This window comes from Ictalurus furcatus, chromosome 5, assembly GCF_023375685.1.
Source record: "Ictalurus furcatus strain D&B chromosome 5, Billie_1.0, whole genome shotgun sequence".
NCBI lineage: Eukaryota > Metazoa > Chordata > Actinopteri > Siluriformes > Ictaluridae > Ictalurus > Ictalurus furcatus.
Genome location: NC_071259.1, coordinates 1,702,792 through 1,755,291, shown reverse-complemented (window position 1 = coordinate 1,755,291; position 52,500 = coordinate 1,702,792). Strand labels below are relative to the sequence as shown.

At 43.3% G+C, this 52,500-nt stretch overlaps 4 protein-coding genes across 10 annotated transcripts in view; 3 read left to right on the top strand and 1 right to left on the bottom strand.

Annotated features, from left to right (window-relative positions):
- Positions 1–2,790: 2,790 nt before the first annotated feature.
- On the top strand, positions 2,791–12,587 carry LOC128607341 (uncharacterized). 2 transcript variants are annotated; one of them, XM_053624087.1, is made up of 5 exons: positions 2,791–2,905; positions 4,225–4,503; positions 4,950–5,207; positions 6,881–6,995; positions 8,802–12,587. In XM_053624087.1, the coding sequence occupies exons 2-5, from the start codon at positions 4,254–4,256 to the stop codon at positions 9,715–9,717; spliced, it is 1,539 nt and encodes a 512-aa protein (XP_053480062.1). In that variant the 5' UTR covers positions 2,791–2,905; positions 4,225–4,253; the 3' UTR covers positions 9,718–12,587. The 2 variants fall into 2 exon arrangements, 1 of the variants encoding a protein (XP_053480062.1); XR_008385850.1 differs by lacking the exons at positions 2,791–2,905; positions 4,225–4,503 and adding exons at positions 6,178–6,709; positions 7,091–8,608 and having other exon boundaries at positions 5,068–5,207; positions 8,802–8,940.
- A 1,107-nt stretch (positions 12,588–13,694) lies between these two features.
- arpc5la (actin related protein 2/3 complex, subunit 5-like, a) lies at positions 13,695–20,757 on the top strand. Of its 2 annotated transcripts, XM_053624089.1 has the most exons (6): positions 13,695–14,075; positions 16,055–16,126; positions 18,317–18,493; positions 19,247–19,783; positions 19,844–19,873; positions 19,938–20,757. In XM_053624089.1, the coding sequence occupies exons 1-4, from the start codon at positions 13,935–13,937 to the stop codon at positions 19,307–19,309; spliced, it is 453 nt and encodes a 150-aa protein (XP_053480064.1). In that variant the 5' UTR covers positions 13,695–13,934; the 3' UTR covers positions 19,310–19,783; positions 19,844–19,873; positions 19,938–20,757. The 2 variants fall into 2 exon arrangements, with proteins under 2 accessions (XP_053480064.1, XP_053480063.1); XM_053624088.1 differs by having other exon boundaries at positions 19,247–19,873.
- Positions 20,758–20,838: 81 nt separating this feature from the next.
- golga1 (golgin A1) lies at positions 20,839–39,405 on the bottom strand. Of its 4 annotated transcripts, none has more exons than XM_053624083.1 (24): positions 39,156–39,405; positions 38,014–38,219; positions 35,502–35,592; positions 32,883–32,957; positions 32,363–32,460; positions 32,236–32,268; positions 30,339–30,455; positions 30,079–30,248; positions 29,890–30,001; positions 29,396–29,491; positions 29,029–29,142; positions 28,832–28,927; positions 28,635–28,730; positions 28,427–28,522; positions 27,958–28,122; positions 27,751–27,813; positions 27,570–27,659; positions 27,383–27,485; positions 27,114–27,262; positions 26,132–26,278; positions 25,281–25,340; positions 24,423–24,668; positions 24,036–24,122; positions 20,839–23,407 (listed from the first exon to the last, which is right to left on the bottom strand). In XM_053624083.1, the coding sequence occupies exons 2-24, from the start codon at positions 38,140–38,142 to the stop codon at positions 23,327–23,329; spliced, it is 2,514 nt and encodes an 837-aa protein (XP_053480058.1). In that variant the 5' UTR covers positions 38,143–38,219; positions 39,156–39,405; the 3' UTR covers positions 20,839–23,326. The 4 variants fall into 4 exon arrangements, with proteins under 4 accessions (XP_053480058.1, XP_053480059.1, XP_053480060.1 ...); XM_053624084.1 differs by having other exon boundaries at positions 27,970–28,122; positions 39,156–39,404; XM_053624085.1 differs by lacking the exon at positions 32,883–32,957.
- A 3,878-nt stretch (positions 39,406–43,283) lies between these two features.
- Positions 43,284–52,500, top strand: part of si:ch211-158d24.2 (multiple epidermal growth factor-like domains protein 9) — a 31,854-nt gene continuing 22,637 nt past the window's right edge. Inside the window, exons 1-2 of one of the 2 annotated variants that reach the window (XM_053624079.1) lie at positions 43,284–43,897; positions 50,203–50,401. In XM_053624079.1, coding sequence (XP_053480054.1) covers positions 43,495–43,897; positions 50,203–50,401 — 602 coding nt within the window. In that variant the 5' untranslated portion in view covers positions 43,284–43,494. Of the gene's footprint in view, positions 43,898–45,891; positions 46,430–50,202; positions 50,402–52,500 lie in introns of those variants that run through there. The other variant, XM_053624080.1, reaches the window with a different exon arrangement.

The window sequence follows — 52,500 nt, the reverse complement described above, 5'->3', positions numbered from 1 at the left end:
TCCTCCTCCTCCTCCTCCTCCTTTTATAGGTGCCATTACTTTAATCCTGATTAAACAGCTAGTCTTATTTATCTTCATCAGTGGATTTGTTTTGGTCTTTGGTGTTTAATTGAAACGAATAATAATAATAATAATAATAAGAAGAATCTGTTTATAAAATCGCAGGAGCTCGTCAACGGACGTACGACTCGAAGGCACTTAATTGAGGTTCGCATTTTACGAAAACGCACACAAACTCCGGCGCGTGAGTAGGATACTGAAGTTTTCCCGCACGTACAGGATTGTCACGGATACCGAATCCCTCGTGTAAATTCTCCCACGAGTGATTCACGAACGAATCCGATCCCGTAGGACAGGAACGTTGTGCCGAACGAACTGGGTTTTTAAGAACACCAGACGCTCCTACGAACAATTTACGAATAAATTCGTTCGTAATCGAGGGTTAATAATAATAAATAATAATAATAATAATAATAATAATAATAATGCTTTTTCGATAAAATGCAAAAGTATGTTTATTGGTTTATTTGTAATATATTTATAGAAGGAACAGCAACAAAACAAAGCAGAACAAAAGACCGCGACGAGCTTCTTCTCCGAACTGACTAGCGAGCACGGCTAAGCGCAATACGTCAGGTTTTCCGCGTAGCGTGCGTGTCCCTCTACAAATTTCATTTTAACAAAATAAACTGCGGGAAAAAAGAATAAACATTCCTCCTAGGAGTGAAAAGCTATATTTCATATTCTTACTATTGAGAAATGGCTCAAATCTTATTAAACCTTTCTCTCAACATTTATATACAGTACCTCCAGCAGATCGATGTGAATTATATAAACACACACACACACACACACACACACACACACACACACGCACACACACGCGAGCGATCCGGCCCTCAGGCTCCGTGGCTGTGTTTCCTCTCCATAAACAGTGACTCTGTAAAATGAAATGTTGACCCGATACCCGATACCGCGGCAGATAAACCCGATAGCACCCTGCCCGGGTGTCCGCTCGTCCAAGGTCAACAATAAAGCGTCTTTACGGAGCTCTGATTCGGCCTCGAGGTGGAGCGAGGCAGCCTGTAAATGAGTCAGAGATTAAAGAACAAAAGACAAGGAGCTGGAGAGGGATCTCCCGAGGGATCCACCCAGCTTCATCATCTCCACTCAACTCGTACACACGAACGGAGGGATCGCTCGTGTTCCTTCCGTCAAGATGGACAGCCGGAGTCGTCGTTTTTATTTGAGGTTCTTTATTGGTTTGTCATTTGTACATTTTGAGTACGTTTGCATAAGTATTTACCCCCCCACACTGCTCTTACTAACTTACGTTAGCGCAGCTGTACAGAGTCGTTCCTTCACTCTTCACGCCATCGCCGCTCTATTTTCTCTCTCTCTGTCTCTCCTGTCACGCTACCGTGTAAACTCCTCTGTCCTGATGACATCATCAAACTAAGAACTTACAATACAAAGCGCCGACACTGGAGACTCCTTCCGTAAATGGTTACAAAAAAAACAAAACACAAAAAACAAGGAAGACATTTCTCCTTACAGAACACTTCACCGTATCGACGAGTCGGTTATGTGGGGCGTCGGCCATGCGAACGAGCTGTCGCTATAGAAACGATAACGTATTAGAACAAGCGCGTTAATATAAACCAGGTTTCTTTTTCTTCTTCCGTGCCGGTTTAACGCGCGCTCCATATGTGTATAGATGAAGAGAAAATAATCTTTAGAAGGTCTATAACAAGTGTAATTGATAATAAATAAGAGAGGATTTTATCCGTGTAGAAACAGCCGGCACTGTTGGGGGAAATTCCTCCGAAGAATATTCGATATAAAAGATGTTCACGTGTAAGTGTACGTTAAACGACTTCTTTAATGTTTAACGAATAAAAGACGTCGTGCGGAGTTCCGAGCGTTAGATGTTCCTCGTCGTGAGCTTCGTTTCGCAAGCGCACTCGTTAAGGACGCCGCGTCGCTCACGGTTAACGCCGATTTATGGACGCTTGATCAGGCCCTGGAGGATTATGGGAGTTTGTGCTGGAAAGGTTCGGATAAAGAAAGACGATGTTCTGGGATGCCGTGGGATTTACAGATCTGGGATAGCGCTTAAGACGGTCGAGACTGCGAGGAGAACTCGGAGCACCGGGTCGCGTCCCGGAAGTGGGCGGAGCTGCACAAAACATCATAACAAACATTACTGTTATTATTAATGTTATTACTGGAACGTGAAGCGAAGGATCTTGGGAAATTTTCTGAGTCTTTGCCCGTGAACTACGGTTTAAGGATAGGTGGGAAACACACACACACACACACACACACACACACACACACGCACATTGTGTGTGTTTCATAATTATACCATTTTACTGATATTTTTTAACAATTTTATACTTTATGGTGAAATTGTGAGGCCCAGGGGTGAGGAATGTGCACAGAATAAAAGCAGAAGTAAATGACAAACACATGCACACACACACACACACACACACACACACACACACACACACACAAACTCATATAGAGACAAAAATACATCTCTGAACACACACACACACACACACACACACACACACACACACACACACACAAGTATCAGACTCACTGTGTTTGTGTAACCACTGACTACAGCAGAACTCAATCACCTACACACACACACACACACACACACACTCAAATGTCATATAGAGACAAAAATACATCTCTGAATACACACACACACACACACACACACACACATACACACACACGTATCAGACTCACTGTGTTTGTGTAACCACTGACTACAGCAGAACTCAATCACCTACAAACACTGGGCTTTAAACTTGCTGTTACCACGGCAACAAGGGCGACGGACTAAACCATTAACACGACACACACACTCCTGAACCCGCTGCAGGTAAAAACATGTTCATATCGTATGCGAGTGATAATCAGTTGTGTGCTATATTGTGATTATTATGTTGTGAATGAATTTTCCGTACAAATTTTATTCATGCAATAAAAAGAAAATGAAAATAAAGAAAATAAAGATGGCAAGAAGTTCTGCTATAGTGGAAGAGCAGAGGTCACATGATCACATGATTTTATCTAAGCTTAACTCTAATTTAACGCAAAAATTGACGCTTTTCAATTCCGGGTGTGAAAAAAAAAGCGTTTTTAGTGATGATAAGAGACATTTTGAGGTTTAGCCGTGTTAAAGTGGACTAAAACGAAACACCTCAAACACTCAGGATGGATTTATTCACGTATCGAATCTTCTTCTATCGAATCGCCTCGTTCTCGTGTGTGTGTGTGTGTATTACGCTATGAATGCCGTACACGTGAGCTCACGTGTCGTTTAGATTTTAAGGATCGTCGCTAATCCTCAGCCGAGTTTCTCCAGTAAAGCAGCAGATACGATCAAGCCAAACCACAATCACGTCCAGATCCCAGCGATAAATTACAGTAACTGCAAATGAACACACTCCATTTCTGTAGAGAACAGACGTGAAGTTCAGGACTGGCCTCCCTCCAGACGTACACATTCTCTCAGAGGTGATGCGTTTCCTTTGTCGCTGGTGCGTCGTGGGTGGTTTTCAAGTTCCGAGAATTTAAAGAACATTCTTGTGGAGGATTCTGGAGAACCGGAGAACACACGGGGAACCGAGCTGCGTCCTTCCCAGCCGAACATCCATGTGTCCTATTACGGTGCTAGGGATTAGGAATTCCTAACGTGGGTCCTACAAACAGTCGACGTCGGCGTCTTATTGCACGTTCTGAGTACGTCTCAACGTACAACATTTCTTAGTCACGGGAACGTCATGGGAACGTGGAAGATGAATAAATAATCGAGACAAATCGAGAAAAAGATCGAGAACAACTCTGAAATTGTTCTTTGCGTGCAAACAGTTGGTCATAGATCAACATTTCAGCTCATTTGCCAGCAGGAAGCACGTTCGATTTCCGGACATGCAGAGGAAAATAAATCTTGTTAGCATAGCGTGATGAGCTAATGAATATCTGATGGCGTAGCATTCCATCCAGCCTTTTCATCACTCTGTGCTAACACTCACTGTACTGCGCTGACATGCCGGGGATGGACCCTAGGATATTTTTCGGTCAGTAATATGAAACAGCATGTAGACTTCTGCACACTGCACATCAACCCTTCCTCTGGAGTGACAGATACTTCCTCTCTCTCTCGCTCTCTCTCTCTCACTCTCTCTCTCTCTTTAGTTTGAGATCTTCTTCTACGCCCTTGAGCCATGCGAAATCCGAGTCACGGCGTTCCCTGCGATCGGAGCTGTACCTCCATGTTATGGTCCTTCTCTGTAAGTCAGGGTCTTCACCTTCACCTCCACGCTTCAGACCAGGCGAGAGGCTCGAGTCCTAAAGCGCTGAGGAAATATGACTTCAGATTGCTGGCTCCTCACACTGTCGGCACTTTTCACCGAAGACGCCATGCGGGGTCGGGAATGGCGTCGTCGGTTACTCGGACGAACGGGTCGCTCATGGGTAAGAACACCGGCATCTACAGGAAATGTTCTGATGGTGTCATCTAGTCTTATAGACTTATACTGCTTTTCAGTGTGGACAGTATGGTACAGTAACGTAACAAATCCCTGATCCTATACATTGTTTTCATTGCTGAGGGAAATTTCAGGGAAATCATCAATCAAGTCACAGAGCCGCCATTTTGAAAAACGTTATCGGGCAGTACAGCACTCTCCTATGGAGCTGCTACCACAACTACCGTTATCATGTCCAAGACTAGCTGAGACCTTCTCAGAAACGCTCTTGAGAATAATCTTAATCTTTGACTTAAGTGTAAAAACAACAAAATTGTAGTGAAAAGTAGCGAGTACAATGACGTCAACCCAAAATGGCCGCCCTCAAGATTCTGTCCGACCTTTTTGTAAATGATATGATAACACCAACCGCTCCCTTATCTTCTGCACAAGCATGTGGAAAGCGGTGCGTTCTGTCCCTGAGACCCGAGCGCTGCGGCAATAAATCCGAAAACGAGAAATCCGACGAGGCCGGAGAGAGCGAGAGGGGAGCGAGCACCGCTAACACCATCCCGGACGAACACGGGAAAACGGGAGAGGAGAAAAAGAGAGCACGGAGCGGTGTAGTGAGGACGAGAGCGATGGTGACGTCGGACACCCGACCCTCCACTGCTCCGGCGGGACGGAGTGACGTTAATCCGCTCTCACCAGGTATTTCTGGTACTTCATGCTCACTAATTACCAGCCATGTGTCTTACTGCTCCGGTCCAGCTCGTTTTGTTCGACGTGTTCGCAGCGGGGTTATCCTGCTTCAGGAGATCAGCAAGCGATAAAACTAAGACAGTGATAAGTGACACCACTACCGTGTTTTTACCCACGAGTCATGTTTTAAACACTTAAACACTTAGGGCAAAGGGCAAAATGAACAAAACATGACCTCTGGAATATTAAAGCATGTTCTTCTCACGTCCATTAACGAAACTGAATCAAGCACACGTGCGTTAAGTAAAGTAACCCCCCCCCGCCCCCCGCCACTTGTGCAATCCTAATGTTTGTTTCCAAAGTAAACAAGTCCGCCATTTGAGACGGGACCGAATTTTCCCATCTGACAGCCACCCCAATAAACAGCCCCTTAAAATGAACACTCGCATGCCGTCAATCATCGGGTATTTACCCCTGAACGGTCCTGTCTGGAAGTAACAAGTCAGCACGGTTAACGAGACATTAGCTGTTAGCTCAGGGGTCGTACAGGCTTCCCCTGATCCCCTTCCTCCAGTTACTTCCTCCTCTGGACGGTGACGCTTGGTGCGATGATAAAGCGATCATTTGAAGTGGTCATATCTCTAACATCATTCCCTACCGCTAAAAAACAACGAGATGAGTTGCTCCAAATACGCTACAGGACTTTAAAACACTTTAAAGCTTGGTTTTAAAGAGGTGAAAATCAGAGGGGGCGGAGCTCATTTTAGATCCATTAGAAAACCTTTTAGCAAACTAAATACATCAAATGAATTAGTCCATGATGCGGTACACTGAAAACGATTATACTGACGATAACGACAAAGCAGCGTCACGGAATCTTCCGGTAATGCAGCTCGGCCACTGCAGAGAGTCGAGTACCTTTCACAGGGGGCCATTTCTTCCTAACTTTTTTTTTTTTTTAATCTATTTCTCTTTTTAGTCGTCGTAATTCACGGATTTGTTTCGGATCACGTTCTTTAACGAGGTCGGGAAGATGTCAGCAACACACCGACGATTACGCGATCTGAAGCCAATCCCGGACGTAATTTCGCACTGAATCCAGGAGCGAACGCGGGATGTGCAGCTGGATAAACAGCGCCAGCATGTGCATTTCTACTTCCTGTCTTTTAAGCGTCAGACTAAAGGCTTCAATTGTTAGGAAGTTGAGGATGAGGATGAGGATGAGTATAGCATACGTATACAGCTCAGTGCATTATTATTATTATTATTATTATTATTATTATTATTATTTATTTATTTATTTTTAATTAATTCTCACTATAGGAAGTTGCACTTGTTGCTCGTTATCACAGCTGTGACCTTTATAGCTGCTGATCCACCCTCTAGAAGATGCACAGGCTTCAGGATCGTTATCACCGACCTGAGGAACCTTTTCAAGTGCTGATGTCAGATCAAAGACGTATGGGATCAAAGCGCGGCGGCAGGGAGTTCAGACTGAGGAATAAATAATCGTAAATTATTACATCAATCATCGACGGAGAAGTCTAGAAATACGATTATTAATCAGAAGCTCCTAAATGACACTGATGAAATGTTTAAAGCTTTTAACTCAGAGACAACGTATACTATGTACGCGTGTGTGTGTGTGTGTGTGTGTGTGTGTGTGTGTGGAGGAACTCCAGGTTACAGGATGGTGTGGAGAACCTGTGAAAATGGACACCATGACACGCTGGATCGCACCTCGACTGCAAATCCTGTTCTTCACCTCTATCTGCCCAGCTCCCACGCTGACTCCAGGTTATTACTCATGTTTACACCACAGCGCTGTTGTGGAGTTCTGGATTCTGATTGGACAGAGGTGTCAATTCGTTGTTTTGTTTTTTTATTTGCAGAAAATCTGCTGTAATCGGAATTAAAGTAAAAATCGCAAGCTCCTCCGAATGTTACGGAGTTTGCTCGATTTTGCGCTCATTCCTGCGATGTTGCAAACTCCTGGAGGAACCGATTCACACACAGAACGCGTGTTTGGCGCCTTTTTCTTTTTGCTACTTTCGGAGTCGGAAATATCGTGATTACGAAGTTCAACGCCGACGACTCGGAGCGTTTTCCACCAATCTCGCGTCGGGGGCGTGTCAACACCGGACAGTCCGATTTGAAAGTTATATAACTGATCGACTCAGGCGGTAATATCTACGCGGTCATCTCGCATGTTAAAAAAGGTTTTCTCGTCCCGTGCGTTTTTTTTTTCTGACCAAAAACCACTCGTACGTACAAACGTCGGAGCGCTTCGATAGCGCCAGCGTGCGCATTACCACTTCCTGTCCCGTGCCTTTTTCCGAGGAGAAGTTTGTCGAGAGTTGTTTATCGCTTTGACGAGCGTTTAAACTGTTAAACGGAGACAGGAGAGCCGGATTTGGGGAAGAATCTTTCTATACGGATATCGTCGCGAGGGACGGACAATAAAGGGTTTTTATTTTTTTTCACTTTCACATCCAGAAACGGTTATAAATAACTCGAGACGAAAGACGTAGGAAGAATAAAATTCGCTGGCAGTCTGGTTAACAGGCTCGTGTCTCCAGGCGACGTGACAACATTAGCGGAGAATGAAAACAGGTTGAAACGTAGCGAGGTGGTGTTTGTTCGAGCGTGCCGATGAGAACCTTGTGGCCTCCGAATTTTTCAGGAGTGAATTGTTTAGCATTTATCCGTCAGTATCACGCGTTAAATCCACCCCGATTCCAGACAAACCACTGCGGGATTTCTCAGAGCCGGGGTTCATACCTAATGACCGTTACGAAGCAGCTGGTGTATTTATCTTTGGGGTGGGGGGGGAAACAAATGGCATTGTGGGAACTCCCTCCGTGCTGCAGTGGGGATATCCGGTGACATCTCAACTCGTCGTCCACCCGAAATCCCTCCAGCTCAGAGCAGGACATCCAGCTGGCCTGGAAATCATGTTAGCGCCGACACGACTACATCACCCCGGAGGCCATAACGTCAACGTGGCCATGTCGGTGCTAGAGTTGCAGCTTTTATTACAGGTAAAATAGTCAGGAATTTGGATAGAAGCGAGTGTTTCAGGTTGCGCAGGGGTACACGTCCGAGCTGCGATGTACAGTTAGTGTCATCTGTCTTAATCAAATACGCAACAATGGTAATAAATCACAATATTTTATGGTACGATGTGATAGTGGATGGCCAAGATGGCCGCCCTCATGGCATTTCGCTACACTGTGAAGTTTTCTTCGTGACGCTAATAAACGCGTCTCGGCTTAACGCCTCTGAACTTTCGGTCCGTCCGCAGCTGTGATGCAGCGTTTGGTCACGGAGTCGATATTCTGCAGTCGTGTACTCAGTAGGGATCTGCAGTTTTTTTGTAAATAACTCCAGGCTCCACACGCGAGGCTCTGGTGAGGACGAGACTTTTCATACGTTCACTTTGTGATACATTTATAGAATCCGTGTATACGTTTATAAAGTACATTTCTAGAACACACACACACAGTGGAGGACTATTTGGAAAGAGGGATGTTGTGAATAAGAGTGTAAAGCCTTAAAATGACTGCAACGCAGCGATCGATTATAGATCTTATTTCCCAACAGGAAAGAAGCGGACGACGTGTTGGACGCCGCTGGAACGGAGCGAAAAATCGGGGAGAATCAAATTCAACAACGTCCTGATGTGTGGAATGACGATGACAATGGAAACCGTGACGTTACAGGAGGAAACGGAGCGCCTGACGTCGTAGAAGACGTCGTTACGACGGAGACAGGAAGTGAGCGAAAGCATGAGACGGAAGAAGACGACGATAATGGCGAAAGGCGACGAGGCAGCCAGAACGAGCTTGTTGAGAAAGAACAGCACGAACGACATGGTGTAAGAGAGAACGGTTACGACATCGCTGAGGAACCGAGCGAGGAACGTAGCGCTGTAGGAGAAGAGGGACTTCCTGGAAAGTCAGGTGACGCACCTCGACTCACGGCAGAAGCGCGTCAGTACGTTTTCGAGGAAAGGCAGAACGCACCAGCGACGAAGCTCAAATCTGGAGCTGCTCATGTCAGAAACTCAGAAAGCAAAAGCACGAGGAGGCTGACTCTCCCGGCGCCGGCTTTATCGTTCCCCGGTACACTCGCACGCACACGCTCTTTGCCCTTGCCGTGTGTCCTGCCGTCGTTTTACGGCTCCTCGTTTGGCCGTCGTGCCCGAACGCCTCGCACGCCCGAATGCCACCGGGCCAACGTACAGCCCACCGGAGTCAGCTTTGACAAAAGAGCCGTAAAACCTGCGCCAGAAAGACCCCCGAGCTTGGACAGGAGAGGAAGTCGGCACATCTTGAAAACGGATCCCAGAGGAACAACCGGGCTCTGCCCTAAAATAATGAGCTCTGAGTGCTGGGGGTGTCTGTCTCGTAAAACCAAAACCACCAAGACGTTCGTGTGGGGGCCTCGGGGGCCTCAGGAGACCAAGAGTGTGTGTGAGCTACACACTCGAACCAACAGGTGGAGGGGTTTGGACTGACGCAGAGGTTTGAGTGAACACGGACCAACAATATGCCGTATTCTCTGGACTACGATTTCTTTTTAAAGTAGCTCACGGAAGAGCTCTAAGCAGCCACGTATCGTATTTTTCCCCCCACCTTTTCTTGCTTTCTTAATTACATAACGACTTCATTTTCTCCTGATCTCCACAGAACAAACAGCTGTTTTATCACGACATCGTTTCTCCAGGAACAACCTCCCGAACCTTGTGAATAGGACCGGGGTTACATGCACGTCGGCCATTTTGTTACGTGGAGATCACGAGAAAACGAGAAACAATAACGCGTGGCGTCTTAGGGCTTCCGTGACATACAAACAAACCTGCGCTACCGGTCAAAAGTTTAGACACTCATATTTCATACTCACATTTTATCGCACATTTTCGAATAATAATAAAAGTCATCAAAACTCTGGAGTAACACAAACGGAACGACGGGAATTATATTGTGATTTAAAAAAAAAATCCAGAATAAATCTAAATAATTTAATATTTTAGCATCTTCAAAGTCGACGCTCTTTTCGTTGAGAATTTCCAGAAATGTATTCTCGGCGTTTTCTCAATCGATGTCTTGAGGAATTTCCCTGAGATGCTTTTTAAACCGTATTACAGGAGTTCACACCGACGCCGGACTCTGATCTCCTGCTCTTCCGAATATTTCTCTCCGAGTCGTCCGTTTAAAACAATGTTTCCTTGTAAATAAAATGAATGAAAGAAACGAAAACGTCGGCACGATGATATTTCCGTCTACGACACCGATTTCGCGCGTTTCCTCACACGCACCTTCAGATCAAAAGCTTTTTAAGATCGTGAGAAACGTCTCAATCGAGCGTCCACAAACTTTTGACCGGCAGTGTACGTGCTCAAGCACTTTTTGTGTCATCCTGACTGTCGTGTTCTCGTTTATTAACGTTTACGGTAGCTGTGCTAATTCAGAATCGACGCTAGTTCGTTAAATTAATTATCATTAATTATTCGTCATGCCTTAACATTAATAATGAATAAATGCAGGGTTGCCAGGGTGACGATTTATCATTTTATCATTCGTTTTTGGGGTTGATTGAAAATTACAAAAATTCTTTTAGCATGTTTTGGGCTTTTAAAAGCGAATAATTGCAACTAAATGGAATCAAACATAGGGTGCGACAAACAAAGTGAAAGTGTAAGTGCAAAGAGACAGCGTGTCGACGACGTACAGAAGCGTTTCTGTGCCAAAGATTAGGAAAGGGAAAGGACGATTTTATCGGGGCGGATGATATCATCCGCACTAGCCGATGATAAATATTCGTATTGCAGATACTTGTTGGTTGATTTCAGGTCTTTTGTGTGGTGTATGTAGCTCTAGTTGTAGGTTAGGGGTGGAAGACCTGGCAACCCTTTACAGGATGGTATTATATTGGTATAAATTGATTTGTAGTGAGCATGTTATACGCTAAATGTCAATATTAACACTGAAAATCCCACCAGCTGAACTTCGCGTCGTAGGAAGCTGCAGCGAGCTACGACGAGGAAGTTCCACAGGAAGTAAAATGGGATGTAGGGATTCTGAGGGAGTCGATTTCCCTAAAATGAACATCAACAACAACACTAACATTATCATTCAGTTTCTACTGTATGCTGTTTTACGAAGTATGAAGATTGATGTCAAATAAGTCGATATTTCTGTTTGTTTTCTACACAATAAAAGGCAAGAAAATAGAATGAATAAGAATAAGAATATAAAATTGCCTGGAGATGTGTGGAATGTGCGAAACTCACGGATATAGAGGGCGCACGTCTCGAGAGAACTGTAAAAGAGGACGAAAGACGAACTCGTGTTCGCGTTAACGACCTAAATGCCTTCTAGTTCGTTTTAAAAGTTAGCTGCTTGGTGAGTGGAGGTATAAATCAACAAGTGGAGACTGTGTGCACGGACGCTATAATAAACAGATTCGGAGTTAAGAGATGGAATGATTCCATAACTCCATATGCAGGCAGAGAGAGAGAGAGAGAGAGAGAGAGAGAGAGAGAACTTGGGATAGAGACAGAATGTCAGAGAAAGAAAGGGACAGTGTGATGGAGACAGAGGAAGCAAAGGAACAGGAACACAGAGAGAGAGAGACAGAGAGAGAGAGACAGAGACAGAGAGAGAGAGAGAGAGAGAGAGAGAGAAAGGAAGGAATGAGGAATAAATATCATACACTGAGTGCCAAGAAAGACATGAACATAAATAAACAGATTATTAAAAGACCCTGCAGTTTGGTGTAAATGTCCTGAAGTCCCTTCTCACACTCGGGCTAAATATTTACCCTCCTCCTGCAAGGGCAGAAAGCCACACACACACACACACACACACACACACACACACACACACACACACACACTGCTGGTTTACATTATCAGTCCAGATGTGATCTAAGCTCATGAGCACATATGTGTAAGAGGGTATACAGTACAAGTAGCAGGCAATCATGGTGCACAGATGTTCTGCAAATTGTCCAGATGCTGCTTTGTTTCTCGGGGAGCGAAACAAAAGCGAGATGGCATGGAACCAAAAAAACAAAAACAAAACACAATCAAAAGTCTTGGCGTGACATGGAAAAGAGAGAAAGTGCTCACTGATGTGGTGAGAGTCACAAATCACACCAAAAGAATCAAATGCGAAGACGATTCACCGATTCACTGAATCTCTGGGGATCTACAGTGGGGAGGAAATACAGTTCATCGTGTTGTTCCTTTCTTCTTTACTTTATCAACAAATAGTACAATATTGTATGAAGAAATGGTGGAGTTGATGAGTTGCAGCTAGAAGAAAAGATGAAAGATCTCTGCTGGCACCTACAGGCCGAAGACTTCCTGTGCTCACATGCTGGGCATTATTGAGGCATAACTGTAAAATAATAATAATAATAATAATAATAATAATAATAATAACAACAACAATAATAAACTCTCTAAAAAGAACAGAACTAATTTTACACATCCCAAAGCCTGCATTTAATTCTTTTATATATTTGTTCATTTATATGTTAGCACAAATTTAACACACATTTAACACACATTTAACACACATTTAACACAACTTTAACACACATTTAACACACATTTAACACACATTTAACACAACTTTAACACACATTTAACACACATTTAACACAACTTTAACACACATTTAACACACATTTAACACAACTTTAACACACATTTAACACACATTTAACACAAATTTAACACACATTTAACACACTTGCTCACAGCATCATTTCTTACAATTGAGTTGAAACAAACAAAGAATTATTTTACAGTTAATGTGTAGCTTTAATTCATTATAAATACAGTTTTAATGCAATGTTTTAGATATTTATTTTTTTTACTTGCATTTTTTTTTGCATACGATTTATTTATTTTTGTTGAATAATAACTGAATTATTTGTTTTGTTTTCAGTGTGTACATTTTTTTTTTTTACATGTATTTTTGTTTGGCTTTTGTTGAGCAATTTTAATATTATTAATGTTTAGATGAAGACTAGTTAATATTTATTTGTTTATTTATTTAAACAGTCTCCCCCCCCCCCCGTGTTTAAACAGTTTATTTATTTATTTCAGTTTTGTCCTTTTCAGCAATTCTATCTAATGTATTTGTTTGTTTGTTTGTTTGTGTTTCTATATTTGTACTTTTTAAATGCGCTTTTTGTTTGACCTTTGTTCAGCAATTCTGTCATTAATGTTTAAAGTAATTCTTTATTTGTACTTTTGAATGTTATTTTACGTTTGTACTGAAATTCTGTTATTATTATCATCGCTTAAATTAAGACTATTTATTTATTTATTTATTTATTGTACTTTTTAAAAATACATTTATAAAAAAATATTTATATATATATTTAAATTATATTGATAATATGTTGTTTATATTATTTGCGTTGTAATGATTTTAAAGCGTCGCCTCACAGGAACCGGAAACAGCCGCGTCTCCGCGTCAACAATCAGATGCACTTCCGGTTCCGCTCTGGCAGCGGGCGCTGTGTGGAGATGCTCGGGTTAGTAGCTGAGAGGTAACGTTAACCGGTGCGCACCTGACCGAGCAGCGGGAGCGCGAGACAGACAGACACTGCGACACGTGCGACACTCGGCACAGCACGCGCGAGTGGAACCGACACCCGAGAGAGTGAGTGAGAGAGAGCGCGCGCGCGCCTGCCTCGAGCCGCTCGCTGGTCGTCATGGCGAAGAACACGCTGTGGTCGCGGTTCCGGGGCGTGGACATCGACCAGTACGATGAGAACCGGTTCGTGGACGAGAACGAGGAGGCCGCGGAGCAGCAGGGACCCGACGGAGCCGAGGTGGACGCGCTCATCAGGCAATATCCTCCACGCGCACACCGACTTTTAATCATGCGCAAGCGCACACATGCACGAGCTGTGTGTGAGAGCGCGCGCGCGCGTGTTTTTATTTACTCGTTTATTTATGCGTGGTAACAAATATGTGAGGGTTTGCTTCTTTACCTTTTGCTAATGTTGCTAACAAGTAATGGAAGTCTATCGTGTCCAGGTTAGCATTTCCCAATAACACCACGTCCCGAGGTCTTTTATTCCTTTCATCCAACAGCAGTCCGACGTTTACGTGTGTGTGTGTGTGTGTGTGTGTTTATCAATTAACGACAAACACGTCCCACTTTACTTTTATCCGTTTGTAGTTACTTTTAATGTTGCACGAAAGGAGCTAGTTCCTGTTCTCGCTTACCTTATAACACCTGCAAACCGTCCTTTCATCTCTCTCTCCTTTTCTTTCCCTCTCTCTCCTTTTCTTTCTCTCTCTTTTTTTTCTTTCAAAGCGCTGAAACTGGAGACTCCTTCCATAAATGTTACGTAAACAACATCTTACAGATAAAAAAAAAAAAAGAGTAGAGATTTGTTTTTAAATGTTTTTGAAATGTCTAAGGGATGAGAGTGACCAGAAAACGAAACCGGCCTCATAGGCGTTAGATGCAGGTTACCATGGCGACCCTGCTGTTAATTATGGAAATTGAGTGGTGTGTGTGTGTGTGTGTGTGTATGGGGATGTAATCAGTTATGGTGATATAGCTATATTTATTTTTGGATTATTAACACTCAGCACTGGGATGGCTGTGTGTGTGTGTGTGACACCACGTCCCCCGAGGTTCTTGTTTCGAGTGTAAATACCTGCTGCAGGTGTGTTAGGAGCGGAAATGTGGTGCGTCCGGGTGCGTGCCCATGAGGACCGGTTTGTCATATTAACCTAAAACAAACAACAAAAAATGTGTGGCATGTGTTTCTGTGTGTGTGTGTGTGTGTGTGTGTGTGTGTGTGTGTGAAACCTCAGAGTCTCGACATGGCTTTGATGTCATGACTTCCTCTGGAGCGCTTTCCTGAAAAACCCTTTTGTTTGTTTATGTAAACACGCCGCTGTAGAATGCAAACGCACGAGTCAGTAGTTCAGGTAGAACAAGCTCGTACGTTTCCTCAAACGGCGTTCCTGACGTTTCTCTCCTCCGACGTCATCACGCGGCTCCGCGCTCCGTCCGGAACTGGTGGAGTTTCAGCTGGGGGTTTATTTATTTATTTATTTATTTATTTTAACAGAGTAACCACGACGCGTGAACTCGTCTGTCCTGGCTGGAACGATGCGCTGGCACTGAAGACTCCTTCCGTGAATTTGATGTAAACGTCTCTTATGTAAATTAACGCATCACAGCGTCAAGCGACCGTTTAAAGACACGCACACGGCGGCGGTAAAAATGTACACCGTATACAGTCCCTCCAGGATTTCAGGACTTTTCGATCGCAGCAAACTCCGCGCTATCCGGAGGAGCTCGCGATTTTTCACAATCTCCGCAGATTTGCGTCGGGACGCGTCACGTGACGACGTGGCCACGCGCGTTCAGCCGAAGCCGTCTTCGGTTGACGAGTACAGCTAACGCTGCGGAAGAATCTCGTGCGATTGCGATTACGTCAGTTCTGGTAATTTTGCGCAGAAACACTCTTTGGTTTATTTTCAGATGAATCTTCCGTTGTTACAACGTGATTAACAGTCAGTTATACGAATTATTACGCAGAAATGTGACGAGATAACGACTTGTCTACGTTCTGCTGCCGAGCGTTTCCGCTCTGCGGCGTCGCGGCGATCAGGTGGTACAAGTCACAGCTCTCGGAAAATTCCTAGTTTACGCGCCGTAACGAGGAGTTCTGCGTGGACGTGAACGCCGGAAACTCGTAGGTCCGCTCACGTAATCACGACACGGCGCAGACGCGGCTATCGGGCGCCGTTTGGTGTCGTCACGGTCACGAACAGGTCTGCTTTCCTTAACCGACAGTAATGCACAGGAGACATGATGACGGCGTTCCACGTGGCTCTGAAGAACCCGCCCATCAACTCCAAAAACCCAGCCGTGAAGGTAACGGGCTCACGCTGTCCTTCATCCTTTTCTCCTTCCTCCTTTTCTTTCTTTTTTTTCTTTCACAGTAAAGAACGTCCATTTCCCGTCACAGGAACATCTTCAGAAACTTTAAGTGAATTTAGTTTGATCTTAAAGAACAGCGGTTCTCCGGGAACCTTTTTAGCTCCAGAGTCGAATGACTTCGGAAGTGCGGAACTCGGAATTACGTCGTCTTCAGTGACGTGAGGTGGAGGCTGCGTTCTGTTTGTTTTTTCCTAGTCGGAGATTGGAAATTACGAGTTACGGATTTTAGTCGAACGTAGCGTTTGAACGATTGTGGGCGGAGCTTGCCTTGTTAAACATTACCGATTGGTCCAACTCGAGCGTTCGTCTGAAAACGCAGCGTTTTTAGAAACCTTTAACCTGTCTCTCCTTTTCCTGAGACTGACTGACCCACACAGAGGCCACGCCTCCTTTTCCTGAGACTGACTGACCCACACAGAGGCCACGCCTCCTTTTCCTGAGACTGACTGACCCTCACAGAGGCCACGCCTCCTTTTCCTGAGACTGACTGACCCACACAGAGGCCACGCCTCCTTTTCCTGAGACTGACTGACCCACACAGAGGCCACGCCTCCTTTTCCTGAGACTGACTGGCCCACACAGAGGCCACGCCTCCTTTTCCTGAGACTGACTGGCCCACACAGAGGCCACGCCTCCTTTTCCTGAGACTGACTGGCCCACACAGAGGCCACGCCTCCTTTTCCTGAGACTGACTGGCCTACACAGAGGCCACGCCTCCTTTTCCTGAGACTGACTGACCTCACAGAGGCCACGCCTCCTTTTCCTGAGACTGACTGACCCTCAGAGGCCACGCCTCCTTTTCCTGAGACTGACTGACCCACACAGAGGCCACGCCTCCTTTTCCTGAGACTGACTGACCCAGAGGCCACGCCTCATTTTCCTGAGACTGACTGACCCACACAGAGGCCACGCCTCCTTTTCCTGAGACTGACTGGCCTACACAGAGGCCACGCCTCCTTTTCCTGAGACTGACTGACCTCACAGAGGCCACGCCTCCTTTTCCTGAGACTGACTGACCCTCAGAGGCCACGCCTCCTTTTCCTGAGACTGACTGACCCACACAGAGGCCACGCCTCCTTTTCCTGAGACTGACTGACCCACACAGAGGCCACGCCTCCTTTTCCTGAGACTGACTGACCCACTCTGAGGCCACGCCTCCTTTTCCTGAGACTGACTGACCCACTCTGAGGCCACGCCTCTCTCGTTTAGCCACAAAGTGCTTGGATAATCGTTACAGCATCCAATGCAACACTAAAGACGTATTTAAAAACGAACGCAAATATTATGTAAAGCATTGCATGGAGTTGTTCGGATCCAACTCGAACTGAATTTCATCCTCCAGATGGGAATAAAAACAGCACATGATAAACGTCCTGGCTGATAATAAAAGCGATGATGTTTTTATTTGGAATTAGCGCTGCGGTTTTAGGAGCATGTCTGTGGTTTTCGTATAAAGCGGTTTGTTCTGGACATGTGCGAGCGATCCGTTATATAGAACACGCTCTGATGTTTTTAACGCGCCTGTTAATTCGGGTCAGGGGTTTTCTTTTTTTATTTGCGCTCTAATATAAACTCTGGTTCTTTCAGAACGCAGAAGGAGGACAGCTGTCGTACTTATCCGGGACAGATTTCAAGCAGAGACGCTTTTGTCCTTTTATTAATAGTCGTCGTTCAGTCGGTTAATTCTGTTCAGCGCTCGAGAGCGAGCAGCGCTAAAGCAGGGTGATCATGTAGCAGCACAATATCGTTAAAATAATAATAATAATCCACATACTATATAAGACCAGGACCGCGCAAAAATACATTAGAATAAATATACAAAAAAACTGTACGGGGTTTGGGTTAGCAGCGAACTCAACCACACATTACTTCTTATTCACTATAAGTTCAGCTCTCTCTCTCTGTCTCTCTCTCTGTGTATCTGTCTCTCTCTTTCTCTCTGTGTGTCTCTCTCAATCCCTGTGTCTCTCTATCTGTGTCTCTCTCTCTCTCTCTCTCTGTGTCTCTCTCTCTCTCTCTCTCTGTGTCTGTCTCTCTCACTCACTCTCTGTGTGTGTCTCTCTCTGTCTCTCACTCTCTCTCTCTGTGTGTGTATGTCTCTCTCTCTCTCTCTCTCTCTCTCAGGAGCGTGCCCAGGCCGTGGTGCTGCGTGTTCTCACCTCCTTTAAGAGCAGCGACATCGAGACGGCCGTGAAGTCTCTGGATAAGAACGGCGTGGATCTGCTGATGAAGTACATCTACAGAGGGTTCGAGAAGCCTTCAGATAACAGCAGCGCCATCCTGCTGCAGTGGCACGAGAAGGTGAGAGAGAGTCGGTACCAATGCACACACAAAGGCCACACCTCCTTTTCCTGAGACTCTCACACAGAGGCCACACCTCCTTTTCCTGAGACTCTCACACAGAGGCCACACCTCCTTTTCCTGAGACTCTCACACAGAGGCCACACCTCCTTTTCCTGAGACTCTCACACAGAGGCCACACCTCCTTTTCCTGAGACTCTCACACAGAGGCCACACCTCCTTTTCCTGAGACTCTCACACAGAGGCCACACCTCCTTTTCCTGAGACTCTCACACAGAGGCCACACCTCCTTTTCCTGAGACTCTCACACAGAGGCCACACCTCCTTTTCCTGAGACTCTCACACAGAGGCCACACCTCCTTTTCCTGAGACTCTCACACAGAGGCCACACCTCCTTTTCCTGAGACTCTCACACAGAGGCCACACCTCTTTTTCCCGAGACTGACACACACAGAGGCCACGCCTCCTTTTCCTGAGACTGACTGACCCACACAGAGGCCACGCCTTCTTCACTGCGACTGATACAAATAGGCCATGATTCCTTTACTGGGACATAGACGAAACTCCGCCTCCTTCACTGGAACTGACAGAGGCCACGCCTCCTTCACTGAGACTTAATTGAAACTGTCAATTAATGAGGAACTGTTTGTTGAATTATAAAATTTTCCTGTTCTCTTTAAATATTATTGCTAATGTCTTTAATAAATTTGCCATGAATTAATTATATATTCTCTCTCTCTCTCTCTCTCTCAGGCGTTTGCTGTTGGAGGTTTGGGTTCCATCATACGAGTCCTGACGGCACGGAAATCGGTGTGAAAAAAATACATTTAAAGAAAATCCAGAGCCACGGGATCGATCTCTTTTCTTTTTTTTCCCCCGCCCTTTCTCTTAAATATGGACAGTTCACATTAATCCACATCACAGTCAGGAGTGCTCTCTCTCACACACACACACACACACACACACACACACACACACACACACACACACACACACACTCTCATACACTACACCCAACAGAGTATGTTATTTAATTCTGACCGGACGAGTGTGTTGTATTTATTGTATGTTAATGAATCACGTTAATATTTTATCGCCTGGAGTCTAAGAGGGAAGAGGATAAGGACTCCAGGCCATCTAAACTCGGATCGATTTTGGCCAGCGCTCTCGGATACGCACTTCTCATCTCTTCAGATTTTTCTTTTTTGTACAGAAAGATGATTAATATATAGCGTGGGGATTAATTTACAGCGTGGAGGTCGCGGGGGGATTAATATATATAGCGTGGAGGTCGCGTGGGGATTAATTTACAGCGTGGAGGTCGCGTGGGGATTAATTTACAGCGTGGAGGTCGCGGGGGGATTAATTTACAGCGTGGAGGTCACGGGGGGATTAATTTACAGCGTGGAGGTCGCGGGGGGATTAATATATATATAGCGTGGAGGTCGCGGGGGGATTAATATATATAGCGTGGAGGGTGCGTGGGGGGGATTAATATATAGCGTGGAGGTCACGCATGTCCCAATTATGTCACGAGCCATAAGCGTCACAGAGTCAAAAAGGGACGGGGCTTAAATTTACTTTGCTAATCGTGTTAAGACGTACGTGTAGCTACTTCATACAACGTAGCTAATGCTAAGGTTAAACCTTTCTGCGATAGCTAACTGATTATAATCCTACATCAGACAACGAAACAAACAAGAACAAATCCAGCTCGTTGCTATATAACGATGTTATATAAAGTTTGCGATTGGTTGATCTCTGCCCCGCCCTTTCGGCGTCGCCTGACGCTGGGGACATCCGAGGCCGCGAGCGCGCGTGTATGTGTGGGGGGTGGTGTGTGTGTGTGTGTGTATGGGGGGTGGTCATATGTGAAGTGCCTGGTGCAATAAAGATCACAAATCTGTTTTGCGTCTCTGTGTGTTTGCTGATCGAAGCCTAAACACGTCTGGAGTTCAGGCCTCGCTCTGGATCGCTTTGTCGGTTCCTCAGCTGTTTCCTGTTTTGTCGCATTCTTACCGTCGCACACAGATGGGAGGTGTAAATTAGACGCTCGCTGAGCACGTGGCTCGTATACCACTCAAGTCTAGAGTATTGAGATATTCCGAGATATTATCTTATCACATTCAAAAAAAAAAAAACAATACTTACAAACTGACTGCGTCACAGATCAGTTGATGTCAGTTGTTAAAACTGTAAAAACTTCCAGACCTTTTTTCCCCTCGTTCGGTTTTTCATAAAGGGCCTGGAAGTGCCATATTGCTATTCCTACATACACGTTTATACATCATCGTGAAGATCGAAATCTAAACCCGAGCTACAATAACGAAGACGCAACAAAAAGATCAAAATCAAAAAGATCATTTATTCAAGTTTGTTGACAGACGGCCGAGAGTCGGATGTGCAGTGGTACTTTATTAAAGCAGAGCACGCAGCGGGATTACGATCACAGCAGCACAAACCAGAACCAGAGAAATGAAAAACAGCGTGTAAGCTGATGAAATGAGTTCTCCTTTAAACAGGAACACTGCTCACACCTGCTCAGGTAACGTGCGCACGCACACACGCACACACACACACACACACAGTCAGAAAAAATTTCAAAAGAAAACCAATTCATGGATAACGATCAGATGGAATATTCAAACTTCCAACTGAAATGAAATTCATCATTGCACCCGATTCTAAATACAACACCGGGACCCCGAAAACCATCCGACCGACCCGTCTGGAATACGCCAGAGAGTTCTGTAGGGATGCACCGATCCGATACCGAGTAGCGCTATCGGACCGACGTTAGCATAAAACACCGGATCGTACCCGATATCCGATCTGCGGATTGAAACTCCGATCGGATTCACCGTCATTTACGTAGTGCGTGCGTGCGTGCGTGTATTATATATAGTTGATGCACAAATTTACGAAGAAAATCTCGGAACGTTTCCTGCGCTGATTTCTTAAATCACTCTACGTGAATAAATTGCGAATAAATTTCCGTTCAAATCGCTGTTCGAAACATTTCATCGCAACTTTCGTTTTTTTTTTTGTTGCTCCGCCCCCCTCTCCTCGCCCTTGCGATCCCGGGCATTTGTCCCCGCCTCTCAGATCGTTACGACAAGATACAACAGTGCTTCAATCAAAAGATGAGATGAGACGAGGTGATTCGTAAACATAACATAAAACTGATCTGTAATTAATTGTAAAAACAATTTTCTAAAGAAGGTTCGATCTGACGATTTTGTGATTTGAAGACGACGTGACGATCTGCGATACGGTTCAAATCATCTCATATAAACCTTGATGTTTTTTTGGAACTTTAAGAAGAAAGAACTTCTTAAAGTTGCTTAATGACGTGTACATAACTGAAATTTTCGTATCATCATTGAACTTATTATTAAATAACATCATAATAAAAACGTCCAACCCTGAGAACTTCCGAAAGGTTTAGATCGCGAGTATTTAAATAAACCACAAATTTAATCAAATTTAATCTGCTAAAGAATGACAGTGATTCATTTTAGGAGGACGAATAAAAATGAATAATAATGATGTAAAAAATGTTTAAAAAAAAAAAAAAAAAAAAATCAGCAGCAAATAAATGTAAATTACTTTTTTATTTTTTTTAGAAGGAAGAAAAAAAAACCCCAGACAGAAACGTAGACTTTCGGAGGTTTCAACGTGTTAAGTGTTTGAGTATCGCAAAATGTTTAATTATTTAAAAAGAAAAAAAAAAAAGACATCGCGATGAGGAAAACGAAACCACTGGATCCGAGGGTTGAGTTGAAAACGACGGCGGGGAAAATCCCAAAAACGGTGCGTCCCTAGATTTTATTCCCAGCTGTAGCTTTGTTCCTACGTTACCGATCTGGTATTATAAATATTATATCATCCAGATACTTCTTAAACGCCACAATCCTGACGATCCGCTCTCGGATAGATAAAGATCCGAGTGTACGGATTCCCCCTCCAGTTAAAACGTCACGAGTCGAGTAGAAGGTCGCGTTAATACTCGGGTCCCGGGCCACGCTCGACTCGACGGACGCTACACGCCTCTCCGCTCTCACGATATACATCAATGCGAAGAAGAAAAAAAACCCGCAAACGGAGCTGAATACATTTTTTACACCTGACGATTTATAAACATTGGCTATGTACAGTTCTGTATATAAATAGATGTATGGAATGTGCTTCGTCGTAATTTAATTCTCACACACACACACACAGAGGGCAGGTAAAGGGAAGACGCTTCTTCGAGGTCAGAGTCCATGCACGCTTCTCTTCGTTAGAAAGCGCCGTACGTTCTTACGTGCCTGGGTTTTTTTTTTTTTTTCTTCCCCTCTCGAAGCCTTCATGGCGCAAACGAATCAGAAGAAAAGAAAAATCCGTTCTCGTTACGTCCGAAGATTACGCAGCGTGCAAAGCTTTCGCTCTTGAGAGGAGGAAAAAAGCCCCCCGTCTGATTGATTTATTCATTCATTCATTCATTCGTTTAATTTCACGACCCCCAGGTAGCTAGACGTAGCTGCTTTACGCCGTATCTTTAGAGGAAAGACTCCAAAGGCGTGCAAACAAAAACAAAAGAACTAAACAAAACGTGAAGCTGGTCGATTCGTTGATCTCAAAAAAAAAAAAAGAAATAGTGTCAAAGAACCCCAGAAGAGACGAGACGAGAAGGAACCATCTGTTTTCCGGGACGAGACCGACACATGGAACTTCCCTCCACTCCGTGATCACCTGCAACCGGAGCCATTTATTTATTTAAAAAAAAACGTTCTCCGAGAGCCCACGTCACGTCGCGTCGCGTCGCGTCACGTCGTTCCTGCTCTCTTCCTCTCACATCCAGCTGCTCGGGGTTCCTGAGACAGAGGGCCGGACGATGCCTTTGGGTGTGGGCTTCGAGCCGAACCATGACATCTGCAAAACAAAAACACACGACACGTTCTCTTAACCTCTGCGACATGGCGAGACGCGACCCGGAATGCACCGCCGATCGCCCACTGCGGTCCGGGACCGCGTGAAATCTAACCCCGGGTTAGTCTTAAGAGTCTTCAGCGTGATTTAATTACAAATAATAAATAAAAGCAACAACGTTGTATCGGGATTCTTAAACGGCATTTCTACCACGCGTGTGTATCACAAAACAACAAACAAACAAACAATAACAATAATACATAAAAACCTGATGCTTATAAAAATTTATATAATGGGTTATATAGTTTTTTTGTTATTAAAAACGTTAAATAAACAGTACTTAACATAGAAAAGGATACAGGATTTGTTGTTTAAGTAATTTTTTGTTTATGTACAAACATTTAACATCAAATCAGATGCTTCCTGTGAATAAATACGTTTATTTCCACGCCGATTAGACTCGAATCTGGAAACCGCACGGAGGCTTTTCCGGCTTCCTGGAATATAAACACCCGAGTGCTGCTATTTCTGAGCTTTAATCTAGAGCGTCCTCAGACCCACATAAAGGTTCTCCACGGGACCCGTGGCCCAGTTAGTGCACGGCTACAGAGTTCTGAGGTCACACACGCACCTTGTACTCGAGCATCTGTTTGAGCATGTCTTCTTCTTCGCGTGTGAAATGCAGCAGCACCGAGACGGCTCTGATCAGCTGGTACGCCTGCGGGGAAACAACAGCGTCACAAACACCCCTAACCACCAGCTCAAAATGTCTGCCTCTTCCAGGAGGTTAAAAACAAACCAAGCCATGCATGATCGATCGCGGGACACGGAAACAGATGGATTTCGGTTCTCAGATCTGATTTTAAAAGACTGAGATCATTAATAGTAATAGGGTCGCGCAAGTTGTTTCCAGCAACTTTTTTTCCTCGGGTGCCAATAATTCTGGACTTCTGGGATATACTGTAAACGTTAATAATCACGCTGTCGTGTTGAACACGACGAGACCGTCTCGTCTCACCTCTGCCTCTCTAGAGGACATGAATTTGAGCACGACGTGTTTGAGGTACTCGAAGTTGATCTCCCGCGTGTCCGTCAGGTCCGAGCTGTTCGTCACCTTCGTCTGGGACGAGTACGCCGCGAGGCCCGGGCCTTGAACCGAGCCGGGGGCTGGAGTCGGAGCAGCGGCCGGGACCGGGGCCTCCGAGCTGGGCTTCCCTTCCTGGAGCTTCTCCTTAGTGTCAGAGTCGGCGTCCGGCTTCAGTTTCTGCGCCGCAAACACACACACACACACACACACATAACATTGACAAAAATGTGTTTTCCGGGAACCTGAGGTTTGTTTCTCTCTCTCTCTCTCAAACACACACACAACGTTGACAAAAACGTGTTTTCCGGGAACCTGAAATTTGTTTCTCTCTCTCTCACACACACAACGTTGACAAAAACGTGTTTTCTGGGAACCTGAAATTTGTTTCTCTCTCTCTCACACACACACAACGTTGACAAAAACGTGTTTTCTGGGAACCTGAAGTTTGTTTCTCTCTCTCTCTCTCTCTCTCACACACACACACACACACAGACACACACAACGTTGACAAAAACGTGTTTTACGGGAACCTGAAGTTTGTTTCTCTCTCTCTCTCTCTCTCTCTCTCTCACACACACAGACAGACACACACAAAACGTTGACAAAAACGTGTTTTCTGGGAACCTGAAGTTTGTTTCTCTCTCTCTCTCACACACACAGACAGACACACACAAAACGTTGACAAAAACGTGTTTTACGGGAACCTGAAGTTTGTTTCTGTCTCTTTCTCTCTCACACTCTCTCTCACTCTCTCTCTCACACACACACACACACGAGCAGTATACCCACCAGCTCTTTCTGTAGCGTCCTCTTCAGCTCGGTCAGTCTCTGCTGCAGCTGTTTTATCGTCTGCGAAGCACAAAGTCCAGGATTCACTGATTATGTTTATGTACCACACTCGGTCCGTACAGGAACTCGCGAAGATTGTTGCGGCTAAAAAAAGCTCGATTTTACTGCAGCTTTTTAAAAAAAAAATTTTTGTGCTAATTTTTTTTTTTTGCGGACAAAAACTACTCAAATTGCGATCACGACCCGAACCACGAAATTGTTCTGCACGCTCTCACAGTGATGTTTGTTGGTAAACGAGGTCTTTTAGCTGTACTCGCTTTCGACGCACGTGAATCGAAGAGGCCGGATGCCTGAGGCCTCAGCCCGGACCTGCAGAAAATCCGCTGTCATTTTAAAAAATCCCACGATTTTGCGTTCATTGCTACGATGGTGAAATCCGGGAGGGACTGGTAAATATCAAACCAGACAAGGTAAGGTTTAATATTTGATCCTTAACACTAGGGTTGCTGGAGATTTTGTACTGATACGATTCTTCAAAACGAAACAGACTTCCGTATCCCAGCGGCGTTTTAATCCACGTTCAGATGAGCCGAGATCTCGTGGATGAAATGGTAAATCCGTGTCAGAGTCGTTACTGCCCTCTAGTGTCTCGAAGCATGTTCAACAGCTGTTCTATACCTATAACGTTCAATGTATTTGTCCCCTAAAGACAGTTTTATATCTGTGTTTATTCAGAGAGACCGTTGAAGGCACAGAAACGTTGAGAAAAGTCGCAGAAACTCAAACAGCAGACGGTAAAAAGATCAAGATAAAGGCAGTGTGTTGTGTGTGAGTGTGTGTGTGTGTGAGACCTTGTTTTTCTCACTGAGTTGCTGCTCGAACTCTTTGTTAGCTCTCTGCAGCTCGTCCACATCGCCCACGGTGATGCTGCCGTTCTGTTCACTCACACACACCTCCACATCCTGCAGCTGCGCAGTCACGCTGTCTACCTCACACTCCTACACACACACACACACACACACACACACACACACACACACGCACGCACAGGACTGGGAGTGAGAACGTTACTTTTATTGCAAAGAACAATAAAGCAAGTGAACTTGTGCTCTCTGTGTCTTTCTTTATCTCTCTCTCTCTCACACACACACACACAAATATACACACCTACACACACACACACACACCTACACACATACACACACAGGGAGAGAGAGAGAGAGAGAGAGAGAGACACACACAGACAGACAGAGAGAGAGACAGAGACACAGACAGACAGCCACAGAGAGAGACAGACAGAGAAAGACAGTCAGAGAGACAGACAGGCAGAGAGACAGAGAGAGACACAGATACAGACAGACAGACACAGAGAGAGACAGACAGAGAAAGACAGTCAGAGAGACAGACAGGCAGAGAGACAGAGAGACACACAGATACAGACAGACAGACACAGAGAGAGACAGACAGAGAAAGACAGTCAGAGAGACAGACAGGCAGAGAGACAGAGAGAGACACAGATACAGACAGACAGACACAGAGAGAGACAGACAGAGAAAGACAGTCAGAGAGACAGACAGGCAGAGAGACAGAGAGAGACACAGATACAGACAGACAGACACAGAGAGAGACAGACAGAGACACAGACAGACAGACAGACAGACAGGCAGAGAGACAGAGAGAGACAGAGATACAGACAGACAGACACAGAGAGAGACAGAGAGAGACACAGACACAGAGATACAGACAGACAGACAGACACAGAGAGAGACAGACAGAGAGAGAGACAAACACACAAAGACAGAGACAGGCAGACAGACAGACAGGCAGACAGACCTTAGACTGATTGGGGTCAGCTTGCTGAGTGTGTGTGAGGATTTCCTGACGCAGGGATTCGATCTGAGCGTCTTTTTCCTCGGCCTCCGTACGCAACGCCTCACACTCCACCTGCAGCGAGAACAGACCGGAGCGGGTCGCCTGCAGCTCTGAAACACACACACACACACACACACACACACACACACACTTTAGCCACTGACATGACCATATACAGTATAATCATTCTGTCTATATAAACATGTCAGATTACTGCTCTCGGGTCTCACCTTCCCTCAGACTGCTTAACTCCGCCTCCTTCACGCCCACCTGCTCAGAGAGCCGACACACTTCCTGCTCCGCCCTCTGTGCAGACTCGGACATCTTGCTGACCTATCAGAGACGAGGCGGTCAGGGTTACACGCCCCGTACTACCTTCTACAGGAATATTTATGGCCCACCGTGAGCTTTATGAACCTGCTGCTGGAGCTCCTCTCTCTGTTTCCGGGTTTCCTCCAGAGCTTTAGCGATCTCCACGCTCACCGTCTGTCTGCTGTTCAACTCCGCCTGGCGCGCACACACACACACACACACTATCATTTAACACTGATTTATCGCATAAATAGCTTGTGTGAAGACTTTTTGTATAAACGCTCACTTTGGAGTTCTCGAGTTCTAAGCTGAGCTTCTTCACCGTGTTCTTCTGCTCCTCCAGTAAATTCTACACACACACACACACACACACACAGAGACAGAGAGAGAGAGAGAGAGAGAGAGAGAGAGAGAGAGAGAGAGAGAACGAATCAGCTTTCAGATATTTAACTACTTTTCCTTTGTGGCTCGATTTTCTCTCTCTCTCACTCACACACACACACACCACGTTGTCCTGATGCAAGCTGATCTCCGCCTCTCTCTCTCTCTGCAGGGCGAGGATCTCCTCCTCCAGCTTGGCGGTTTTCTCCAGTCCTCTCTGCCTCTGCGTGGAGACCTGCTGCTGTAACCGCTCCCTTTCCTCCGCCCACTCCACCTGCTACAGGGTCAAAGGTCAAAAAGGTCAAAGGTCGCTCCCAGCTAGGCTTCACAACCTTGTGATCTCTCCTACGTAAAACTACGTAAAGGATTATTATTATTATTATTAGTATTATTATTATTATTATGGGATATCCAAGCGAAAATCTGTTCAGATTCCATCCGCCATTTTGTTAGGGAGCGAACGTTCGAGTGCACTGGAAGGATTTTGCGATCGAGACAGAACTTAAAACGGCCATTTTAAGTTCAGTTCACCTGGGTGAGTGTTTTTTTCTCGGACCGATACCGTGATTGTGTCGGCGTACCAGTTTTTCTCTGTGCGTCTCTTTCTTCTCCAGCTGCTCCTCCAAACTCCTCAGCCTTTCTGCCGAGTCGCTCAGCCTCTGCTCCAGATCAGCTATCTGAGCCACACACACACACACACACACACACACACACACACACACACACGGTCACGACACGAACGCTGACAAAGCTCTCAGCGTTCGACGTGTAGCAGCGGAGATCCCTCACCTGCGCGTCCGTCCTCTCCCTGTAGGACCTGGACGAGTCATCTTTGTGTCTCAGCAGCGTCTGGAGCTCGGACACGTTCGCGTTCAGCCTGGAAATCTGACCCGCGAACACAAACATGGCATCACACACACACGCACACACAGACGCAGAGACGGCGCTGTCTGAAACGTCGTATCGTAGAGGTGTCAGAGGTGTACCTGTGCCTCCAGCGAGCTCACTGCTGCCGTGTGATTGGCTCGTTCCTTCAGGAGCTCTCCTCTAGCCTCTTCTAACTTCTCCTTCAATAACGATTTCTACACTCACACACACACACGATATACACACATGATTACTTCTCTACTGAGAACATGCATGTGTGTGTGTGTGTGTGTGCACGTGTTTAAGTTCTCCTCACCTCCTTGAACAGCTCCTGTAGATGTTCGTCCTGAGACAGGTTGGCCTCCAGCCTGTGCTCCAGAGACAGAGCTTTCTCCTGCAGCCCGGCCAACAGCCGCTCCCGCTCCTCCTCCTGACCAATCACACGCCGTATTCAAATTCAGATTGAAAAAAAATATTTTTAGACACCTTAAATAAAGTCGTTCCACACCCCGCCTCCCCCTCCCATCTGACTTCCATGAGCCGTAAGCCGTAATCATCGGGATTAAAACAAAACAAAACAAAAAAAGGCTTGAAACCCCTCCCCGATACCGGGTATCGGACGCGTCTTTCAGGATCGTGATCCGATAATTCCGGCGTATCGCCCGGCCCTGGCGAGAACGCACCTTGCCCTTGTGCTGTTCGTGTCGCAGTTTCAGCTCGTCGTGCTCGGACTGTAGAGACTCCATGGACTTCTGTAAAGCTCTGGTGGCCCTCTGAGCCTGGAACACAATCACACTGTGATGAGAGCAAACAAGTTCAAACGAGCTGGATGGACACAGACGCTTTATTTTCCACAGACTATCCATGTTTATTATTATTATTGTACCAAATTTCATTACGCATACGGGTCTACTTTATTTTCACGTAAAATTTCACAACGACATCCATTAACTCCGCCCAACAGGAAGTCGGGCATTTTCAATTTTGTGCGTGTTGACGGGTTCGCACGCGTTCACACTCAGCGATGCGGTACAAAAACACGCACGTGCTAATACCGGCTGTTGAAACGGAAAGTGCTTGGGCCCCGTAAATCGCTGCTTGCCGCTATATTCGTGGTCGTTTTGGTCGACTCCGAGATCTTTCGCCGTTTGTTAATATTACTCGAGTCTGCCTTTACCTTCTGGAAATCCTCAGAGACTTGTCGGATGAGGCGCTGCAGCTCTTCTTCTCCGGCCTCCAGATCGGAGATCCTCCTCTCAGCCTCGTCCTTCTCACTCAGGAGCTTGTCTCTGTAACCACGTGGTGCTAATGAGTTCTGTAAAGCTACAGGTAATTAAAGTCACACCGCTGCTGTGCGGTAAGGTACCTGTGGGCTCGTAGCTGCGCGTTGATGCTGAGGGTTTCCTCGTGCTCCTCCCCGAGCTCGTACAGTTTATCCTGAGTGTGAGCGAGCGTGAGACGGGCCGTGTTCAGCTCCTCTCCTCGCAGCTTCAGCTCTCGCTCCCTCTGACTCAGCTGCTCCTCCTTACGCAATAGCTACAGCACACACACACACACACACACTCTCAGTGTCGCAGAACACACGGGTGTATATATCAGGTCACGGATCGCACAAGGACGTCTGACCATGTGCTTGACTTTGGCCAGTTCCTGCATCTGGAAGCCCTCGAGCTCGTCCAGATCGTCTCTCTTCTGGAACAGACTCAGACTCTGGTCCAGACGCGCTTCTAACGAGGACTTCTCCTGAAACGTGCATGCGCAAACACACACACACACACACACACGCACGCCTTGACGTATGAACTACTCTGTAGATTAACAGCGAAACTGCACGCATAAATAAGTGAGTACAAAAGCAAGCAAGGAAATAAGTAAATAAATAAAAATCAATCAAGTCCATCGGTACGTAAACAATTAAGTATGCACGTAAGCAAACAAGCGAGTAAGTAAGTATGCACGTAAGCAAACAAGCGAGTAAGTAAGTATGTACGCAAGACGTCACGCAAGCAAGTAAGTAAATAAATAACTAAGGACATAAGCAAGTAAATACGTATGAAAGCAAATAAACCAGTAAGCAAGTCAAGAAGTAAACAAGCAAGTGATTTAGTAAACGAGTACGCAAGTAAGCCGGAGCTTCAGAACGCAAGTAAGTGATTAAATAAGTACGCAAGGAAGTCAGCAAGTAGGTAAGTAAAAAAACTAAGTATATAAGTAAGTATGTACGCAAACAAGCAAGGAAGTAGTAAGTGAATAAGTATGTGAGCAAGTAGGGTAGTAAGCAACTTAGTAAGCAAGCAAGCACTTAAGCAAATATGCAAGTAAGAAATAAAATAAGTATTTAAAAAACGCAAGCATATAAGAACGTAAGCAAGAGACTTAATGAGCAAGTACGTAAACAAGCAAGAGCTTACGTAAATAAGAACGCAAACATGAGTCGATACGTAAGAAAAAAAAGTGTGTCAGTATGTACGCATGCAAGCAAGATTTCATAAGCAGGTAAAGAAGTATGTAAGCAAGTAAGTACTTGAGTAAATAAGTATGCATGTGATCAAGCACTGAAGTAAGCAAATAAATAAGTAAATAAGCATATAAGTCTGTAAGTAAGCAAGTGAATAAGTAAGCAAACAAGCAAGCAAGTATGTTAGTAAGTATGTACGCAAGAGCTTAAGTTAGTATGTAAGCAAGTAAGTGATCACGTAAGTAGGTAAGAAAATAAAAGTATGTAAGCAAACAAGACAGGAAGTACAGTAAGTAAGCAAGTAGTTAGTAAATAAATAAGTAAGCAAGCAAGTTAGTAAGCAGCTTATGTAAGCAAGCAAGCACTGAAGTAAATAAATAAGTAAGTAAGAAAGAAAGCAAGTACGAAATAAAATAAGTAATTAAATAAGCAAGCAAGCATATAAGTATGTGAGTCAGCACGTAAATATATAAGCAAGCCACAGCTTAATACGTCAAGTAAAAAAGTATGTTAGTAAGTACGCAAGCAAGAGCTTAATTACGCATGTAAGTAAGTCAATAAGTAAACAAGTATCTAAGGAAGTATTTAAGAATGTCAGCAAGTAAAAAGTATGTATACAAGTATATACGTATGCAAACAAGCCAGGAAGTAAGCAATTAAGCAAGTAGTAAGTGAATAAGTGAGCCAGTAAGTTAGTAAGTAGATAAATAGTATGTAAGCAAGCAAGCACTGAAGTATGTAATTAAATAAGCAAGCGAGCAAACAAGTAAGCGAGAGCGCAAGAAAGCAAGCAAGCAAGTAAAAAAGTATGTTAGTAAGTCTGCAAGCAAGGGCTTAACTGAACATGTCAGTAAGTAAGCAAGCAAGCAAATAAGTATCTAAGCGAGTGATTAAATAAGTATGCAAGAAAGTAAGCAAGTACGTAGGTCAAAAAGTAAGTATGTAAACAAACGAGCAAGGAAACAAGTAATTACGCAAGTAGTAAGTTAATAAAGAAGTAAGCAAGTAAGTTAGTAAGAACTTAAATAGGCATGTGAGTCAGCCATTAATAATAAAGTGTTCTACCTTCTCCAAAGCGGCCATCTTCTCCGTCCACTCCTACAGAAACACACACACACACACACACACACAGAGTTAGTCCAGGTGTAGATCATGCTGTAGTTTTTGATTAGAATGAGATTAATCCCTCCACCTGATCCTTCTTCTCCAGCGCTAAGGCCATGCCTTCGGCCATCTTGGCTCTGTTGGCCTGGAAGCTTTCATTCTGCTCCTGCAGTTTCCGCATAGACGCTGAGGGGAAGAAAAAACAAAAGAAAAAAAAAAGACAGGACAGAAAATCTCGCATCTAAAAACATGACACTTACTAGGCGTAAGACATAGGAAAGGAAATATTTCAAGGCATTTAGAGGTTAGATGCTGCCACGAAGGAAAATGTTAGCGAGAGAGACGACAAAAGATTTTGTGGCTTATGATAATAAATTAAAAGTTGATGTTTAAAGCCAGAGGGAAGTAGATCACATGTCTGGTTCTGCTCAACGTTAATAAAGTTAAAAGCAGCAGGACTGATCCCAGATCAGGGGGGAGAGAGAGAGAGAGGGGGGGGGGGAGGGATGGCGGAAAGATGAGGCATGAGCACACATGTATAGGAGAGAAATGAGCGACAGACACACGGATAGAGGGACGGAGGGAGGAGGAAAAGAACAGGTACGTACAATCCTGATGCTTCTCTAATGCAATCTCAAGCTTCTCCTTCGTCTTCTGCATTAGCCGAAGCTGTTCAGCGTAGTCTGGTGAGGGGGGGATAGGGCGTCAATACACACACACACACACACACACACACACACACACACACACACACACAGGGAGAAGGGGAGGAGAGGATGCGGGTCCACAGGTAGGACGGAAGGGAAGGAGGGAGGACAAAAAAAAAAAAAAACAGAGGGAGAAAACAAAAGGATAAATGGTTGAGTAAAGAAGTAAATGGAGGGAGAATCAGCACGAGACCGAGGAGAGGAAAAACGACTCGTCCTCCTCGAGCTACAATTACATTCACATCCGGATCTCTTCTCCCAGCACGTGAACATTTCGACCAATCAGAAACGGGTCCGGTATTCCCCCACAGCCGTGGAATAAACACCTCCCCATAACGAGGATGCTCGGTATCACGGAGATGTAACGCACGTTCGTCTTTCGAGGCAGATTCCACGCGACCGGCTGTGTACTTTACACGTGAACCGCCACGCACGCTTTTCTACGTTTCAACACGTTACTTAAAGAAAGCACACGAGTAGGTAAGTAAGAGCTTCAGTAAGTACATGAGTAAGCAAGTAAGAGCTTCAGTAAGCAAGTAAAGAAGTAAACAAGTAAATACGCAAGTTAGTAAACAAGTAAGCAAATAAGAAAACAAGTAAGTAAATAAGTAAATAGGTAAGTAAGTAAGGAAATAAGTAAGTGAATAAGTAAGTAAATAAATAAGTAAGTAAATAAGAAAGTAAGTAAACAAGTAAGTAAGTAAATAAGTAAGTAAATAAGTAAGTAAACAAGCAAGTAAATAAGAAAACAAGTAAACAAGTAAGTAAATAAATAAGTAAGTAAATAAGTAAGTAAGTAAACAAGCAAGTAAATAAGAAAGTAAGTAAACAAGTAAGTAAGTAAACAAGCAAGTAAATAAGAAAGTAAATAAGAAAGTAAGTAAACAAGTAAGTAAGTAAATAAGTAAGTAAACAAGCAAGTAAATAAGAAAACAAGTAAGTAAATAAGTAAGTAAATAAGAAAATAAGTAAGTAAATAAGTAAACAAGAAGGTAAGTAAGTAAATAAGTAAGTAAATAAAAAAACAAGTAAGAAAGTAAACAAGAAAGTAAGTAAATAAGAAAGTAAATAAAGTAAGTAAGTAAACAAGTAAATAAGAAAGTAAGTAAGTAAATAAGTAAGCAAATAAGAAAACACGTAAGTAAACTGATAAATAAATAAGTAAACAAGTAAGTAAATAAATAAGTAAGTAAGTAAATAAGTAAGCACTTACTGACTGACTTGCTGAAGCGAGTAAGTAAATAAGTATTTAAGTAAGTATGCAAGTATGAAAGGAAGTAAGTGAATAAATAAGTAAATAAGGAAGTCAGCAGGTACGTAAAAAGTGAGAGTAAGTATTGAAATATCTAAATACATATGTAAGGAAGTCAGCAGGTATGTAAACAGTAAGTAAAGAAATATCTAAATACATATGTAAGGAAGTCAGCAGGTATGTAAACAGTAAGTAAAGAAATATCTAAATACATATGTAAGGAAGTCAGCAGGTATGTAAACAGTAAGTAAAGAAATATCTAAATACATATGTAAGGAAGTCAGCAGGTATGTAAACAGTAAGTATAGAAATATCTAAATACATATGTAAAGAAGCAAGTTTTAACACACAGGAAACAACAAAACATTCGCGTCTAAAAATAATAACGCATCACCGGAACGTGTACCGCCTCCGGGATAACAGCTTCTGAAGAAAGAAATCAAACGAGATATCTTGAGGCTCATACACAAGGCGGAATCTGTGAAATATCCAAACACGACGCCCGCAAAACACACGGCCGCTTAATGGAGCAAGACCTAACAAGTAGGAGACGCTAACTGATGAGATTAAGATGTTAACGCTGCATTACGGAAGAACAGCCCCCTACTCCTGTGTGTGCACGTTTATCGTTCTGTAGGAGTGTATGAGAGAGAGAGAGAGAGAGAGAGAGAGAAAGAGAGAGCGAGAGAAAAAAAGAGAAAGAGAGAGAGAGAGAGAGAGAGAGCGAGAGAGAAAAAAGAGAAAGAGAGAGAGAAAGAGAGAGAGAGAGAGAGTGAGAAAGAGAGAGCGAAAGAGAGAGAGAGAGCGCGAGTGTGAGAGAGAGCGCAAGAGAGAAAGAGAGAGAGCGAGTGAGAGAGAGAGAGAGACAGAGAGAGAGCGCAAGAAAGAGAAAGACAGAGAGCGCAAGAGAGAGAGCGAGCACAAGAGAGAAAGAGAGAGCGAGTGAGAGAGAGAGAGATTGAGAGCATGAGAGAGAAGGAGAGACAGAGAGAGAGATAGACAGAGTGTGAGAGAGAGTGCAAGAGAGAGAGTGTGAGAGAGCGAGACAGACAGAGAGAGAGAGAGAGACAGAGAGAGAGAGAGAGAGAGAGGCAGAGATATAGAGGCAGAGAGAGAGCGAGAGAGAGAGAGACAGAGAGAGAGACAGAGAGAGAGAGAGAGAGAGAGAGAGAGACAGAGAGAGAGACAGAGACAGAGAGAGAGAGAGAGAGAGAGAGAGAGAGAGAGACAGAGAGAGAGTGAGAGCGAGAGAGAGGTGTGTGTAACACCTGACAGTTTGGCCTCCAGTTTTCGGATCTGATCGTTTCGGCGCAGGATCTGAGAGGAGAGGTCGTCTCTGGAGCTGCTGCCATCCGACGCCTGTTTAACACACAACACACCAATAAACTAATCACTCTCTCTGTGTGCGTGTGTGTGTGTGTGTGTGTGTTTACTCTCAGGTTCACACAATGATCCCCATACACAACACATAACAACACAGTGCTGGAAATAAAGAGAGAGAAACGAAAGGGAAAAAACACAGACGAGAAGAGAAGAGAGACAGACCGAGAAGATGGAGAGAGAGACAGAAAGTGGGAGGAAGACAGATAAACAGGAAGAGTAGAGGGATGAGAAACAGACAGAGATGAGAGAGAGACAGACAGAAAGGGGGAAGAGAGAGAAATGGGGAGCCACTGACACTGAGAGAAAAAGAAGACAGACAGAAAGGAAAGAGAGACATACGGAGGAAAGAGAAGACAGTGAGGAAAAAAATAAAGACTATTACTGTCTAGTATCTATTCTGTAGCAGGAACTCTTTTTGGTTCCTGAAGTTCGGGAACTAAGCTCCGCCCCGGTTCCTCGGGTTCGGGAACTAAGCTCCGCCCCGGTTCCTCAGGTTCGGAGGAACCGGGGCCGAGCTTAGTTCCTGAACCTCAGTGTACTGATTATAAGATTATGATGGAGGTGAAATCTCAGATCTTCGTCTCACGGCTCCTGATACACCCAACTTCTAAATTATTCAGTGGAGCAGATCCTGTGTGTGTGTGTGTACAGTGGAACAGGCGTGTCGAGTTACACGGGTTGGATGATAGATTGTCCTTCAGTACACACTCCGTCCTGCTGGGTGGAGATGTTCACGAGGACGTGTTGAGTCAATATGATGGACCATGTGACCAGCAGAAGCCTGATACGGAGTGTTAATGGTGTTAGACAGGAGGTTTATACAGTTTATAAAGTGTTCAGTAAAGACCAGGTCCAGTGTGAAAGGTCTGAATGAGAGAGACAGACAGATGGAGTGAGACAGAGACAGAAAGGGATACCCAGGGAGTCAGACAAACAGGGAGTGAGAGAGAAAGACTCGCAGAGAGAGAGAGAGACAGACAGACAGGGAGTGAGAGAGACAGACAGACAGGGAGTGAGAGAGACAGACAGACAGGGAGTGAGACTCAAGTACAGACGGGGAGAGAGAGAGGGAGAGAGAGAGACTTTGAATGGCTCCTTTAATATATCAAATTTGCTTATTGAAATATTTTAGAGACCGGCGTCTCCTGCGTGGTGAGAGTGCGTCAGATTGTCGGGCTCTGTGCTGACTGAACCCGTTTCTCCTGATCTGGAAAGCGAAAGGTTCCTCTTTCCCGTGGTCAGGTGTAAATCGGTTTATCTGTGCTGTGGTGTACAGATCTTCAGGCTGTTTGTGTGGGTTTCTGAACTGTTATACTGCTGGTTCCTCTGATTCAATCTCTCCGTCCTCCATACGTGTGAGAACGGCTGTCCCGGGGCTGGCCGACTTTCCGAAGCGGGCCAGATCCTTCGCGATGAGCTGGTTTTTTATACAGGGGGAAGGTTGGAGAGGACGACTCGCGTCGCGGGGCACATAGGGACAGCTTTTAACAACACTCCTCCTTCAATTAAATCACAGACGAGTCGTTCCGCGTCCCGGAAAACCACCACAGCACCGTTCAGCACCACGGCGTCCCGCTCACTCTCACCAGCTCGCAACTTTTACCGGCCACCGATAACTCACTCGTAACTTACACATTCCATAACTAAATGAAAGAAAAGCAAATAAATAAATAAGAGCGAGACAGACAAAGACAAACAGACAGGCAGACAGACAGGGGGAGAGAGAGAGAGAGAGAAAGAGAAAGAGAGACAGAGAGACAGACAGGGAGAGAGAGAAAGAGAAAGAGAGACAGACAGGGATAGAGAGACAGACAGAAAGAGAAAGACAGACAGAAAGAGAAACAGACAGGCAGACAGGCAGTCAGACAGACAGAAAGAGAAACAGACAGACAGACAGACCGAGAGAGACAGACAGACAGGCAGGCAGGTAGGCAGGCAGACAGAAAGAGAAACAGACAGACAGGGAGACAGACAGAAAGAGAGACAGACAGACACACAGGCAGGCAGACAGACAGAAAAAGAAACAGACAGACAGAGAAGGAGGGAGACAGACAGACAGGGAGACAGACAGAAAGAGAAACAGACAGGCAGACATACCAAGAGAGACAGACAGACAGGCAGGCAGACAGACAGAAAGAGGAACAGACAGACAGACCGAGAGAGACAGACAGACAGACAGACAGGCAGGCAGGCAGGTAGGCAGGCAGGCAGACAGACAGAAAGAGAAACAGACAGACAGGGAGACAGGCAGACAGGGAGACAGACAGACACACAGGCAGGCAGACAGACAGAAAGAGAAACAGACAGACAGAGAAGGAGGGAGACAGACAGACAGGGAGACAGACAGAAAGAGAAACAGACAGACAGACAGGGAGACAGACAGGGAAAGGGACTCACAAAGTCGTCTCCTGAGTCGGCTCCCACTGAGGTGATGGACTCTTTGCTGTAGGAGCGGGGCAGGCGTCCGGGGCGGGGCGTGGCCGTCGCCGCCTCCTCCGCGATCTTCTTCTTCAGCTTGGCGAACATGGTGAAGCGCACAGGCTTTATACCGCTGACGTGACGTCACACGCAGGACACACGGAGCTCATCACTCGTCTGTTACTCTGAAAAGATTCAACACACTTACGTAAAAAAAAAAAAAACCCTCTCCCACATCCTGTGTGCATTTCTGTACGGAGAAGCTGGAAGGAGTCTCCAGTGTCAGCGCTTCCTCACAGTCTTCAGCACAGAGCAGTTTACGCTTAAACCTCAAGAGAGAGGAAAAAGGTGAGACGAATGGAAGAGGGCGGGGCTTCCAGGAACGTCAGTTAACACCTACACAGCTGTCAATCATTCTCCGCTGTTTAAAGCTCCTTCGAAAACAGTTTCCTGCACAAATTTCTCCGCGTAGTCGTGAAAATTGTTGTGAACAGCGCCACCTGCAGGACCAGAACGTCATCTCTACGTTAACTCTACGTTGAACCAACGTCCCGCAGCGTACGACGTCCTAAACGACAGAATGATTTTTTTTTCTTGTTCTTTTCACTTATTTGCGGAAATAATTGCGGGTAGGAACTAAAGTCGTGAACGGGGAACTGAAGAAACGTCGCACCGCGCCACAGGATTCGTTCGAGACGAGGGTTCGGATTTGTCGCTTTGATTTACACAGAATTTTTTTTAAAAAAATTGTCGGTTTAAAAGGTGCTGGGGGTTTTTTTGTCGCTGAGTGAGTACACTTTCATTAATTTTTTTTTTTTTAATATGTATATATATATATCCCACAATGCATTGCTCAGGGTTGGTGTCCAAATGATGTACCCATAATGCACTTGGCCAATTGGAGGAGATTAGGGAATAAATGAAGACAAGTTTATGTGACGTTACAGAACTGTTAAATTACTGGACTCCAACTAGCCAGTGTTTATATTGCTAGCTAACAGCTAAGGCTTTAACTCAACAGCACCGAGCGCTAATAACATTAGGTAGCTAGCTATAATGCTAACTCTAATGCTAACGTATCTGTAATCGGAATACAGTGGAGACTGAAACCATTAGCTTACCTTCTGGAAAAACTCCAACTAACACAAACTCATATCCATCGTTTCACGAGCGCTTTAACGACTTCCGGTCCACAGACACTTCCGCAGCTTTCATCTTCCACTAATGTTGTGTTCTGATTTTGTTTTAACTCTGTGAGTTATAACCGAGTGTGTGTGTATATATAAATATATATATGTGTGTGTGTCGAGATATTCAGCTAGCCTCCATGCTAACTGACTTCACCACGTCATCTTCCACTCACCGGATTCGCCGTGACGATTCAGAGGGGGGGGGGGGGAGAGAGGGCAGGACCATGTTCTGATTGGTCAGCGGTAGAGAGGAGAGGGAATCTGATTGGCTGAGGATTACTCAGCCGAATCTGCCTTTGTTTATTCCTGGTGTGTTTATCATTTAAGATTGGGAAATGTGTGTGTGTGTGTGTGTGTGTGTGTGTGTGTTCGTTCGTTCGTTTTACTACAAATCTCGTTATTACGAGTAGTCATCTTCATATTACGAGGAAAAAAACATCTAGGGAATAAGGACTAGGGGATAAAGAGTAGGGAATAGGGACTAAGGATTAGAGAGTATGGAATAGGGAGTAGGCAATAGTGAATATGTGGTAGGGAATAGGGAGTAGGGAATTGGGCTTAGGGAGTAGGGAATAGGGAGTAGGGAATAGTGAATATGGAGTAGGGAGTAGTGATTAGGGAATAGGGAATTATGAATCTGGAGTAGGGAGTAGGGAATATGGAGTAGGGAATAGGGAATTGTGAATCTGGAATAGTGAATCTGGAGTAGGTAGAAGGGAATAGTGATTAGGGAGTTGGGAATAGTGATATAGGGAGTAGGGAATAGTGATTAGGGAGTAGGGAATAGTGAATATGGAGTAGTGAATAGTGAATATGTGGTAGGGAATAGGGAGTAGGGAATTGGGCTTAGGGAGTAGGGAATAGGGAGTAGGGAATAGTGAATATGGAGTAGGGAATAGTGATTAGGGAATAGGGAATTATGAATCTGGAGTAGGGAGTAGGGAATATGGAGTAGGGAATAGGGAATTGTGAATCTGGAATAGTGAATCTGGAGTAGGTAGAAGGGAATAGTGATTAGGGAGTAGGGAATAGTGATATAGGGAGTAGGGAATAGTGATTAGGGAGTAGGGAATAGTGAATATGGAGTAGTGAATAGGGAGTATGGAATAGTGATTAGGGAATTTTGAATCTGGAGTAGGGGGTAGGGAATATGGAGTAGGGAATAGGGAATTATGAATCTGGAGTAGGGAATAGTGATTAGGGAATAGTGATATAGGGAATAGGGAGTAGGGAATAGTGATTAGGGAGTAGGGAATTGGGAGTAAGGAATATGGAGTAGGGAATAGGGAATTATGAATCTGGAGTAGGGAATAGTGATTAGGGAATAGTGATATAGGGAATAGGGAGTAGGGAATAGTGATTAGGGAGTAGGGAATAGGATTCCATTTTGGACACTGGGTACATGTCATGTAAGGAGAGAAACAAGGGAAAAGCACCACACTGTCAGATCTTCTGCTTCTCCTCTCTGATGCTAAACACAGCTATTAGTGTGTTAGTGCTATTTTACAGCTCAGACTCAGCACCAAATCTCACAGAGGGTTTGAAACACATCTTTCCAAAACTGCTCCAGCCTGCGACTTAATCAGAGCACAGGCACTTTCTTTAGAATATTTTTTACCCCCAAAGTGGATTGTTTTCGGACAGGAAGCCATTTCCTGCTGTAGGGTGCTGGACATGCGGTACCACACTGTGCGGTGCCCTCTAGTGGTCAAAATACAGAAATGCAACGTGCAGGGGTAGAATTTCACATCTGAATTATTTACACCAGCAGGACATTCACACTCACCTCTGAGCTGTAACACTTCCAAAAACACACAGAGCACATTACTGCCAGATTACACTCTGCAGGAAATAAGACAGGCGTTCAGCTGCCTTCATAGCATTCATTCATTTGATATAAGGCACACTGGGCAAATATCAGACTGATTACTGGAGCCATTAACGCTTTGAATTCTGCATTTATTACCAACAGAACCCAAAATGTAGAGTTAAAACATTTCTATCATATAAACAGCACTTTTAGTGTCATTAGAATGAAGCTGGACTTGAATTCTACCTAGAAATTCTACTTAGAATTTACTAGAATTCTAGAATTCTACCTAGAATTCTACCTGCATTCATTTATACTAGAATTATAACTAGAATTTACTAGAATTCTAGAATTCTACCTAGAATCCTACCTGCATTTAATACCAATAGAACCCAAAATGTAGAGTTAAAACATTTCTATCATATAAACAGCACTTTTGGTGTCATTAGAATGAAGTTGGACTTGAATTCTACCTGGAATTAAAAAATATATATATTTATTGAGTTTAAAATGAATTTAATTCAAGGGTTCGATCAAATAAACATATTATAACTATATGATAAATATGAAAATAATGACATCCACTTCAATACTACCACTACTACTACTACTACTAATAATAATAATAATAATAATAATAATTTACTATTTAGCTGGCTATACATGGACCCCAGTTTGAAAACTACAGATTGTATATTGCTACAAAATATTTGGAAATTTCCAAACCTCCATTTTCGGACCCCCCGGGTTAAAAGTGTAAAAAAATATATATATATATAAATAATTAAATAAAAAGTGAGAAAATCTTCTTATATTAGAACAGACAGCTCACTGTTTTTCACATTTGTGCACTGTACTAGACTGTCAATGTTTTGTATAGAAATAATTTAATGTTTTTCCTTTACAGTAACCAGACTTAAAGCCTTTAACAGTATTCATCTAAAGTTACTGTACTGTATTTGATGTTCTTGACTTGTATGACGCATTTTATTTCCGCACTATTATATACCTAATAAATAATGCATTATATATTTTTTTCTTTGACCGAATGAGCAAAAGCGTAATCGCTAATGTGCGTAATGCGAATGACAAATAAAACCTTCCACCTCTCGACTAGGCCTACTTCATGCGCATGTTTAGATTCGTAAGATATATTTATATAAAATCCCTTAAGTCATTATTTTATACATTATTTTTTTAGCCGCATTAAAACTTTACAAAATTGACAGATTCTGCTATTATCCCGTATTTAAAATGAGTATATATTTAGTTATTTATGAATAAGTCTAGGGTTTAGACCTTGGTCATAAATTCCTGCTCTGCTTATTTGACATGGTCACTGCTGTATATTATAGGACACATATAATAGTTGAATCGATTAGACACCACACTCCTGACAACAAGCTGTCTGGAACTAACATCCTGAGGGAAATCCACCAAATGCAGCTCCTAAATTTCGACAACTTCACAACAACTGAGATCGTTCGTAGTGATCCGACGAGACCAATCAAGGAACGCTCCCTCCCCACCAAAACCAGTACCAGGATCTGGATTCTAAATGTGGTTGCTTCTGCCAGGAGGTTAAGACTTGACTTCTGAAAGCGGTACAGACCTTAAACACGAACAAAACAACGATGGAAGATCTCTGACATTACTAGACAATACAGAAACATTCTTAGACAAGTCTATTATTAACTCTAGGGGTCCCAATCATTCTGAAACCAGCCTTTAACCTTACATGAGGGGGAAAAAATATATATTGTGTTGAAATAAAACTATACACGTTTCTACATGTTTACATTCTGAATGTCACTCATTGTACGGGTTGTTCATCTTATTTTTCCATATTTTCATAGAGCTAACTGCATTTCAGTCTGTCCTTTAGGCAGTAAACATAGAATTCGGCTTCAAATCGTGGCTTATTTACTCTGAAACCGCTTTATTGTACATCTAACAACCAGCGTTTCAGTCTTTCAGTACACCGACCCCTGTGGTTTGTGTTGACCAATCAGAGCACTCAGCGCGGCGAAAAGTCACACCGCGGTGAGCGTTCTGTCCGCTCTGATTGGCCGAGCGCTTCCCGATTCTGCAGCGCAAGGGAGGATTCTAACCCAGCGTTAGTCCCGCCTCTGCTTCGTGATTGGTCAGAGTCTCAGCAGCGAGTTGTGTGATTGGCTGAATCGCCTGCTTGTCGGTTGAGCACTGTGGTTAAGATGCATCGACAAACACCTTGCGCTGGATTTATAGCTATTGTAGATAAAAGAAGGGAATTTTTTTCTGGGGTCCGTGTTGGATGTAATGGAGTAGGACGCAGTCTGGAGTGAAATGTTATTTATTATATGTATATATATTATATTTTTTTAAATAACCCAATGGAAATTGGAGGACGGATCGCAGAAGCGCCGTTGTTGTTTGAGGAGAAGGTTTGATAGAGAGAGAGAGAGAGAGAGAGAGAGAGAGATGCTCATGATGGTGATGATGATGATGTCCGCGTCTCCTGCGTTCTCAGTCCTCGCGCTTGTGTGCCTCGGGTGGTCCTGCGCGCACGATGCGGTGCGGAAACCTCGCCAGATACTCAGCTCAGGTGACGCAAATCCTCAGTCCAGCCTGCGCGTCCCAGGCGGCGCATCCTTCACCGGCCTGACTCCAGCGCCCACCGTGCTGTCCGCAGATGCGCACACCACCATCGAGCCACCCACCAGCGGTCCCAGCACCCCATCCCCGGCGCGTCTGGGAGAGGATTCTGCGCTCCAGGAGCTCCACCAACCCAGATCTGCGCGTCTGCTGGTACAAAGACGCCAGAGCGCGGTGTCTGATAAAGCTCAGGACGCAGGGGTTATCACAACCTCAGACAATTCCCAAGGTGAGTCTGATTACCCTCTGATCCTCAGGTCGACGCGTTCCCAGCAAGTTCTGCGCAACATCATCAAGTATTTCCATCATATTCTATACAATTCCTTGTCTCTGGCCTTGGCGTATTACTCTAAAAACTAATTCCTGTACTCTATACCCGAGATAAAAGAAAGCATTTTTTTTTCTTCTTCTGACAGCGTCCATCAACAGGCCTCGTGTCCTCCACCGTCCTGTGTGGCTTTTATTCTCAGACCAACCAAAGACACCCATTTATTTTTATTGCACCGCATCATCGTCTGCTTTACAGGCCTCAAAAAAAAAAAAAAAAAGCAGGTCATTAAATCAATGCGAGACGTGTCTGGTTCTAGAGTTTGACCCCATGCTTTAACACCAAACCCAGACGTCCACTGATGGCTCGTATACGCGCGTCTAATAACATCTTTACATTTCCATCAGGAGATATCGGATATCCGGACACACGTATGAAAACGTCAGGGTATTCAGCTACGGTGAAACATCCTTCCATCCATCCATCCATCTTCTACCGCTTACTCATTTTCAGGGTCGCGGGGGAACCTGGAGCCTATCCCAGGGAGCATCGGGCACAAGGCGGGGTACACCCTGGACAGGGTGCCAGTCCTATGGTGAAACATTCAAAAAAAAAAAACCCCAAAATGAAGTAATAAAAATCTTGAGTTTTCTGTGAGGAGATGTTTATCTGACATTAAAGGAAGGAGTCTCCAGTGTCAGCGCTTTTAACGCTTAAAGTTGTTTTCTGACATCTTCAGGACAGTTTCGTAAACCTGACAAGCTAGGGGGTTTTGTTTTTTTTGTTTTCTTTTGTCTGAGAGGGGAAAAAAAGGAGATCCTCATGAGAGAACGGCTGTCTACAGAGAACAGGACTTTCAACGTTTTGTATAAAAAGTACAAAAACGTGATTCGTTAATGAATAAAGGCGTCATCGTGGACAAACCGACGTGGTGTGAGTCGAGTCAGAACGTGCCGTGATGGGAAAATAACGGGCTTCGTTCTTCATCAGATCACCCCGTGGTTGATTATTTTCCTGTAACAGCATGACTCAGCGTGTTCTAGCACTTTCCTCGGCCTAAATCGCTTGGAAATCACATCGTAAAGCAGTCAAGTCTGATGATTGTTATGTACACTTTATATTTTGTGCAGTGCGCTTAAAAGATCCAGCTCCAGTCTATTTACCCCAAACGCTCTCGCTCAGACATGTCCGACGGGTAAAGTTTGCGTTTTTACGTTATCAACGCGACAGAGTAACAGAAGTCTATGCCGCATGAAACGTTTTCTGTAGATTTTCTTTAACAATTTGTTTAGGATTGTCTTCTGTAAACACGAACAGCACCTCGACATGTAGCCAAACACTGTAATGTAATGGACGGCGGCCATTTTGGGTAAAATAAATAAATAAATAAATAAATAATGCCTCACTTGACGGTATTACTCATTTGAAATGCGGAATGACTGCCGAAAACTGGAAGTGATACGGATGATAATGCAGTGAAGTTCCTCTTTTTACATTTATTTATTTCAGCGGTAAAGATATTTTGCTGAGATTATTTGTTAGATTGCATGGCGTCGTCACTACAGGCGATCCATATGAGCAGAAATGATCACGCGTTCAGTGCGAGCTCCAGCGCCAAACTACTAAAGCGAACACGTCTTGGAAGACGGTTTACTGAGGCGCTGAGGCCGCTCCGCTAATGTTTGATCATTGTAAAAAAAAAACAAAAAAACTTTATTGTTCTTTTTAGGAGCAGATCCTTTCGAGGTTTCCTCCTCTGTCCAGGTGAACCCTGGTCACGAAGCTCGATCCCCAAAAAAACAGGGAGGCCAACGTCAGGCAGGAACCTTTGCGTAACCCCACGACCGTGACCGCAGCTGTTGTTCCTATAGCATGAGCTCGTAGTATCGGAGACAAAAGGCTGGGCTTGTATACGCCGCCTTCGGGAAACGCTCCGAGCGTCACGTCCTGACTTCCCCTGGACACTTGAGAAGGTTTCGTATGGAAACGTGAAAAGAATAAAAGATCTAACATACAGGGATTCCTTATACGGTTTATATGAGAGGTTTCCGAAAGACGTATACGGTCCCTGGCAGGCTTCAGGTATCAGGTGTCAACACACACACACACACACACACACACACACAAAATAGTGGCACCTCCATCGTGTTTCAACTGTATACAGATACAGATTCACGACGTGGCTCGGATAAAACCTGTTCACTCACTACACTCGTATGGAAATGTGAAAATGAGAACATCTATCCATCATGTTTGATGTTTGATGTCTGGAGTTGTCTTGTTTTACTTCTTGTTTTGTTTTTTTTTTTGCCCTGGAGCGATGAGGTTATTTTTACTTGGAACTATCGCCTTAAATCCAACCCTTTATTTTTTTCCTCTTCAATTTTCTGGACCACTTGTGTCACACGTTTGATTTTACGCCACAGCGAGTCTGACCCAGATATGAGCTCGAAGACAGCATGATTCCCGTCTGCTAGGACATAATAAAAACCGGTAGGGCTGCTCACCTTCCTGTGTAAAGAAATCTGAGAATTTCAGAATATATCTCTAAAATGGACGTCTCAGGTCGTTGTGGTTTCAGTATGCTGTGCACAAAAACACATAGGAAGGTCCTGAGTTTACTTTACTCCTTAATTGACTCCTTACTTTACTTCTTAATTGACTTCTTACTTTACTTCTTAATTTACTCATTGGTTTACTTCTTACTTTACTTTAATCATTATGTTACTTCTTACTTTACTTCTTACTTTACTTCTTACTTTACTCATTGGTTTGCTTCTTACTTTACTTTTTACTTTACATCTTACTTTACTTCTTACTTTACATCTTACTTTACTTCTTACTTTACATCTTACTCTACTTCTTACTTTACATCTTACTTTACATCTTACTTTACTTCTTACTTTACATCTTACTCTACTTCTTACTTTACATCTTACTTTACTTCTTACTTTACTTCTTACTTTACTCATTGGTTTGCTTCTTACTTTACTTCTTACTTTACATCTTACTTTACATCTTACTTTACATCTTACTTTACTTCTTACTTTACTCATTGGTTTGCTTCTTACTTTACTTCTTACTTTACATCTTACTCTACTTCTTACTTTACATCTTACTTTACTTCTTTACTTCTTACTTTACTCATTGGTTTGCTTCTTACTTTACTTCTTACTTTACATCTTACTTTACTTCTTACTTTACATCTTACTTTACATCTTACTTTACTTCTTACTTTACATCTTACTTTACATCTTACTTTACTTCTTACTTTACTCATTGGTTTGCTTCTTACTTTACATCTTACTTTACATCTTACTTTACTTCTTACTTTACATCTTACTTTACGTCTTACTTTACTTCTTACTTTACTCATTGGTTTGCTTCTTACTTCTTACTTTACATCTTACTTTACTTCTTACTTTACATCTTACTTTACTTCTTACTTTACTTCTTACTTTACTCATTGGTTTGCTTCTTACTTTACATCTTACTTTACATCTTACTTTACTTCTTACTTTACATCTTACTTTACGTCTTACTTTACTTCTTACTTTACTCATTGGTTTGCTTCTTACTTTACTTCTTACTTTACATCTTACTTTACTTCTTACTTTACATCTTACTTTACTTCTTACTTTACATCTTACTTTACTCATTGGTTTGCTTCTTACTTTACTTCTTACTTTACTTCTTACTTTACATCTTACTTTACTTCTTACTTTACATCTTACTTTACTCATTGGTTTACTTCTTACTTTACTTCTTACTTTACATCTTACTTTACTCATTGGTTTACTTCTTGCTTTACTTCTTACTTTACATCTTACTTTACTCATTGGTTTACTTCTTACTTTACTTCTTACTTTACATCTTACTTTACTCATTGGTTTGCTTCTTACTTTACATCTTACTTTACATCTTACTTTACATCTTACTTTACTCATTGGTTTGCTTCTTACTTTACATCTTACTTTACTTCTTACTTTAATCATTGATTTACTTCTTACTTTACATCTTACTTTACTTCTTACTTTACATCTTACTTTACTTCTTACTTTACATCTTACTTTACATCTTACTTTACTTCTTACTTTACTCAGTGGTTTACATCTTACTTTACATCTTACTTTACTCAGTGGTTTACTTCTTACTTTATTTCTTACTTTACATCTTAGTTTACTCATTGGTTTACTTCTTACCTTACTTTACTACTTACTTTTCTTCTTACTTTACTTTATTCATTACTTTACTTCTTATTTTACTTGTTACTTGACATTCCAGCTTCTTGTTACTTCTTACATTCAGCTACTTGCTAATTTCAGCTACTTGCTGCTTTGCGTTACTTGTTACTTTCAGAAAAAGACACTTTATCATACTATTGATATTTAGCCAGGTCACAGTTCTACAAGTTTGCCTGGGGATTAAATTGTCATACACGCGGCTGCGATTTCCAGTTCAGCTGCAATTTAGTCTACCTTATACAGTGTTTATAATATAAGCGTAACATACAAAGCCATGGCAACGCACATACACAACAACGTATCAGCTAAAACTAAAATAAAATTTGTCCGTCTTTTAAATGTAAAAATAAAAAGCAAAAGGAAGACTTGAATACCGGGAGTGTCTACGTTACAACTCGCCACATAACGTCTCAGGACGAAGCGGTTCATAGAGCGAAGCCTTTGACTGAAGAATAATGAATGAAACCCAAAGGTTCGGGGAAACTAACTGTGAATGAGCCTCGTGTTCACGTGAGTAAATTTGTTTCTATGGAAACGCGGATTGTGGGCTCTCACCTCACATCTCAGATCGCTGCAACGAGAGCGTTATGTAATAATTGTGCACCGTTTTCTCGCCACTCGATTGCGAAATCTTGAATAAATGATTGTATCTGTGCCTGACTTACACCAGAGCAAAACTGCACTGCTAATACGCCTCCTAAACCTCTCACGCCGCCATGTTATCAGGTTTTCTTTCTTTCTTTTTTCCCTCCCGTTACTATGACAGAATCCCTGCACTCCTCCTCATTTACGCAGACGTGTGTAAGCCGTCAGAATGAGAGCTGTAAGAAGCTTAACCGGGCTGTCCATGACCCCCCTTAGGACCCGGAGGTGTTTATACAGACGATCTCCACCTCTCTCTCTCTGTGTGTGTGTGTGTGTGTGTGTGTGTATGCAGCGGCGCATACAAATGATGTTTTGTTCAGCAAGTGCCCTTTCATGCCACATCCTATGACGGGATGAAGTGCATTATGGGAAATGTGCAGCTGATTGAGAAAACTGTAATCTAGCTGCATGTAAAAAAAAACCTCTTACTCACGATTTTTATTATTACCTTTTGAAATGTGCCGATTATTCTAACGCGCTTATATCATATAAAATTGCGTGTAGCATTTTATACACGGTATTAGGTAATTAACCCAGTTCGAAAAATCGAACAATTGAATAAACAATTAACGTTTTAGTAAATAAAAATATATTCAATACAAGCTAATTTAAGCGAATGCTAACGCTCATTAAGAGATGAATGAAACGAATACACGGCCGTTAAAAACCTGGTTCCAGAACATTTTTAAAAATGTAATTTATGTTTAAAATCTTTTGTTTATTTATTATTTATTGGCAAATAATTTTGCTTATTTTGAGAATCTTTCTAGAAAGAAGCAAACGTATCTGTAAATAAAAAGCAAGGTAGTAAAAATAAATAAAAAAATAAAAAATAAATAAGTTAGTAAAAAAAAAAAAATTCAAATCACAATATCAATAATTTAATCATCATATCTGCCAGTTTTTTTTAATCATCATTTAAAATTCTTATTATTATTATTATTATGGTTTTTTTTTTTTTTTTTTTTTTTTTACAATTTTATTTATTTGATTTCGAGTATAAATTAAAAAAAGCTTTTTTAAAACATTTAATTCAGTAAAGAGAGACTACAGGGAAAATCGAATTAGTAAATAAACAATATCAAATAATATCCAGAAATCTCATTTTGATTTAATTGTCTGATCCGAGCATTCATAAATACGAAATGTAGATTTAGATAACGTTTAAAAAAAAAAAAAAACAAGTCAAATAAATTAAAATTAAATAATTAAATACATGACATGTCTTTTACTCATCACTTTTTCTTCTTCTTCTTCTTCTTCTTCTTCTTCTTCTTCTTCTTCTTCTTCCTCTCCTTCTTATTATTATTATAAATTTTTTTGTACTTAAAAAATGTCATGTTTCTGTCTTTTTTATACACACACACACACACACAGAGCTGGTGTGTAACTGCAGCACGGAGGGCGTGTTGGACCCGGACGATTGTGACCGCGACACGGGACAGTGTGTGTGTATGGCGGGATACACAGGGCTCCAGTGCGAGGAGTGTGAGGAAGACCACTTCAGCAACGGCACCGTCGGCTGCCTGCCCTGCGGCTGCGACTCATTCGGCGCTGTCGGTCCCGGATGTGACAGGTGAGCGGCATTCTGGGTAATGATCGGTGGTTTGTATAGTGTAAGCTACTTTAGGAGGACTATACGAGTTTTGTTCTTAATCGTAGCTCAATAGATGTGTGTGTGTGTGTGTGTGAGAGCGTGTACGGTGGATGTAGGTGTGTGTAGGAGTTTGCTTTTGATTCTATATCGGACCGGTTTCCGAGGAACAAATCTATCCTGGCGTGTGGGAGGTGAATTCGTCGGTCCTCATATTTATACGCACCACAAGTCAAAACGAAAGAGGAAGAAGCGAGGAAAATAATCTCCAGACTTGTGCTGTTTGTTCGTTCAATCATTCGTTCCTTCATTAATTCATTCATTCCACGCCTAGTCGTAAGCGCACGGCCCACTTTTCTTTCTCGATAGGGCGGCGTGAAGACATACTGACAATCGCTCACGATGTCAGCGAGATTAGCTAAATCACTTCCACACGCAAAAGATAACGCCGAATGACATCTTATATTAAGTTAACCGTAAACAATTCTGTTCCTCGCGTCAACCGTCATCCTTTATTAGGGCGAAGGAAGCACAAACTTTTGCACCCAGCTGTATGTGACTGATTATTTTACGAAATCGATAAATATCGGTAAACTTTGCAAACGCTACCTAATTAGAATGAGCTTGATTTGTAATAGCCTTGCTAGCATACGTAGAAACTTTAGCTAAACATAAACGACAAGCTAGCTAATAAATAAAGTACCACACACGTCTGTATCCCTAGCTGTAAAACAACAAGTAGCAAAACATAAACAACTTATCTCTACAGTAGCTATATAAAAGTACGTATTCACTCAAATACGATACGTTCTTTCAGTAGCTAAACATAGCAATCTGTAAATTAACTCTGCTCTGCGGATGAGGCGCTTCAGTTAGCAATCAGTGATGATTGTTACAACAGGATAGCTAAAGCTAGGATATGTAGGTAGCGATTAGCTAGTGAAAAAATATAGCAAACTTATTTACTTTATTTGAAGCTTAATTTTATCTAGCTACATTGTTACGATATTTATGTTTAGCTACTTCTATAAACTAGCTGTCAAGCGATCTTAACACAGTAATGTAGGTGAGGTCCTCAAGCTAACGATCAATGATAGTCGTTACTACAAGATAGCTAGCTAGCTAGGTTATGTAGCTGCTAGTTTAATAATATATCTATTTATATTAAAGATATAAGTTATGTTTAAATGCTTGAGTAATGTAGCTAGCTAGTTATATTAAACACTGATGTGGGTGAAGTTAGCGACCAGTGATGATTGTTACTACAAGCTAGCTACCTAGCTAACGCAGGTAGTGTTTAGCTAGCGAAATAATACAGTATATCTGCCATGATATAAATACCGTGTTTTATTTCTTAGCTAATTTTAAACAGATAGATATGTTATATTTTGTTACTTCAATAACCTAGCTAACTAACTATCCTATCAATGCTAATTCTTACCGCAGGCCATTTTAGTTATTTTTCAAGCTAATTTAGCAACACTTCTGAGGAAAATGACACTGATTTGGTCACATTTCCACTGTCACTGTGCTCGTATAAAAGACTTAGCTAGGTAGCTAAATTGTTAGCCTCGTGTATTAGCTCGCTGTATTTATTTGGTTGTCTAGCAGCAGTGCTCTTGTGACTTAACCCACATGAGCAGAGGGTGTGTTTTGCTCTTTTAGGTTTTCCATCACTTTACGAAGCCGCTGTAAACCTTATCGTTACGTATTATATCGTAATTGTGCAACGCTGTCGTATTTTGTGCAGGCGGTTATCTCTCAACAAATTTACCGTCGACTACAGACGTTGCGGCCGTTGATTCCACCACGTTTTATAACCGGCACGCCCCCAAACTCTGAAACGCCGGGCTCAAAGAAAATCCCGAGTCTCCCCACTCGGAATTACGACTTTGTGGCGGCGTTCACGTGCGTTCAACTCACGTCGCAACTCACGTGCGCGAATACGATCTTTCCCGACACGCACCGTTAGCAGTATGCTTCAGGAAGCTACGAATAAGATGCTAACGTTGTTAAGCTAAGAAGATGAATATGAATTAGCCTGTTAGCATTACGCTAGATAAAGGTTTCCTCTATAAATT

Excerpts from the sequence above, each read along its gene's own strand:
- golga1 (XM_053624083.1), bottom strand. The coding sequence starts at position 38,142 with ATGTTCGCCAAGCTGAAGAAGAAGATCGCGGAGGAGGCGGCGACGGCC. Across the intron at positions 32,461-32,882 it reads ATTAGAGAAGCATCAGGATT|CGTCTATGCGGAAACTGCAG; the intron begins GTACGTACCTGT and ends TCTTCCCCTCAG. Across the intron at positions 30,002-30,078 it reads GCGCAGCTACGAGCCCACAG|AGACAAGCTCCTGAGTGAGA; the intron begins GTACCTTACCGC and ends ACGTGGTTACAG.
- arpc5la (XM_053624089.1), top strand. The coding sequence starts at position 13,935 with ATGGCGAAGAACACGCTGTGGTCGCGGTTCCGGGGCGTGGACATCGAC. Across the intron at positions 14,076-16,054 it reads TGGACGCGCTCATCAGGCAA|GGAGACATGATGACGGCGTT; the intron begins TATCCTCCACGC and ends CAGTAATGCACA. Across the intron at positions 18,494-19,246 it reads TGCTGCAGTGGCACGAGAAG|GCGTTTGCTGTTGGAGGTTT; the intron begins GTGAGAGAGAGT and ends TCTCTCTCTCAG.
- LOC128607341 (XM_053624087.1), top strand. The coding sequence starts at position 4,254 with ATGCGAAATCCGAGTCACGGCGTTCCCTGCGATCGGAGCTGTACCTCC. Across the intron at positions 4,504-4,949 it reads GACGAACGGGTCGCTCATGG|CATGTGGAAAGCGGTGCGTT; the intron begins GTAAGAACACCG and ends CTTCTGCACAAG. Across the intron at positions 6,996-8,801 it reads AGCTCCCACGCTGACTCCAG|GAAAGAAGCGGACGACGTGT; the intron begins GTTATTACTCAT and ends ATTTCCCAACAG.